At 31.9% G+C, this 69,004-nt stretch overlaps 12 protein-coding genes across 17 annotated transcripts in view; 5 read left to right on the top strand and 7 right to left on the bottom strand.

Annotated features, from left to right (window-relative positions):
* Positions 1–1,162, bottom strand: part of LOC105802232 (protein MRG1) — a 4,461-nt gene extending 3,299 nt beyond the window's left edge. Inside the window, exons 1-3 of the mRNA XM_012633744.2 lie at positions 900–1,162; positions 570–623; positions 406–419 (exon numbers count right to left, since the gene is read on the bottom strand). Of these exons, the coding sequence (XP_012489198.1) occupies positions 406–419; positions 570–623; positions 900–1,037 (206 nt within the window). The 5' untranslated portion in view covers positions 1,038–1,162. The remainder of the gene's footprint in view (positions 1–405; positions 420–569; positions 624–899) is intronic.
* Positions 1,163–3,112: 1,950 nt separating this feature from the next.
* LOC105802234 (WD40 repeat-containing protein HOS15) lies at positions 3,113–9,785 on the top strand. Of its 2 annotated transcripts, none has more exons than XM_012633747.2 (14): positions 3,113–3,368; positions 4,340–4,485; positions 4,593–4,959; positions 5,142–5,248; positions 5,390–5,436; positions 5,990–6,140; positions 6,261–6,324; positions 6,651–6,809; positions 6,893–7,014; positions 7,649–7,723; positions 7,932–7,985; positions 8,254–8,327; positions 9,045–9,119; positions 9,277–9,785. In XM_012633747.2, exons 1-14 carry the CDS (start codon positions 3,308–3,310, stop codon positions 9,494–9,496), a joined length of 1,722 nt encoding a protein of 573 aa, XP_012489201.1. In that variant the 5' UTR covers positions 3,113–3,307; the 3' UTR covers positions 9,497–9,785. The 2 variants fall into 2 exon arrangements, with proteins under 2 accessions (XP_012489201.1, XP_012489202.1); XM_012633748.2 differs by having other exon boundaries at positions 3,114–3,368; positions 5,145–5,248.
* Positions 9,786–12,040: 2,255 nt separating this feature from the next.
* LOC128034629 (uncharacterized) lies at positions 12,041–12,628 on the bottom strand. The gene is made up of 2 exons (XM_052623324.1): positions 12,516–12,628; positions 12,041–12,360 (listed from the first exon to the last, which is right to left on the bottom strand). Exons 1-2 carry the CDS (start codon positions 12,544–12,546, stop codon positions 12,077–12,079), a joined length of 315 nt encoding a protein of 104 aa, XP_052479284.1. The 5' UTR covers positions 12,547–12,628; the 3' UTR covers positions 12,041–12,076.
* A 10,969-nt stretch (positions 12,629–23,597) lies between these two features.
* LOC105802235 (probable indole-3-acetic acid-amido synthetase GH3.1) lies at positions 23,598–26,022 on the top strand. The gene is made up of 3 exons (XM_012633750.2): positions 23,598–23,995; positions 24,087–24,188; positions 24,276–26,022. Exons 1-3 carry the CDS (start codon positions 23,670–23,672, stop codon positions 25,624–25,626), a joined length of 1,779 nt encoding a protein of 592 aa, XP_012489204.1. The 5' UTR covers positions 23,598–23,669; the 3' UTR covers positions 25,627–26,022.
* Positions 26,023–26,699: 677 nt separating this feature from the next.
* Positions 26,700–31,807, top strand: LOC105802236 (aspartic proteinase 36). Its single transcript, XM_012633751.2, has 12 exons — positions 26,700–27,092; positions 27,183–27,303; positions 27,780–28,207; positions 28,314–28,470; positions 28,812–28,894; positions 29,021–29,117; positions 29,274–29,346; positions 29,534–29,737; positions 30,010–30,134; positions 30,308–30,409; positions 30,490–30,587; positions 31,404–31,807. The coding sequence occupies exons 1-12, from the start codon at positions 26,821–26,823 to the stop codon at positions 31,573–31,575; spliced, it is 1,932 nt and encodes a 643-aa protein (XP_012489205.1). The 5' UTR covers positions 26,700–26,820; the 3' UTR covers positions 31,576–31,807.
* A 695-nt stretch (positions 31,808–32,502) lies between these two features.
* LOC105802237 (casein kinase II subunit alpha-2) lies at positions 32,503–36,326 on the bottom strand. Its single transcript, XM_012633752.2, has 10 exons — positions 35,924–36,326; positions 35,541–35,670; positions 35,216–35,410; positions 34,843–35,000; positions 34,254–34,344; positions 34,068–34,133; positions 33,525–33,607; positions 33,295–33,358; positions 33,118–33,186; positions 32,503–32,804 (listed from the first exon to the last, which is right to left on the bottom strand). Exons 1-10 carry the CDS (start codon positions 36,007–36,009, stop codon positions 32,745–32,747), a joined length of 1,002 nt encoding a protein of 333 aa, XP_012489206.1. The 5' UTR covers positions 36,010–36,326; the 3' UTR covers positions 32,503–32,744.
* Positions 36,327–37,585: 1,259 nt separating this feature from the next.
* LOC105802238 (scarecrow-like protein 32) lies at positions 37,586–39,188 on the bottom strand. The gene has a single exon (XM_012633755.2). The coding sequence runs from the start codon at positions 39,062–39,064 to the stop codon at positions 37,697–37,699; it is 1,368 nt and encodes a 455-aa protein (XP_012489209.1). The 5' UTR covers positions 39,065–39,188; the 3' UTR covers positions 37,586–37,696.
* A 7,418-nt stretch (positions 39,189–46,606) lies between these two features.
* On the bottom strand, positions 46,607–47,670 carry LOC105802239 (LOB domain-containing protein 38). Of its 2 annotated transcripts, none has more exons than XM_052623293.1 (2): positions 47,277–47,670; positions 46,607–47,154 (listed from the first exon to the last, which is right to left on the bottom strand). In XM_052623293.1, the coding sequence occupies exons 1-2, from the start codon at positions 47,458–47,460 to the stop codon at positions 46,712–46,714; spliced, it is 627 nt and encodes a 208-aa protein (XP_052479253.1). In that variant the 5' UTR covers positions 47,461–47,670; the 3' UTR covers positions 46,607–46,711. The 2 variants fall into 2 exon arrangements, with proteins under 2 accessions (XP_052479253.1, XP_012489212.1); XM_012633758.2 differs by having other exon boundaries at positions 46,607–47,181; positions 47,277–47,662.
* A 6,414-nt stretch (positions 47,671–54,084) lies between these two features.
* Positions 54,085–57,746, bottom strand: LOC105802240 (BTB/POZ and TAZ domain-containing protein 4). Its single transcript, XM_012633759.2, has 6 exons — positions 57,238–57,746; positions 56,629–56,931; positions 56,108–56,238; positions 55,673–55,979; positions 55,242–55,555; positions 54,085–54,500 (listed from the first exon to the last, which is right to left on the bottom strand). Exons 2-6 carry the CDS (start codon positions 56,893–56,895, stop codon positions 54,362–54,364), a joined length of 1,158 nt encoding a protein of 385 aa, XP_012489213.1. The 5' UTR covers positions 56,896–56,931; positions 57,238–57,746; the 3' UTR covers positions 54,085–54,361.
* A 1,387-nt stretch (positions 57,747–59,133) lies between these two features.
* On the bottom strand, positions 59,134–59,842 carry LOC105802241 (60S ribosomal protein L26-1). The gene has a single exon (XM_012633760.2). It carries the CDS (start codon positions 59,716–59,718, stop codon positions 59,278–59,280), a length of 441 nt encoding a protein of 146 aa, XP_012489214.1. The 5' UTR covers positions 59,719–59,842; the 3' UTR covers positions 59,134–59,277.
* Positions 59,843–60,599: 757 nt separating this feature from the next.
* LOC105802242 (NADH dehydrogenase [ubiquinone] iron-sulfur protein 4, mitochondrial) lies at positions 60,600–63,651 on the top strand. Its single transcript, XM_012633761.2, has 5 exons — positions 60,600–60,833; positions 60,954–61,042; positions 61,614–61,743; positions 61,928–61,957; positions 63,367–63,651. Exons 1-5 carry the CDS (start codon positions 60,669–60,671, stop codon positions 63,421–63,423), a joined length of 471 nt encoding a protein of 156 aa, XP_012489215.1. The 5' UTR covers positions 60,600–60,668; the 3' UTR covers positions 63,424–63,651.
* A 1,236-nt stretch (positions 63,652–64,887) lies between these two features.
* LOC105802243 (heptahelical transmembrane protein 4) lies at positions 64,888–68,000 on the top strand. Of its 4 annotated transcripts, none has more exons than XM_012633766.2 (5): positions 64,888–65,068; positions 65,164–65,252; positions 65,409–65,657; positions 66,519–66,843; positions 67,143–68,000. In XM_012633766.2, exons 3-5 carry the CDS (start codon positions 65,410–65,412, stop codon positions 67,758–67,760), a joined length of 1,191 nt encoding a protein of 396 aa, XP_012489220.1. In that variant the 5' UTR covers positions 64,888–65,068; positions 65,164–65,252; position 65,409; the 3' UTR covers positions 67,761–68,000. The 4 variants fall into 4 exon arrangements, with proteins under 4 accessions (XP_012489220.1, XP_012489217.1, XP_052479329.1 ...); XM_012633763.2 differs by having other exon boundaries at positions 65,397–65,657; XM_052623369.1 differs by having other exon boundaries at positions 64,888–65,252.
* Positions 68,001–69,004: the final 1,004 nt, after the last annotated feature.

Below are 69,004 nucleotides of genomic sequence, written 5' to 3'. Positions count from 1 at the left end.
CTTCTCTCCCTTTTTGAAAATTTACTTTCTTTTTTCTAATGTTTATAATGTTTACAAACATAAAAGGGGAAAAGAGAAGAATAAATGATTAAACATAATATTTTTGCTCGAATACATGACACGATCCCAGATTTAATTTGAGGAATGCCTACCATGACTTGAAAGCACAATGCCACTTAAATGTTAAATGAGAATCACCAAACAAACAGATATTCTAGACTTCTGGTGCTTGAAGGAATGAATTTTCGAAGTAACTTAACACTAGATTTTACCAGGACACCGCTCAAATTAAAAATTTAATATGCAAATCAACAAAAAGAAGAATTCAGATAATAGATCAATAGATAAGCAAAAATAAGGATATAACTTAGCTTCCGAGAAGAGCATATTATCAGACATACTCACTTTTTATTCCAACCCTGCAAACAGCAACGGAGATATCTCTTAATACCATAATAAATGAGAAATATTCAGCTTATCATACTTAATCATACTGCAACTAGATTAACCATTATGTTGAATTTCAGATATAATATGCATATATAGAAAACCAAGGCAAGTATACTTACAAGGTAATGAACAAAGTATTTCCATTCTTTCTTCCGAAGCTCCGCTTTTTGAACCTAACATGCAAAATCGAAATTATCAACTGCATAAACCCTAATTTCACCAATCAAGTCCCGAATGTTCTAAATATATACTCTAATGACCTAAGAAACCACTTGATTAACTTCAGTTTCAGATTACTTAAATCAACAACCAAAAACGGGATAACTATCATACTTAAAAGAAAATCGAAGCGAACCGATACAAGGTGAAAGTTCGAAAGGAAACGACGGAGTTAATTCAGTTTAAAGCAGCTGAAAAGAGAAAAAAGGAAAAATGAAGAGATACTATGCCTTGGCTTCGTAGATACGAGGGCCGTGATAGGCGAGGACACGTTCACCCTCAGAGAAGAGATTGGAATTGGAAGGAGGGTTGTCTCCGCTCGACGTATCGCCGTCGGTCGCCGTCTCCTCCTTCGACGAGCTTCCCATTTCTTTCTTTCTTTTAGTTTCTCTAATTTTTCTAGCTGACGGAAAGAGAGGGAAAAGAGGCTGATCTGTTCACCACTGCTTTTTTCTTTTCCTTTTTTTACTTTTTCGTATTACGGCTTTTCGTTTTTCACAAAAGAGGATTTTATATATGGTTTTTCTTATGTTTGAAATGTAGCTAGCTGTTCCGGACGATCCATTTGGGTCGTCGATCTTTGAATAAAATTATCAATTTAAAAAAAAAGTAATTAACTTTTTTCATTTAATTGAGCAGTTAAATTTTAAAATGCATAAAAAATCCTTAAACTTCTTCTAAAAAGTTAATAAGTCATTTTTTTTCACTCAATTGAGTCTTAAACTTTCAAAATACATAAAACGAAAACTTTTAAAAATTTTCAAAATAGCATTTAAGAGCATGCTCTTATTAAAAATTAGAATAGAATTATAAAAATAAAAATAAAAATTTTAGAAAAATTATTAAATTTTAATAAAAATATAAAAATTTAAATTTTATTAAAAATAGATTTTTTATAAAATCATAAACAAATAAAAATTGTAAAATTTTATAAAAATCATAAGAAAAATTAATGATCCCGATTTTTAATTAAAGTCATCACATGTCGAATACGAGTGACATGTGACGAAAAATGATAAAAAATAAAATAAACAAAAGTTATAGATAAATTATAAAATACTTCTTTTGGTACGATAATTTTTATAAACTTTTTAACGAAATTTATATTTCTTTGCATTTGGTATAATTTTTTACGATTTTATAAAATTTTATATTTCTATATACTTTATAATTTTAAGATTTTTATAAAATTTTACAAGTTAATATATATTTTAATTTTAATAATTTTTAATATTTGAATTTTTATTAAATTTTAATAATATTTATAGCTTTTATTGATTTATATATTTTATATTTTTTCTAATTTTTAATTCAAGTAGGGATTAATTGCTTTTGTGAAAAATTTTGAGGATCTTTTTATGCATTTTGAAAATTTAAGTATCCAATTGAGTGCAAAAAAAGTAAGGACTTAGCTTTTCTAAAAGATTAGAGAATTTTTTGATACATTTTGAAAATTTAAATACCTAAATAGTGCAAAAAAAGAAGCATGAATTTAAATTTTTTTTGAAAAAGTTTGAAGAATTTTTGGATCTTAAGCCTAAAATTAAATTTCCTCTTTAGTGGATTGTGTCGGATCGTCTATCCGGATTTGAATTATTTTTCACGCTTTTCGGGTTTTTTTTTGTTTTCCTTTTTTGGCTTAATTGTTGTTTAAAAAATATTTTTATATTGACTAATATATTTATATATAAAAAAAGCCTCTTAGCTATTAGATTTTGTTGAAGTCTTATGTTTCTTTTCATCAAGTAAGCCTTTATATTTTGTTGATGTAGGGTGAGTTTAGATGGGCGATTGGGTGCGATGCGGTGCGTTTAGTTTATTTTTTGTCTCACGCTACAGTATCGCTACAGTATCTAATCTCACCGCCACCGCTATTTTTACACTAACCGCAGGTAAACGCACCGCCCATCCAAACTCACCTGTAATTGTTAGAGTAGGTTTCAATTTATGTTTAGTTTTAGTTTCGGTTATGTAGAGAATTCAAAAAGGTTCACAAAATTTAAAAAAAATATACATTAAAAAAATGTTTTTAGTATTTTGACTTTGATGTGATTGAAACTCATGCCTTAATCTGCCTCAGTGTGTGTTTAGCATTTTAGACATGGTAAATCTTACATATAAAAATATTAATAATGAGTTTTAATAAATGATTTTTATTAAAACTTCATAATACTAATGAATTTAAATATTATTTAAATATATATTTTACTGTCTAAAATAAATATTTTATTTTTCAAAAATCATTTTCATAAGCATTTTTCACAATATTTTTTAAAGTAACGAGAAATTAACCCTAAAAAGCAAACAATTCTCAAGTGTAAAAACAATGAAGAACTCTCCCAGCTCTTAAAGATAATATAAATATAACACAAATAAATAAATTATATTGGGCTAACATAGTTTGCTCTTAAAAATAATATAAATATAACACAAATAAATTATATTGGGTTAATCCGGTTATGCAGAAGCCCAAGGAATCAGGGCCAAACAGATACACATCGACCATTTCCGACGATCGCCAGAACGTCTCGGCTTCTGCACAAGTATAACGTTTTCACTCTCTGTGACTTTGCCGTCGCTTACCTAATGATAGCCTGAGTTTCTTTCACAGCCTTTGAGCTAGGCGACTATCGTAACTATGACCTCCATCACCTCCATCGAATTGAATTACCTCGTATTCCGTTACCTTCAAGAGTCAGGTCGGTTCAAATTTTCCTTTAATTTGTAATCTCTAGTTACTGCGATCTCTAACTTTGAAACTTTCTTACTTTTTATTTTGTTTTAATTTAACATTCGGCGGAAATTTTCTTTTTGTTTCTCTGTGTTTGGAATTAATAACTTTGAAATTTAAGCAGTTATTTTTATTGCTCGTTTAGTATAAGAGAAAAAAATTGGAATGCCTGAATAGTAAAGTTTAAGATAAATTTCTGGCATTATAATATTTAGAAGTTGTGTTGTAGCTCTAGACCTGTGGAAATGGATGGTTGATATTGGCTATTATGCGGATTAGGCTTTGGAATGTCATAGGTTTTACCAGCTTGATACAATGCGGCCGGCTAGGCTACTGGATATCTTAAGATGAGAGTCCCTATATGAACTCTCATTTTCAGAAATTGAGGCAGGCATCTCCCAGTCATAGACTGTTTTCAGTTCTTTTGTGTTTATAGTGGCTGTGATCAAAATACATGTTGCTGCAGTGAATGCCGGATGCAGAGGGAGCTGAAATTATAAAATAACTTAGTGAATGTTAGTGCAAGCAGTTGCTAGTTAAATCTCTAGTCATAGTATTGAATTGATGTACTACTTAGATTTTGTATATTGACTAACACTTTTGGTAGGGTTAGTGGAAGTTAGAGGTGTTGAAAGAAAATAGTTTTTCTTTCGAGGTAGCATTTAGTAGGTTTCGGGTTGTATCCCAGCATTTGCAACCCCTTTCCTTATTTCCAGACTGCAGCTTCCTTTATACCAAAAAGAAAATAGTTCTTCCTTCAACCCTTTGTCAAGAGGAAAATAAGGAGAATGAAAACAGACAGATTTTCAATTTTCTGTTCTTTCCATCTCCATTCATCCCAAAAGTGGAAGAAAAGCACTTGTTTAACTTGAATTAACTGTCTTATTTACTATTTAATTCCTTATGTATTTCTTATCTTCTTTTTATCAATGCCTGCAGGCTTTACGCATTCTGCATTTACTTTAGGATATGAAGCAGGCATTAATAAGTGTACTATTGATGGGAATTTGATTCCCCCTGGGGCTCTTATTACATTTGTTCAAAAAGGACTTCAGTACTTGGAGATGGAAGCCAACATGAGTAATGTTAGCACGCTAATTGTTATTAATCTTTTTCTTTTGTTGGGGGGGGGGTTTGGGGGAGCAGGGTGATATCAAAAAGTAATTCATCATGGTTTGTTTTGAGTTTGCAGAATGATGTAGAAATGGATGAAGATTTCTCATTCTTGCAACCTTTGGATATAATAACAAAAGATGTAAATCAATTGCGGCAAATGATAAAAGAGAAAAGAAAGAATATCCAAAAGGATAAAGACAAAGACAAAAACAAAGATAAAGATAAAAATAAAGATAGAGTGGTTGATCGGGAGCATGAAGCAGAGCGCGGACGAGTAAGAGAGAAAGAAAGACACGAAAAAGAGGAGCGTGAAAAGGAAAGGGAGAAGGCTGAAAGCAATAAGGAGCCTGAAAAGCAGCCTGAGGAACTTGCTGATGGAGATATGGTTATGGATCAAGAGGACAAGGATGCCATTGGGCATGAAGAAAATGGAACTTCTATAGGTCAGTGAACTCCTTATATTTCTTCTTGGTTTGATATCTGTTTCTTTCTATTAGCCATCATATTTTCTTTGATTAAATATTTAACAATTCACATCAAATTTGTCTTCATAATTTTGCAAAGTAGCTATCTTGATCAGTGTTTGTGGTATTCATTTTAACTTACATTGCTTAGTTGCATTTAGTAGGACCAGAACCTATGGATATTGCTACTACGTCAACCCAAGCATCACAGGAGGCTTGTGAAATTCCTGGCTCTGATGTTACAATTTTGGAAGGGCACACTTCTGAGGTTTGAGCATACTTGAATCTACTGATACTCTTAGATGGGCATGCATGCATTTACCATCTCTCTCTCTCTCTCTCTCTCTCTCTCTCACTCTCACTCTTTTTTTTTGTTCAATTCTCACTCTATGAGCATCTATTTTTACAGGTTTGTGCGTGTGCATGGAGTCCAACTGGTTCACTTCTTGCTTCAGGGTGGGTATTTTCTGTGATAAAAATTGTCTTATGTTGCTGGTTTGGTCCTTTATGTTTTGCTTTTTCCCCACATTCTTTATAAATATCTAGTCCTTTGGCATTTTTTTCCTTAGAACTTGCTGGTTTCTGTTGCTTCAAGGGATGTGCTGTGTGTCTTACTTGCGCAACTTTATAAGTTTTAATCATTTGATTGATAAAAGTCAAGCTTTGCTGGTAGCAAGATCATTTTTGACAATTTGTCAACCCATTAGATAAGTGGTCTGTAAACATAAGTGCAATTTGTGCATTCTTCAGTTGTATGGCTGTAGGATCTGTGGTCATGTCTCTTCTTGCTCTATGCTAAGAGCCCCATTATGAGTGACTTGATTCCTCTTGTTGTTTTCTGTTGATGTTTATGTCAACCTAAGTTTCTATTGATATGTTTGTAGCCTTTTGTTTTGATCTTAGTTGCTGGATGTCTTGACAGCAGTGTCACTACTCAGTTTATGCATTCACAAAGTTCTTACATTTCATTAAATCACTTGCACTGAACTCTTATTGCATCAATTTCTAGGTCTGGAGATTCAACGGCTCGTATTTGGACAATAGCTGATGGGCTTTGCAAATCTGGTGCACAAAACAGTCCATTAAATGTTCTAGTGCTGAAGCATGTAAAAGGAAGAACCAATGAGAAGAGCAAAGATGTGACAACACTTGATTGGAATGTGAGTTCTGTTATTGTTGGGGGTTTAAGTTGCCCATAAACTTTTGGTTCTGTTAAGTACAGGTCACCTACAGAGTCCAACACTTTATTTTCTCAAATCTTATTGTTTACCTGTATTCAGGGTGAGGGATCATTGCTTGCAACAGGTTCATATGATGGCCAGGCTAGAATTTGGACTACAAATGGTAAGTCATTGTGGATTATTTTATTTATGCCATTCTATATCTTGCAATTAAAGGCATGGAAAATCTATTTTGTTAAACTAGCCCTTGACTTGGTGTTAATACCAACCCAATTTTTCTATGTTCTTTTTTATGCTCGTAACAATTTTTTTAAATTAAACTTTTAGCTTGTTACCCAGTCAGCAAGAGATTTATTTCTGTTTTAAACTGAATTTAATCTCTTAGCATATTATAATTACATTGTTGTATGCTTTTTACTGGTAGGGAGAATTCCATGTCTTAAACTCTTCCCCCTATTCCTTCTCTCTGTCAATTATTTCTTGCTTTAGGAGAACTAAGGTCTACTTTGAGTAAGCACAAAGGACCTATATTTTCTCTGAAGTGGAACAAGAAGGGTGATTATCTTCTTACGGGGAGTTTTGATAAAACGGCAATTGTGTGGGATGTAAAGGCAGAGGAATGGAAACAGCAGTTTGAGTTTCACACAGGTTGGCACAAAACTTTAGGATTTTGCTTTTAGTTGCAGAACCAATATTCATTCATCCAGCATATCATCTCTTTTACCTTTTAGGTCCAACCCTTGATGTTGATTGGTGCAACAATGTTTCATTCGCGACAAGCTCCACTGACCATATGATATATGTTTGCAAGATCGGGGAAATCCGCCCTATTAAAACCTTTGCCGGGCATCAGGTTTGTTGTCAATTGTATGAAATGCATGTCTACTACTGCCTGTAATGTCTTCTTCAAGTGCATGTCTCTCCACACCTATTTTTCTTTTTCTTTCTTCCGTTTATACTTTAAATTTTGTTACCTGCATTAGGTCTGAGATCAAGGTTTAATTTTAGGGAAATGCTATGCTGTAACGTCCCTCTTGTATGCTTCAGCTGATGTAGCCATCTTTAATACATCTCGCAGTTGTTGGTTATAGACTTTAGTTTCTCTTTCTCCCTTAAATTCATCTTTCTGTACCTTGTCTCCTACATCTTTTCCGTCCTTCTCAGTTCTATAATTTTTGTTATTTGCATCTCTGGTAAGGTGTTAAGATGTTTAGTTTATATATTTCAAGCCATTTTCAAGGGAAAAAAAAGGAAACAAATCATCTTCACATTCCTTTACATTTTTTCCTTTTTTCTTTTTCTGATAAATAATTTACTAGGAAATTTTTACAACAATGAAACTAAGCCTTAAGGTATCTGTAACTTGCCAGCCATGAGCTTTAATTAGCAACTGAAAACAGTTTTCCATTTTGGATTTTGATAAGCAAAACTTTTGAAGTGAATTGTATCTCTGCTCTTCTATTCACATATTTGAACGTCCATTTCAGGGTGAAGTAAATTGTGTCAAATGGGATCCAACAGGTTCATTATTAGCCTCTTGTTCTGATGATATTACAGCAAAGGTTTTTACTCATCCTTTTATCATCAATTAAGATCCTACATTACATGTAATAAACAGTTTCATCCGATTGCATTTCTTTTCTTTTTTTTTTTTTTTGAAAAGGTTGAAACAATTTGCCAGCTTTCTGGAATATTTTAGCTTGTTACCCTCTTTTTTGCTGCAGCAGCTTTATGTATTAGTGTTTCAACTTATAGAAAGTCTTGGTGCAGATATGGTGTATGAAGCAGGACAAGTATGTTCATGATCTGAGGGAGCATTCTAAGGTACTTTGAACTTTTTTATTTTTTTCAGTATAATCCATTTGTTAATATTCCTGGCTGCATTCATTTATGTCTATGTTGCTCTGACTCTTTATTTTTCCAACATATACTCGGACAAAGGCATGTGGATGTGATCCTATAAGGACTCTCCCAATTCATGAAAATCTTGAAAAATTGAACATGCCTGTGCCAGACACATATTGGACTCACATGCGAGTCCGAGTGACAGAAATTATTATTTTATGGAAAATATTGAACAACTGTTCTGCAGGAGATATATGCCATCAGATGGAGTCCTACTGGGCCTGGGACAAACAATCCTAACCAACAGTTAACTCTTGCAAGGTAAAATTTAGGTATAATAGAAATTGTTTTAGTTTCTATTTTGCCGGTTCATGATTTGTGTGCACATCTTTCGTATGTTCATTATTAGGTCTAACATTTGAAGCCATTAGATAGACCAACATGACTTGGCATCCTCAAGTAGAAAAATACTATCGGTGCATTAATATTTTCAAGTGACTTGATTGAGGTTACTGATAAAGATGTAAATTTTTTAATTGAGATTTCACGAAATTTGTGTGTGTTTGAGGAATGGATTGGAAAAAGTTAAAGAAGCTAAGCTATTTTTCGGAGTTGCAACAATATTGCAGTATCACCTGACTTAACCTCAAGGAGAAAAGGGAGAATCCAAAGGAAAACATCTGTTTAATACATTAAATGTTCATTCTCTTCTTCTGTTGATGTGAAATTGAATATGTTTTTCTTTGTTACTTGGGTTCGGGTGTGTCTGATGTTAGTGTAAGACATGGGTATGTTTAACTTTTTCCAACTTTTTTCATATATTTGGAGGGTATTTGGACGGTCATATTGTCATATTTATGTTTGACTATATGTTGGACATTGATACTTAAAGCAAAATGAATAAAAAGAACAAGAGCTGCCTTTTGTAGTTCCGAGGTTCAATGGAATTCATTTACAGTGTAAACTGCCTTTTACAAGAGCTGCTTGGAATCTCCGTTGAGTATTTCTTAACATTCTCTTCATCTCTTTTCTATGTAGTGCATCATTTGACTCCACTGTGAAGCTGTGGGATGTGGAACTTGGGAAACTTCTCTACAGCTTGAATGGACACAAGTACCATCCCTCTAATCCTTATTCTCCATTTGTTTTTTCTGTTTAAATGATGGAAGCAGTCAATACTTGTTCTAATTGTATATTATATTATCACTATAAGCCTATTCAGGCAGTTTTATGGTTTTCTTTCTCAAGTTTCTTTTGATTAAACTGCCAGGGACCCTGTATACTCTGTTGCATTTAGCCCTAATGGAGAGTATCTGGCCAGTGGATCTCTTGATAAATCCATGCATATTTGGTCCTTAAAAGATGGGAAGATTGTAAAGACGTATACTGGCAATGGGGGTATATTTGAAGTGTGTTGGAACAAGGAAGGTGACAAGCTTGCTGCTTGTTTCGCAAACAATACACTATGCGTCTTAGACTTCAGAATGTAATAACCAGAATATCACTCCATTCCTTGAATTCAAGCAACTTGTATTGAAAGACGGTATGTTGTGTGCTCGTCAATAATTTTTATGTATAGGTACCTACGTATTTTTGGTTTGAATGATTAGGGAAAACTGTAACTAGGGTAGGCTGGCATTTTCGTGGATTAGGCCATTACTAACTAAATTAATGGCTAGTTTGGCAGTGCTTTTGAAAAATGTTGTGTAAAAGTGCTTGTAAGAAGTACTTTTGAAAAGTTTGGTTTAAAATTTGAGTGTTTAGCATTGCTGTCAGAAAGTGCTTTTGAGAAATAAAATGTCCATTTTAGACATGTTATTATCAAGTAACAAATATGCATTTAAATAATATTTAAATTAGTTAATATTATTATATTTTAGTAAGAATATAAAAAAATTATTATAACTTGTTAATATTTTAATATATGAAATATAAATTTTAAATATTTTAAGCAATAAATATTAATTATTTATAAAATTTAATTAGAATATATAAATTATATTTTAAATATTTAAATATAACCATTAAATATTTGTAATTATTATTTTAAAAATATTTTTTATTTTTAATTAATAATTTTAACACATTTGTAATTAAGCACCAAGAAAAAAAAAGAAAGTATTATATTATTGGAGGGGTGAAAAAATAATTAAATACTAAAAGTGACTTTGAGAGAGGAAAAGTTAAAATTTTTAGCTTTTCTTTTTCAGGAACATTTTTAAGCATTTTTGAAAAGTTAAAAATTTTAGCCAAAAACAGTTTATTCTGCATAATTTTTCTCCAAAAGTGTTTTTGGAGTCAGAAGTGCTTTTTTTAAGTAACGAAGAACTGACCTTAAGTAGTAGTTGTCACGGTCATGTCTGTTGCAACCGTCAAGTGTTTGATTCCTGAAAACAACCTTTTTGTGCAAAACAAAACGAAGGCTGGTGCGTACATGGCATTCATTGTAAGAACTAGTAGTAGTGTTGCTTCACTTGCAGTTTACTAAATGCAGTGAACCACCTTCATGCATTTTGCTTGTTGACACTCCCGTTTTAATTCCAATGCTTTCCCGATTTCCTTTCCCCTTCGATCATTATCTATTTGGAGCAATCTTTCAAATTTGTCACGTGATTTTTTTTTTTTAGAATACTTTGGTATAAGGCAGTTAGCACTGTACTGGTAGATATACCATTTTTATCTTGTTGTTAGTACATCCAGATATTAGGTATATTGTTTCGAGTTTATTGATATTTTTAAATATTTTTATTATTTTGGTGAAAAATAAATTATATATTATGGGGAGAAATCCATATATATATTTATAGCTTTAATTTTTAGTTTCTTAGTTAACTTATATTATATTGGTAATGAGGTCTCGATACAAAAGCCGGGAAGAGAATGACGATGGGATTCCAGATGGAATTACAGTGAAGAAGAATGAATGAAAAAAGTTATCGAAGGTGGGGAGTTTGATTGGGGGAAGGGAATGAAACAAAAGAATTTGATTGGTAGAAAGATATGATAAAAGGAAAGAATGGAGAGAGAAAGTGAGTTTTTAACAGAAATTTATTTTACTTTTTTTTAGTCAAAATGGAGAGGATGTGCCGACTAATTTACTAATAACAACATATACGCAAGAGAGTATTCTAGAATATATATTAAATTAAAAATAAAATGATACGAATTTAAAATGTTGTATTTTTATTTTTATATTGAAATTTTATTTATTTTAATTATTTTTGTTGAGTTTATTTTACATAATTTATAACGAACTTTAGAGTTTTAGTATTTATGTAAACACTAATGACAAAGTATCATATGATCTCATAATTATCATTTATAGTAATGTTTGTTTGGTTTCTATTATTATTTTTATCTTTTGAATTATATTTTTAAACTATTGCTGTATAAAATAAAAGCTGGAATAAGTAACCTTCAAATTATATATTTTTGATTAGATATTTAAATTTATTTATTTGGTCAAAAATCATATAAACTATAATTTCATAACTATTATGGACTATGCTATTATATTTGTTAGAAAAATTCTTTCAACTAATTAAGAGTTGATACATGACATTTTAATAATATTAAAAAATTAAATTTAATTGAAGTTGTTAGGGATCGACCCGATAAAGCAACAAGTAACAAAAAAACGGAATAAATTGAGAAATTGAACACACAAATTTAACGTGAAAAAATCCCTCCAAAGAGGATAAAAAAACACGGGCAAATATAATTTTACTATAATGGCAAAAGAACGAAGAGTACAAAAGATGGAGATAAAACTAAACCCCAAAAACCCGAAAATAAAGAACCCTCAAAACGTAAATAAAAAATTCTCTAAATGTGTTATGAGTTCTAATCTCTAATGGGTGTTTTTACTAAGGTTGTAAAAGAATCTATTTATAGGCTAAATTCATATGTCAAATAATAATAAAATAATCTAAACTAATCAGTGTTTGACTGAAACAAATAAACAGAGTTTAACCAAAAGATTATTTCTCAAATTTGACTGAAAATAGGAGTCATACTTAATAAATCTCCACATTTCCACAACGCCATCTTTGCCAAAGCCCGCCATGAGCCTATCTTGAACTATGCAGGGAATTAACTGAGTCGAATCTGTGCTTAGAAACTGGAAGACTTCTAGCCTTCGACTTGTACACTGCCAAATCAAAACTAACCCGGGTTTGATTTTCACGAACACAGTGCCCTAACTTTTCAAAACCTGCATCCAAAAGAGAACCTCTCTTCAACGAAACGGTCATACATTTTTCCCTCCTATGACCAAGTTGCCTCCGCTCCAAACGAGTTGACTTCGACTCTATAACGGATGAGGGACGTCTGATTTCACCGATCACTGTAGAACCTTCAAGAATATAAAGACTGTCAGTTCTTTTACCTTTTAACAAAACGAGAGCTCCACGAGATACTTTAATACCGCTCGACTCGATGTTGATTATGCATCATTTCAAGTCTAAAATACTCAAGGAGATAAGATTCTTTCTTAAATCAGGTACATACCTGACATCTGAGAGTGTCCTAATTGTCCCATCGTGTGTCCTGATTTTAACAGTTCCAATACCAACTACCTTACTAGATGAATCGTTTCCCATGTGCACAACTCCACCTTCAACCGAACTGTATGTAGAGAACCATTTCTATTGGGACACATGTGGAAAGAACATCCCGAATCTAGGATCCACTTGGACGTGAGCTTGGAGTTATCGCTCGTTGACACTAACAAGAAATCATCACCACTTTCATCGGCCAAATTAGCACCAGCTACATCTTCCTCGTTACTCTCAGTAGCTCTTTTATTTCGCAGTTTATAACAATCTACTTTGACGTGACTTAACTTTTTACAATAGCAACATCTTTTGTCTCGTTTCTTTGATGCTACTAAAACGGAAGCTTGCCTATTTGCCTTGCTATCCAAATGAAGTTCATTGTCGAGTTTGCCTCTACTCAACAAATGACCCTTCACATCTTCGAACGAGATTTTGTCTCTGCCATAAATCAGGGTCTCCCTGAAAGACTTGTATAAAGGGGGTAAAGAGCACAATAATAGCATAGCTTGATCTTCATTATCAATATGAACCTTAATGTTCTTTAAATCATTTAAAAGAGTAATGAATTGACTGATGTGATCTCTAACAAGCTCACATTCGTTCATGCGAAACGTAAATAGACGTTGTTTCAACACTAAACGGTTAGCCAGAGACTTAGTTGCATAAATAGTTTCTAACCTTTTTCACAAGGCGGATGAGGTCTTCTCCATCAATACCTCCTGCAATACCGTATTCGCGAGGCACAACTGGATTGCAGACAAGGCCTTTTCATCAAGCTCTTCCCATTCTGTTTTATTTAGATTCTCAGGCTTTTTCCCGGTAACAACCTTTTTCAAACCGGATTGAACTAGAATTGCCATCATCCGAACTTGCCACAGATTGAAATTTGTCTCATCATCAAACTTCTCAATTTCAAACCTTGTTGTTGTCATATCTGAATGGGCTGATCTATGAAAATTGAACTAGCTCTGATACCACTTGTTAGGGATCGACCCGATTAAGTAACAAGTAACAAAAAAGCGGAATAAATTGAGAAATTGAACACACAAATTTAATGTGGAAAAACCCCTCCAAAGAGGATAAAAACCACGGGCAAAGATAATTTTACTATAATGGCAAAAGAACGAAAAGTACAAAAGATGGAGATAAAACTAAACCCCAAAAACCCGAAAATAAAGAACCCTCAAAACATAAATACAAAATTCTCTAAATGTGTTATGAGTTCTAATCTCTAATGGGTGTTTTTACTAAGGTTGTAAAAGAGCCTATTTATAGGCTAAATTCATATGTCAAATAATAATAAAATAATCTAAACTAATCAGTTTTTGACTGAAACAAATAAACAGAGTTTAACTAAAAGATTATTTCTCAAATTTGACTGAAAATAAGAGTCATACTTAACAGAAGTATTATTTAATAATATCTCTCACACACACACAAAGCTTTACTTTTCTCTCTCCCTTTATTCACAGTACAAAACATGAAAAAAGATTTTGGTATAAGAGTAAGTAATTTCACATTGTCTAAAAACAAACTGCAAATGGAGTATGAGTGTTTATAAACTCATATCCTACATCGCTTTAAAAAACAAGAGAAATGAGTTTATATAAAAACTGTTTTGTAAGTTTTATTTTCACATTAATAAGTGACAAGAGAAAATAAAAATATATATATTGGTGCTGCTACTTTTATTACTGATGTGGCAAAAATCACTTCAAATTGGAAGTTTTTTTTTGTCACGCTTTCAGTTGGATGCGTTTTTTTGTAAATCATTTGAAAACACTTCTAATTTATAAAATTGACCTATTCTCATAAATTTTCCAAAAATTGACCTATTCACATAATTTTTTAAATTTTTTTACATTTATTAGTAAATTAATAGGATGTGCCATATGGTGTGGTGCATTTTTATTGGTTGAAGTGTTTTTTTATTTCCGTTTAAAAGGGACTAAAACTATAAAAACAAAATTTGTATATTTAAGAGTGAATAAGCCTATATTTAATAATAAAGTATCTATTTAATTTAAATGTAATTACGATTCATCTAAATATATTAATAAAACTATTGTGTTAATATTATTTTGAACGTAGAAAGAAAAAAAGAAATTACGCAGAATGTTTAATAGGCTTTCGTAATTAAAAATTTTAAAAATAGTTTTCGTTTTTCAAAAGGAAATTATTTTATAAATTATTAGTGAAATTTTAGACTTCACAAATGAGATCAAGGGGTTTACAAGCATCTTATAAAAGTATAATAAAATATTTAAAGAAAGAGAAACTTGTAAATTTTTAAAATTATAAATACACAATCAAGTACTAACTTTTTTAAATTTGGTTTTTTAGTTTGGTGAATAATGTTACCTGATTTGAATCATTCGTTTAGTAATTATTGTTGTGAAAATAGATAAGCACACTTGGTCCCAATAATTGATTTAAATTTAAGTGTCCTAATAGCATGAGGAAACTTGGTACTAGCTACCTGATTAACCATTTTCAGGGTATTTACTAAAAAAACCCAACTCAGAATCATAGAGAGACAAAAGCCTGATATTAATTAACCTAATTCAGATCAAACATAGAATTTGTTAATGAGTATTCATGTTGCATCATTTCCCAGTTTCTATAATTACCATTATATATAAATTAGCAACAGATAGATTAATATAATTGTCATCCTCAATTTCAATTCGAATCCCACATCACTATAGTAATCGAGCATACTGATTTGGTTTTCTAACTGTTCTTTTATGATTTAATTTTTTTTAAGAATAACGTAAAAAATATTAATGTTAGACATTGCGGGTACTACTGACAAGATAGTTTAATTTTTTTAAAAGTAAATTCATTAATTCATTTAATGAAAGAAATTATACAATTTAAGGGAGGAAATAATACACTCGTCATAGATGGTAGAGGACAAATTCCATCAACACAACAAATGTTTTAGTCTCAACATCAATAGAACATTATGACATGTTGACAATTGGCTTTGCCACAACTCAAGCACGACATATCTGGAGTGATTGCAAACACTTAATACGATAAAGAAATCAGCCCTGGATGGTCTAAAGCGGCAAGCAAAAATTAACAAAAGAGTCGAGCATTCAGCAAACTAGAGAGGACAACAACAAAACCATCCCTAAAATCACTTATAAAACTAATGTTACATACACAAGTAAGACTAAAAAATGTACTATAAGAGCAGGCAGAAACTTCTAAAACCAAAAACCTATCAGACAATGGAAAAAACAAATTACTATTTACTTTATATGAAATACATCTAAAAATAAATTAATATCGAAATCGAATATTTACCAAAACCGATGGATTTGAAATCGACTAATGCTCACTATTAATAAAGAAAACAAAGACAGTGATATCCCCAGTACACGCCAAAGTTGATGTCGAGGGAAAAAAAAGAAAATTGAAAAGTTTGTGATTTAAAAAATTAGTGTAAAGAAATTATTATATAGGTTAATGAAGACAAAGAAACAGTTCAAAGTTGGAAACCTTCAATTCACTAGTAATACCCAATGTGCATGAATAGAAAAAGGAAATAAAGAAGGAAAGGGAAGATTGCTCCCAAAAAGCACAATCTTTCTATGAATCCAGAAGTTGAAATGTTTCAAAATATGAAGCAATAAAGATGAAAAATAATAAACAAAAGGTGATGGAAATGCATTTGCGTACCCTTTTTTTAGCTAATTTTAAAGCAGAGTCGCAATGGTCGACGAGGGCCACTCAGAAAGCTAGCTGTATTCTATCACCTTGCATGTTCAGTTGTTTTCTTTGTTAGCCCATCACTGTGAGTCGTCATTTTCGCGTTCTTGCTCTTTGATGAGCTTTTTTTTTAAAAGAAAGAAATTATTATTTAACACTGTTTAATTTAATCTCAAAATAACAATTAAAACTTTTTCTTTTCTTTTTGCTTTCATCTCAGTGTAAAATGTTTTGAAGACAAAGGAGGTCACCATTCCGCCCCGGTGAGGGTGAGGAGTACGGTGGTTCTGGTGGCGGAATGAATGGTTGTAGGAAGGGAGAGCTTCGGATTTAAGGAAGAGAAAAGAGACGGAAAGAATAAAAAAAATGAATAATCGTTTATATATTTATTTATTTTCTCATATCATAAAAGTTGCTCCTAAAATAAAAAATTTTCTTTTTAATTAGTAAAAATTAAATTATACTTTAACCCCTTAAAATGATAAAAATTATTTTAATCCTTTAAAAGTTATAAATATATAGACTATTAAATTAATAAAATTATATTTTTACTATCGTAAAATTGACATCACCCTACTTTGAACATAATTATTTTATTAGGTTATAAGACATTCTTTAAGTTTTTTTATTTTGTATAAATTATTTGAGAATTTTCGGTTTATATTTATTTATAGATCATATTCGAGTTTTATATAAATTTATTTTATGTTAATTTAAATATATTTTAATTGTAAGTATATCTTAATTATTAATTTAAGAGATAAATTTCAAAATTATACATGAATTTTAATCTAATATGTAATTTTATATATGTACTTTGATTTTGTATAATTTTGTACACAAAATTTGATTTGATCAAATTCTTATAAATTATTAATACAATTATTGATACAACACCATTTTATGTTTATATATTACGTATACATATAATTATATTTATCCAATATAAAAATAAATTGATGTACTTATTTCTTTAAATGTGCATAATTAAATCAAAATTAAAGTTTCATGTATACATTTGAACCACAATCAAAATTTCATGTATAATTACACCAAATTAAAATTTATGTATCAAATTACATATTAAATTAAAGTTCATATATTATTTTAAGATTTATCCCTTAATATAATAAGATTTCATAAGAATTAAAATTTTTTGAAATTTTTGGTGAATAAACTAATGATTAATTTTATTTAAATTGAGTGGATAAATCCACCGCCCTAGTCCCCACCCCACGGGTGCATGCATAATTAATTTTCCTATTGATTTGATTTGACTTTTGTTGCGGAAAACAACAGCAGGAAGAAAAACAAGTTCAACTTTGCAACTTCATCGCAACCTAAAACGCGTGTGAGATACTGAGACTAACGAAGACAACTCTAGAATTCAGGTATCTCTCTCATTTTTATACTATTATTGATGCTATATATACATGCTAAATAATTTTTCATATATTGATAATATGTGTAAAAAAATTGCATATTCGTGTTGCATTTGTGTATTTTTCTTTTGTATTCTTGTGTCATGTTTTAATTGTTTTTCTTTTATTGTGTTGATATTGGAGGCAAAGTGTTCATGGTGAAATCATGGCTTGATTTTAAAAATTCTCTAAGCTCTTTCTACTCAAATAATCCATTCTATTGTTTAAAAATAAAAAATTTAAAATCATTTCATTTTTACTAGAAAATTTATCACACGTACATAAACATTTAAAATAATATATAAAAATAATGAAATGTAAGATTTAAAACTAACAATAGTAGCATATGCAAGTGTATAAAATTAAAATAAAAAAATTAGTTTCAATTTTAAGTAAAAGTTAAATAATTAAATACATCGATTAAGAATATTAAATATATTCGATTGTTTATCACAATGTTATTCTTCTTATTGAGTTTATATTAAATTGACTTGTGATACCAACTTAATTAGCGTCATTATTATATATATATATATATATATATATATATATATATATGCAAACAATGTAAGTAAAACCATTTATGTAATAACATGAAAACATATCAAAATATCAAAATAAATCTTTAGTCGAAATGATAAAGAAAATATTTTATGAACATTAGTGATATGAGTTCAACCCTACACATTTGTAACTTTTTATTAATTTTTTAAATAAAAAATACAAAAATACTCTCATAATAATATAACTTATTTAAACTATATAAAGATATTTTAATAATTCCATAAGTTAAATTGATGTCAAATTAAACTCAAACACATACTTAAAAATTAATATTAATATTTTCATAAATAAATTTAAATAAAAATATTTTTAATTATTTTATTTAAATTTAAATCGAACCCAGTCATCATTAAGGTAAAAAAAAAATGTGAGCCGGAACAAATGGTACCACTTAACCAATGAATGGACAAATCTAATTAAAAGTATACATGAGCTGAACTAAGTTGTAGCTTTTTTTTTTTTTTTTTTGAAAGCTCTTGGCCGAAGGCCTAGTTATCACTTCATTATTTATATATATTTTTATTTTAATAATTTATAATTAAATTTAAAATTATATTTTATTAGATAATTATTTAAGTTGGGTCGAGTACAAAAAAAATGACTTTGAACTCTCCATTTGGGGTCCGGAATGGATTTTGGATTTACCAACAGTATTTAAAGAAATGGGATTTAAAATGATTAAATTATTATTTTGAACTGTCCAATAATAATTTTAATGAAAACCAAAGCTTTATTATCCTCATTTCAAAAAAGTATTATGATAGAGTCGGATTTTGAGGTCATATTTATTATAAATTGCGTTATTGTAAGAGTATGGAAATTGACCTTGGTCGATCAAGTAATTATTAACAACTTATTTATTAAAAAAAACATTAACACATACAAAATGAGTTATTTCATGAAGAATTATCAAATTAATTAAGTCAAGCCATGTGACTTGACCATGTTTCAATCAAAGAGACCAGTAAAAGTAAAAGTCAATTACTTTAAAACACAAAATTAGGCATGAGGGGGCAAGTTAGTTTTATGTAGTAAGACTTCCAAACACTAGTTTGGCCTAAGTGGATATTTTCGCGGGGAAAAAAAATCATACAATTAATGTAAAGTTGTAAACCCATAACTTTTGATTTTCTATTTATTTTAAATATTCATTTGAAACTTCATTACATCTATCCAATTAGGACAAGTCAGGTATGCTCAATTCACATACGTCAGTTTCTTTTTCTTTTTTTAGAATTTTACAAATTTGGAACCATTCAGGTTTATTTGAATTACCATCTAAGAATTTTTTAAAATTTAAATTTAATTATAAAAATATTAATATTAATATAGTATTTTATATGCTGATTTTGAACAAATCCATTGTAAATAAAATTAAATAAAAATAAAATATTTTAAGTGATAATTTTGCATGGGACGAAGTCGAACAAATTTCTAAGGGGAGGCCGAATGAAATTTTAATTTTTTATAGTCTATATCTTTATAATTTTTAAAACATTAAATTAAATTTTTATAATTTTAGGAGAGTTAAAATATAATTTTACTTTTACTAATTTTAAATTTTAAAAAATTTCAAAAACCTATTTTTATTTTAGGGGTAAGCTCTTGCCAGCCCCGTATCCGCCTCTGATTCTGCACATAAACAAATCTACTTATATAATATGAATTTCACCTTAAAAATTATACTAAAAATTGGCATAGACAATATATGTATATAAGGATAAAAGGGTGGGTATCAATCAAATAAAGCACAAAACACATGAAGCACTTTTTGGCGGTCAATATCGATCTTTTCTTTGGTTAGTTTTTAGCTAGTCAATGTTCATGAAATATAGGATGCAATAAATTTCCTACCCACGATGGCTACAGATATCAACAAAGTAGTTTGTTTATGAAAACTTTACAATATTATTATTTAAATAATCTCAGTTAGACTTTTGTGGCTTACTTCTATAGCCCAGCTTCATACGTTTCCAAGATGAATACGGAAAAACAAAACCAGGTGTTTTTTTTTTCGCAGTGTTGAAATTTTCAGGTAATTTATTAATAAAAGTTTTTTTTTAAATTATCAAAATGGGCCAATTATTTAATTATTTACCGGAATGGTCCATTTTTCGCGAAATCGCATCAACGTCAGCATGATGTCAGGGTACACGCCAGGAAATCGCGTCCACGTCAGCGCGAGTTGCTGATGTGGACATGATTTCGGCCCGCGCGTGAACAGTACCCAACGGTCAAAAAAAAGTATAAATACCCCTTTTTATGTGTAATTTGCCCCTTTTTTTGGTATTTTGCCCCTAATTATACATATTAATGTAATATTGAAGGGTTAATTGATTAAAAATAAATAAATGTAAAAAGTACAAAAAAGATTCAAAAGTATTAACAACAAGATTTGAACCAAGGTACTAAGGGAAAAGAGCAAGTATCTTAATCAACTAAGCTAAACTTATTAATAGACATATTATAGAAATAATGTTATTATCTTAATTATATTACTTACTTTCTAATGATTTATCGGACCTATTCCATACACGTGTCAAATCAGAAAAAATAATACAACAATTCTGTAAAAAAAATCCGGTGTTTATTTCAAATAAATAAGGAAAATAATGACTTGAATGTTTCAAAATTCAATTTTAAACCGAAAAAATCAAAATTTAGAGGCAAAAAAAGATCTTTTTCGACGAAAATTGTGGCAAACCGCCTTCGGCTATTTGTCAGCGCGTAGATCTCGAAAATTTATTCGAAATAAAAAAAAATCGTCTCAATCGCACAACCGAGTCAAAAGTTATGGCCTTTCAAAGTTTTCCAAGCTAAAAAACACAAACTGTTCATGCCACGTCAGCAAATCGCGCTTACGTGGACGCGATTTGTTGCCACGTAAGTAATCGCGCTGACGTGGACGCGATTTGCTGACACATCCCCTGACATCGCGCTGACGTGAACACGATTTCGAGAAAAATGGCCGATTCCGGTAAATAATAAAATATTGAGCCCATTTCAATAAATTTTAAAAAAATAGGGCTTTTATGTGTAATTTGCCCGAAATTTTCAACTGATAAATTTCTACTTAAATTATAGATTAATATTAAGTATTCAACATCCATTTTTACACATGTTTAGACCTCTTTATAGAAATATAAACCTTTCAATCTATATAAAAAGTTTGAATATTATACCCAGATTCAACATTTACTTCAAAAATATTCATATCCGATAGCAATTTTTGGCACAGTCAAATATAAATATAAAAACATGATCCATTATTTTAAAATTCTAATTAAATAACATGGACACGTGTTACTCGAAAGCAATCCTTTATCCTTCATTGCATGTGAAGAAACAGGCTTTTTTTCTCCTTAAAAGGTAAGATTAGCCACCGCTGTTGATAAAGGCAACTGTACAATAGTGAAGGGCACGGTATAAGATCTATTAGAAATTAGTTAATTTGTTTTTCTTCCTTTTCAGTAATCATATATCAATATTTGCTTCTAAATAATTACCTATATTTTTACCAAATAATTTGTTACAAGATTACCTGCAATTAGTAACATCTCTACTACTAAAAATTGTAGAAGGGAAATAGAGATAAATGAGAGAAAGTTAGCTGGCAAAAGTTGATTTGATTTTCACTGTACATTCCTAAGCATTTTATTATTGCTTGGATGGTTGTGATAACATGTTTTTTGACTACAGATAGATTACTTTTTAGAGGCATGGATATAGACCAACAATCATATTTAATTTGAATCTGATTTTTTCAAACAATTTTCGAAATTAATTAATTTTGTGACGTGATGGTTGTCATGATTTCGGTCTTAAACTAGTATCAATCTAATATCTACTTATTTTCGTGTATTACCTTATAACCATTAGTATAAAATTTTAATAAAATTATTTAATTTAATTAAATTTTAATGATGCTTTTCATATCAATATATTTATATCTCTCATGTATATTTTACATTTTATATAATATATACAAAAAATAATGTTTTAAAATTGTGAGAAATCCAAAACAACATAACAAAATACACTGATATATATATTACAAATGTAAAAACAAAACGATACATCTATACAGTATTAACAACTTCCACCTTATATTAACTCCTATTTTCTTTTATTAACTATCAATGAAGAATCTTTGTTGGGGCCATAATTCGGAATAACGGACAGTAGAATTTCTGTGTGTTGTTTTATTTATATCTATCTCCATTAATCTTATTTTTCTACTTTTCAAAACTAAGCTATAACCTCTCGACACTCCTCCACGGAACACTTCATTTGGACTGAAAAGTTGAAACCAAGATTGGTGAAGCTCCAATGGAACACTTCGAACCTCAACGAAGATCACAACCATGCAAGTCTTTAAACCCGTTTCATTTCTTTGCCAACACCAAGAAAGAAGCAGCTTCCAGCTACTGCAGTTTTCATAGCTAAGCCTCGATTTGTTGTTCCAACTTTTGTAAAAAGCCATTTGAACTTGGGACATCAGTGAGTGGCTTTGTTCCAAAAATGATGTATGGGTTGGTGCGAATTGCTTTAAAATCTGTTAAAGAGTAGGAAGTGGGTTTGCAACAGAATTTAGAATCTAGAAGAGATTGTTTTAAAATCACGGACGATTATCTAATAGTTTTCCAATTATTTACTACATATATTCGGACACTTAAAGTAATTTTGTTTTATTAGTTTTGAGAAAGATAACAATCAATTAATAAACCACTAACTTTCAAAAACTAAAATTTTTAAAAAATAATTAATATCAACAGTTATATTTAAACAAGTTGAATTCAAATTTCATGAAATTTAAAATTAAAATATTTATTTGATCTATATTTTTTATAATAAATAAATTATTCACATTTAAATTTTATTCATAAAAATATGTGAAAGATTAATATAATTTTTAAATATATTTTAAGTAGCAAAACAAAATTTGAATATTTATTTTACCTGTCCAAAAGAGACGTATTAATAGGTCTGTTGCTAAGAGTGGCCATCAGCGGCGACGCAGAGATGAGACAGAAAGTGTCCGGCCGATGCCTAGGGTTACACAAACACACCATCACCCTTTGCTGACATGGCATAACACGTAGGACCCACATGTCGGGGTTCTTATAACCAGTATTACGTGTCATGGGACTCACGTGTCTCTTTTCCTTGCTACACGCCGGGGACATAAAATCTGACGTACTGTTCCTTTAGGCTCTAGTTCGGACAAGAAGCTGAAGTGGCACGACAAAATAAATAAATAAATCATCGCTCGGTTTCGCCTATATAAGCAACCCTTCCCTGCTTCAGCTTCTCTCACACCATTACCAGTACATATCGCTTTAACAAAAATCACTTAAATTTTCGACATTTTTGCATTTTTTTTGCTTTGCCTTTCAATATCGATGTTCATGGCTGTTGAATCAACTCTCCCGACTCCAGTCCGAACTCCCGCTTCCGATAAAGATGCGAAAGTTCTTCAATTCATTGAAGAGATGACAAAAAATGTCGATTCAGTTCAAGAAAGGGTTTTACGTGAGATCCTAGGCCGAAATGCCGAGACTGAGTATCTCGAACGGTTCAGCCTCAATGGAGCTACGGACCGGGAAACATTCAAGTCTCGAATCCCTGTTGTCACTTATGAAGATATACAGCCTGAGATTCAACGTATCGCCAATGGTGATAAGTCCCCTATCTTTTCAGTTCATCCCATTTCAGAGTTTCTCACTAGGTGAGATCTTTTAGCAAATAATAAATGTTTTTTAAATTTTTTTAGTCATGTTTATCTTTTAATGATATGTATTTTGGGGCTTACTTTGCAGTTCTGGGACTTCAGCTGGAGAAAGGAAGCTGATGCCAACAATTCATGAAGAGTTGGATCGTCGTCAACTCTTGTATAGCCTTCTTATGCCTGTAATGAACCTGTGAGTAGCTTTTGTACTATTCTTTTTGCTTCTTTAATATCTAACTTTTGTTGAAAACAAAGTTTGATATTTTTGTCTTTTGGATAGCTACGTTCCAGGATTGGACAAAGGGAAGGGTCTTTATTTCTTGTTTGTGAAAGCTGAAACAAAGACTCCTGGAGGGCTTTTGGCACGCCCAGTCCTCACAAGCTACTACAACAGCGACCACTTTAAGACTCGCCCATATGACCCTTTCAATGTTTACACTAGCCCCAACGAAGCCATCCTTTGCGTTGACTCTTTTCAAAGCATGTACGCCCAGATGCTTTGTGGCTTGATCATGAGGGACGAGGTCCTTCGTGTTGGTGCCGTTTTTGCCTCTGGCCTGCTTAGGGCCATTCATTTCCTTCAAAACAACTGGAAACAACTGGCTCATGACATTGCAACGGGAACCTTAAACCCTAAAATAACCGATGCTCCGGTTCGAGAATGCATGAGAAAAATCTTGAAACCTAACCCAGAACTTGCCCAGTTGGTTACCATGGAATGTTATGAGGAGAATTGGGAATGTATCATCAAAAGAATTTGGCCCAGAACTAAGTACCTTGATGTTATCGTAACTGGAGCCATGGCTCAATATATCCCCACCCTTGAATATTACAGTGGTGGCTTGCCAATGGCTTGCACGATGTATGCTTCGTCAGAGTGTTATTTCGGTCTCAATCTCAACCCGATGTGCAAACCATCCGAAGTCACATACACTATCATGCCAAACATGGCCTACTTTGAGTTCTTGCCTCATGGATCATCCACTTCGTGCCTAGTTGATCTCGCCGATGTCGAAGTCGGCAAAGAATATGAGCTCATCCTCACCACCTATGCAGGATTGTGCCGCTACAGAGTCGGCGATATCCTTCGAGTCACCGGTTTTCACAACGCGGCCCCACAGTTTCGTTTCATTAGGAGAAAGAACGTTTTGTTGAGCATCGAGTCAGATAAAACGGATGAGGCTGAGTTACAAAACGCCATCGAAAACGCTTCTCTTTTGCTGAAGGAATTCAACACCAGCGTTGTTGAGTACACAAGCTACGCCGACACCAAACAAATACCGGGTCACTACGTTATTTACTGGGAATTACTCGTCAAAGACTCAGCTATTGCACCAACCGATGATGTTTTGAACCGATGCTGCTTACAAATGGAGGAATCCTTGAACTCAGTTTACCGTCAAAGCCGAGTTGCTGACAACTCAATCGGCCCACTCGAGATAAGAGTAGTGGAAAACGGCACGTTTGAGGAGTTAATGGATTATGCAATTTCAAGGGGTGCCTCCATAAATCAATACAAAGTTCCAAGATGTGTAAGCTTCACTCCAATCATGGAACTTCTGAACTCAAGGGTGGTTTCTAAACATTTCAGTCCAGATTTACCACACTGGACCCCAGAACGTCGCCGTTGAGCACACTGCATAAAGTTCCACAAATAGTCTGTTAGCCCTCGGAAACCAACTTTTTTCTGCATATATATATAATTGTATTATTATTAGCTTTTAAATGGTTTGGGTCAGTGATTTTTGGTTCAAATCCATTTCATGTTTGTTTGTCACTTGCTATTGTTTCTTAGATCTGTCTTTTCTTTCTTTTTATAAATAAAGATGAGAAAAAGAGACCTTAAAGATGGATGTTAGTCATCTCATGAGTAGCTACTATGATATTATATAGACCATGATATATATATGTATGTATATAATGTGATGGCAGAAGTTGTAATGGATTGATGATGCTTGATGGTTTTCTTGTCATATTTGTTCATTTATCTATGCCTTTTCTGCATGGATTTCAGTGCACGTGCTTCATATTCCTTTGTCAACTTTTATAATCTTTACTACTATTTAAAAATGACTTGGATATAAATCGTTTTGATGGGCATTAGTTCCGAGACAGAGCAATTATTGGATACAGAGTTATATCAACAAAAATACTAGGGTTAGTATTGACAAAAAGAAGAGTTATGATTTACTCGAGTTATTGAGAGCTAAATTTGAGTATCTTGATTGAGATCAACTTCAAATTTCAAATCAAACGTTATCTGAAATCCGTCCATTGATTTCTAAAGAGGCTCCACTTCTTGTTGCTTGGTTGAGTGCGGGGGCTGAAACACTTGAATAAATTAAAGAAAGATTGTCTTAAATTTTATTACTTTTTAAATTATTTTTTTATTAAAAGGAAGATGAATTATCGTATAAGATGCGATAAAGTAGTGTTATACAAAATTTATCCTACAAAAGCATCAATGCATTTTGAAAAATATATTGGATGAATATATTTAAATTTTTAATTTTATACGTATAATTACATCATATAAAAACTTTTCTTTAATTGATCAAAAGAGTAATTCTCCGGTAAAGTTTGCTTTTCCTAAAAAATCAGTAAAGAAAACGACACCGTTGCAAGAGGTATAGCAACGTTTGGTTGGGGAAAAAACTGAAAAATCCAAGTATTCCATCCCATCCAACTACTAATTTTATATTTCTTTACGTAATTTGTTTAGTTAGTTTGGTGCAAAGCTCATTTCCGGTACCTTCCGTGCCGCTGACTTCCTCTTTCGAGCTTCCTTCAATTCCTTCGCCTCAGCCCGAGCTGCACCTTTTGTGATGGCGCGGGCACTGGTTAACCTCGCCGTCGGAACCGTCGTTTTCTTCCTCCTCTTTCTTCTCTCCCAATCAAACCCCTCCACGTCACCTCCGCGACTCCTCCCTCCGCCTCACCACGGCGCACGTCCCGCCATGGTCCTCCCTCTCTTTCCTTCTTCCAAGAATTCCTCTAGAACCTTCTTGCACTCTCATCGCCACCTTCTGAGATCTGACTCTCACTCTTCCCATCCAAACGCTCGGATGAGACTCTACGATGATCTCCTTCTCAACGGGTAATATTGTCATATTATCATATTATTATCTTTTAATCTTATTTCTCCTTGTTCTTTTAACTGAGATATTCGAGGATCAAACTTTCGAAGGTATTACACTACGCGGCTTTGGATCGGGACCCCTCCGCAGCAATTTGCGCTTATTGTGGATACCGGAAGTACTGTTACTTACGTTCCTTGCGCCACTTGCGAACAATGTGGTAGACATCAGGTAATATCAAAATTCATCCGAATTTTCAAATTCGAATATTCATTGATGATCCTTTTTTCCGCATATTTTCTGTTTATTGAATCGTTTTTGGACATACAGTGTACTCCAAACATATTAGATTAGATCTGAATGGGAATCCCCCTTTTTGATTTCTGAAGCATCGCTCTATTCATTGAGATTTCGTTCAGGCTTATTTGGTCGTGGCATTTGAAATTTTTCAATGTAAAAAATTTTGAAGCTTTGGTTGTTGATAGAAAGATGGACGGTTTTAAATTTAGATATATAATAATTAGCTTGGAATTAGTCTTAAATTTTAATCAGCTGCTTATTGTTTTTGTTAAATATGAATTTCCTTTCATAATGTTTGGTAGCAATGCAGCCCTAATAAAACTTCAGAGAAAGGTCTTCATTTGTTGGTTCCAGATGACCTTATTTAGGTGGTTAAGCTAATAGGTTTTCTGATTTCTACTTATCAGGACCCGAAGTTTCAGCCTGATTTATCCAGTACTTACCAACCTGTAAAGTGCAATTTGGATTGCAATTGTGACAGTGACAGGGTGCAATGCATTTATGAGAGACAGTATGCTGAAATGAGTAGCAGTAGTGGTGTCCTTGGTGAGGATATCATATCGTTTGGGAATCAAAGTGAACTTGTGCCTCAGCGTGCTGTTTTTGGTTGCGAAAATGAGGAAACTGGTGACCTTTACAGTCAACATGCTGATGGCATTATGGGATTGGGCCGTGGTGATCTCAGTGTTGTTGACCAGCTTGTTGAAAAAGGTGTGATTAGTGATTCATTCTCATTATGTTATGGTGGGATGGATATTGGTGGGGGTGCTATGGTTCTTGGAGGCATATCTGCCCCGTCAGACATGGTCTTTAGTTATGCCGATCCTGTTCGCAGGTATGTTTTTGTAAACATTTTTATCTCCAAGATAGAATACGTCATCAACTTCCTATATACACTCGATACATCTGACACATTTACTCTAGTTTCGGGATGGCAACAGTCCATATTACAGCATTGGTTTGAAAGAGATACATGTTGCGGGGAAGCAGCTATCTTTGAACCCAAGTGTCTTTGATGGAAAGTATGGAACTGTTTTGGATAGTGGTACAACATATGCATATCTACCAGAACCAGCATTTTTGGCATTTAAAGAAGCTGTAAGATGCAATTTCCATGAATGAATCGTACTTTGTTAAAGTTTTAGCAGGCGTGTTAATCTGTTCTTAGTGGACGCTTTTTGTTTACTGGATGAGTAATTGGTTGAGTTGAAATGGATTTAAAAGCTCCATTTTCATCCTCAATGCTATAATATGGAGGATCTTTGAAGTTTTATTCTAACAGTTGCACATATTTATCTGGAATTTATGTTTGGTTGTAAGGGCATCTGATGACTACATGCTTAACAGGTTGATCTGTAACAGTCAAACCTAACAATTGTCATTTTTATTGTGTTTGTTCTTTTCCCCTTAAGTTTCACTTTTGCATTGTTCTATTCCAGATCTTGAAAGAACTTAATGGCTTAAAGCAGATCCGTGGCCCTGACCCAAATTACAACGATATATGCTTCTCCACTGCTAGCAGGTATTACTTATACTGTCTACAGTATGCCATAACAGAAAAGTTGAACAAATTTTTTGTTATTTATTGTGAAAACCTGTTAGTTATGTTTGCTATCATATAACAGATAATTTTTTTTTTCTGCTTCAGTGATGTCTCTGAGCTCTCAAAAACATTTCCAACGGTTGAAATGGTATTTGGCGATCAGCAAAAATTATTGCTCTCACCTGAGAATTATTTGTTTCGGGTAAGCTTTTCACACTGTAATTGCTTTTACTGTTAATTAAACATCTTCCTTTCTTGAGAGAATCTTTTTAAGGTTAATACTTGAAGTTGGTGTAGGAATAGTTGCTTTTGAGTTCAGCTGAATTTTCTGCTTATCTTATATCTTATATTCATATAGCATTCAAAGGTCCACGGTGCATATTGCCTTGGTATCTTCCAAAATGAAAAGGATCCAACAACCCTTCTAGGAGGTATGTTAATTTTCACAAACCTTGCGTTTCATTATGTTACTACTTTTAAAGTATCATCTTCTTTTGCAAAGTTTGGCCAAATATCTCCGGTTTTTGATCCAAAACTTTAGCTTGATGCTGTGAAAGTTCTCGAACTAATTTTTGTTGTTTACTTTCTTGTTCAAAATTAACCGTTTTTCTGCAATAGGTATCATTGTACGTAATACTCTAGTCACATATGACCGCGAGCATTCCAAAATTGGTTTCTGGAAGACCAATTGTTCTGAGCTATGGGAAAGGCTGCACATAACTGGTGCACTATCACCAACTCCATCTTCAAGTGGGAAGGGTAATTCAACTGAGTCACCAACTACAACAGCTTCTGATGGATCACCACATTACGATTTTCCAGGCATGTTTAAACCATGGTTTTCTGAGGACCTTACATGGTTCTTGTTTTATTTGAACCCATTTCAAGGACTAGAACTCAGTTCTGCCATTTATTTCATTGAAAAGCATGAATAATCAATACTTTTTTAAGTATACTTTCCTTTCCATGTTAGCTTTTGTACTATACCATCTTCAGACTACAGGGTCATGTTTCACTTTCCCTTTCTGGTGAAAAATCCGTATCTATCAGGTCTTTCACTGGAATTCTTTCTGATGACATTTGTTGTTTAACAGGGAAAATTCAGATCGGTAAAATTATATTGGATATGTCATTGAGCACCAACCACTCATATCTAAAGCCTCAGATCAATAAACTTACAGAGTTCATTGCTAAGGAGTTAGATGTTAATGCTTCACAGGTTCAGCAAATACCATCTCTGGATACTCTCTTCGAATACTATAGAATTTATGAACTATTGATATGAAATATTATGTTAATTACTGAAGGAACTTCAAACTATCTTACTGAACAGTTGATTTTGTGTATGGTTTCAACTTTCAAGTAATCTTTTATTTTATGTTTCTTTTCCAGGTCCATTTATTGAATTTTACATCTGAAGGAAACAGTTCTCTTGTTAGATTGGCCATAGTCCCTTCAGACTCATCAACCTACATTTATAAAGAGACTGCAAGAGTAAGTCTTCTTTTAGATAATTGCAATTCTGTTGTTGTAAAAATATAACTGCTTTTTGCTTGATGAAATTCTGCTTCCAGAATATAATTTCTCGACTTGCTGAACATCGCGTGAAGCTCCCTGATACTTTTGGAAACTATCAGTTGGTGCAATGGAAAGTTGAGCCTTCTACAAAACAGTATGTTTCCATCTTGTTCATGTCCAGTTTATTTTTCACAGTTCTTTGTTCTCCTTATCACTTTCATGCTATGGAGCCTGGCAGCGGTGGGCTACTATCTTATGTGATAGTCACCTAAAAACATACCTTCCTGCTCTCAGTGTTACGAATAATCTACCAAAGGTTCTGTGTCTATTTAAATTTGGATCTGATATTACAAAGGCTTCCTTTAAATTTTTTTAATTTTCAGAATACGCTTTTCCATATTTCTGCATAGCATCATTATCTGTAATAGCATGATGCATGCATAAAGACTTGTGCCATAAATCCATAGAGTTTAGGTCTTCCGCATAGTAAACTGTTGCTCATAAGCGCGAATCTGTTATTACATTTTCAGAGATATCTGCTTCCTAATTTTTCCTTTTCCTGTGGATTCCTATTCTGCATTTATCATAAAATATGTCACATATTATCAGAAAATAATTGTGCAAAATTTAGTATTCATCATTGTTGAGCTGACAAGGTTTTGTATTGTTGTATCTAGAGGGAAAAAAGTTTCAGTATATGAATGCAAGGTATATGGTAAAAAACGAAACAGAAAACTGTGTTAGTTACTAGTTCTCTTGGTGAATCTTCACAAACTATACCGGTATTTGGTATTTATATGACCCCATGTATTCTCAATTTTTTCATATGCTTGAAGGATCATGCCTCATCCCCATGTAAAATTTGTCGCACACAAACATTACATGGTCATTTTAGGATAAAAATAAAATAAAGACTTGATGCACGTCATGGTACAAAGCCCTAACTTGAATTATTGGATGGAAATGACAGGACATGGTGGGGGCGAAATTATATGGTAGTGGTCGTGGCTCTTATCATAATAGTGGTGATTGGATTATCAGTTTATGGAGTGTGGGGTATGTGGAGACGTAAACAACAAACGGTGAATTCATATAAACCTGTTGGTGCGGCAGCTCCGGAGCAAGAACTTCAGCCTCTATAGTAAATGAAACCTCTTTTTTGGTTTGGTTATTATCCTGGTTTGGGATATGGCTTCTGAATCAATACAGTTTAATGTTGAAAGCTTTGGCTTTTTCTTTTTCTTTTTTTTGGCTCATTATTTCAAGATAGGAGTATACAAAGGAATACTTAATGCGAAATGAATCAGGGAAAAAAAGAAAGGAAAAACTCATTAGTCAATAAATAAGAATCAATAAAAAGCTCGTTAATCGATATATAGGATTTTGATTTACAACGTTCTTGTTTGCATGCTGTTTTGAACATGCAAATTTTCACTCTACTTTTTGGCATATTAGACCAGAGTTCGTTCGAATGGTTAGATCTTTGGGTTCTGGTTCAACTAGTCGAGTTCCTCTGTTCATTGTATATTTAAACACTTAAGTTTAATGTTGAATAAATATTAAGCATAATTAATAAGATTAGGCGCTTCATTTAACATCAATAATATCAAGTTTTTCTTCATGGTTTAAATTTTAACATGCAATACAATTAGAAATTTAATGTATAAAAATTTGTTTCTTAATGAATCAGTTTTGGTATTTTATTAGTTGAATTGGTTTTAAATTGGTTGTAGATAATTAAAGATGTAGAGTGTTTTTGAGCTTGAATAAAAATAATTAAATTTAAATAAAATTATTTTATTATATTATATTTCAAACCAAGCGGATCGACCAAAACTAAAGAAAACCCATCTTAAGCTTAACCAAAATTAGACCCTCCGAGTCTAGTGAGTAGCCTAACGTCCAACCACGATCTTCATTCTTTAGCCAATGATATACATTTTTAATGGTTATGAATGATTGATAGTTAAACGACAATTAAGTTTACGATCGTGAATTACAGCTTGCGATTCTATTTTTCCTTTTACAAAGAAAAAGATCAAACGATTACCCTTCTATTTGAGCTACGATTGTAAAATTAAAGCATAAATACTTCGTTCTTGAAAATAAATGTATATAAACTCGGAAACGAAGTTACCGAGGCTAGTGAAAAGTAAAGAGCAGTTTATGTTTCGTCCACAGCCTTTTTAACTGCCTAAGATTGAGAACCGCAGCCACAATATTTTTGAGAACATTAAACAACACATTAAATCTCTTACCCCAGATGAGTCTGGTTCTGATTTACAAATGAAATCCTCCCAAGGGAATTGAGTCACTGAGTCCGCATCCTGCTGCTCTCTGCTGCCCTGACTTGTGCAAAGTAAGGATGGGCCTGCCAAAGGGAAACATCAAAACAATGTTATGACTTTGGGATTTCCAAGTTTTCTTCATTTATTATTTGGAGAGTTCTTGGAGGATCATACCCCCCTACCCATGTCCGGATATGCATCGGATATGGATGTCGGGTGTTGGTACTTCAAGAAAAATGAAGATAAAGAAATATTGCTATAGGACATCTATTTCATCTTTATCTACTTAAAGATTTTTCCAATCAGCGCATAGCAAAATTCTTAATTCCATATTTACAGGTTCTGAATTTCATTCAAGAGAGAGAGTGGAACAAAAAGTAAAGGAGGTAAACTTACCATAGCCTCTCTAGCAGTTAGCCTGTCCTGATGGTCGTACCGAAGCAACTTATCAAGAAAATCAATAGCCTGAAATTCCATAAGTGCAAAGATGAATATCAATTTTAAGGCATTTAACTGTTACTGAGCATATGGATAATATGATTTCCTAGAGGTTTGTTTAAGGAAGAAAATGACCTCGGGAGAAACAAGATGCTGATTATCTGCATTAATAAATTTGGACCAGGGTTTGCGGCTGTGCCTGAAATACGACATATTTAATACATTAATGGATAAGAATTAACCATTCCACACTATAATATGTCTTAGGAGGGATATATCATCTACACATGAAACTGTAGCATGAGGCACAAAGTTGAATACTTAGGTAGGAAAAGCCCAAATATATAATTGTTTGTTCAATGTACCTTCCAACTTGAGCATCAAGTTGAGGATCAAGCTCCAAATGGTATTTGTTGAGATAAGCATTTAACTCATCAGTACCTAGCACCTGAAGTTACATTGTAGCGGTCAAAAGGTTTGTACCATCCACAAAAACTGGAAATACTTTGTTAGGAAAAGCCCAAATATATATAAAACTTGTTTTGACATTGCATGTAGAGATGCCCCTGCTACATACCCCTTATAAAGTGAAAGTCGAAAAGAAGGTACAAATGTTTAAATCAAAACCTGCAAAGTTATCGTTGCATCTAGAAAGAATAGTAAGTAAACAAAAGTAAGAGTTGCAGAAAAGGTTACAAATTGATGCTCCTGACACAGGTTTTAAAAGCAAGATGGATAATATGAGATGGATAAGCTGACAAGATAGAAAGATATAGACCAACACATTAGCCCAGTAGCAGTTGGAAAATGATGGATTATCCTAATCAAAATGTTAACAAGATAAATGATAATGAAATTAATCTTCAGCAAGGAATTAAAAGATTCACCAATTAGCAGAAGCATATTACCTTGGCAATTTTAACTAATTGATCATGGTTGTCATGGCCATAGAAGAATGGTTCCTTCCGGAATATCTACAAAATAAATAAGTATAACAAACAAATCAAACAACACAAATATTCCATCACACACCAAAAGTTGGTCTTCCAAATGAAGTTTTAATAATTTTAATGTACGAGAATGGTTTTTCTTACCATTCCAGCAAACATGCAACCAAGGCTCCACATGTCCAAGGAATAGTCATAGTCTTGTAAATCTACCAGAAGCTCAGGCCCTTTAAAGTACCTGAGAAATAAGGAGAGAAATAAATTCCCCAAAACTGAATCCATATTACAGATGGACTATAAATGGAAGAAAAGTTCACAAAGCTATTAAGTTTTCAAATCATCCAAAGAAACTGAGCTCTTTGACAAGCTAGATTTTGAAACTAATACCCTGAACCTATAAACAATAAAAGAAAATGCAGATGCATTCTTGAAGTAGTCCAATTAGTGGTTGTTCAAACGAATATTAAATACAGTACTTATCTAATTTCGCTTAGCTTGACTCACTAAATTCGTGATGAATTTTTTATCTATATGCCTGTAATACCAACCAAATTCAGTTTTCGAGGAAAGCCAATTTTAGGAACAAGCACAGCAAGAATACAATGAATCAACCCCAAAAGGATATTAATTTTCTCTTTCATACATGGACTAATATTTGTTTTAAGTTCTCACCATCTCAAAGGAATAACACTCTTGGAAACTAGTCATATTATAAACGAAGTCTTTGAAATGTTACCTAGAAGCCACACGGACATTATACTCTTTGCCAGGATGGTAAAATTCAGCAAGTCCCCAATCTATCAAGCGAAGTTTGCGCAGCTCATGATCTATCATGACATTGTGAGGCTTGACATCTCTGTGCATTATTCCTTGTGAATGACAGTAATCTAATGCCTAACAAAGCAAACAAATCTTTTCTGATCATCCTATGATGCAAACATACAAACCAGAAATTCTTGAAAAGATCTAAAAAAGATAGTTATATTGGGAAAGCAATTAAGTAATGAGTAAAGCTAGAAACAATTACCAAACCATATCATGATGGAGTATTGGAGCATAGTTTTATATATTGAAAGTTTGAATGAAGAGCATAACTGCATAATGGTTACCTTGAGGAGTTCATATATGTAGTAGCGGATATCATAGTCTGTCAAAGTAGGGTAAAGAACTTTGAAATCCGTACTGTTGACGTGCTCGAAAATCAAGCTAGGAGTTTTGGAGTGATGATCTCTTACAACATCAAGAAGCTTAACAATATTCGGTCCACCACACAAATTCTGAAGGATTTTTATCTCTCTCTTGATCTGGCCACAATAATAATAAAAATAATAACAAAATTACTTTTATAATCATCAAGAATATGCCTAAGATTCTATCTCATATAAATCTACTCGAATACTATTCTAACCTCATAGATGATAATTAAGTACTAACCTTCTTTTTCTTAACAGGCTTGAGGATCTTGATTATACAGCGTTCATTGTTATTAACATTTATGCCTTCGAAAACCTCACTGTATTTTCCCCTTCCAACTTTCCGAACAACCTCATAATCATCTTGATCACTAAAAAAAACAGTAAAAAAAATCAATTTACGCCGATCACGAACAGGATCGAACAATTAACAGTAGTATTACACTTAAAAAAGCTATAGAAATGCTTAAGAAAAATTGGAAGATCTAGTTAATCGAAGGTAACTACAGAACCTTGAATTCGTATCAGCTGATGTAACCTATTTCAGATTTGAATTAAACAAATAAATAACTAACGTAATCAAGTATCAACGACTATACTGAAGGAAGTATTCAAAAAGTTTACCCCCATTGAACAACGAGGGACTCGTAATCCCAGTACTCCTTAGGACGAAGGACATTGACGTCAGCATAAACGCGAGATTTGGACATGATTTGACTGCGGTTGGAACAGGAGATCTCGTCGGTCTAACGGTTATCGCAACAGTGGTGGCCGAAGGGGAGGCGATGGGGGAGTAAAGTAGCAAGAGGCGGAGTCAAACTGGACGGCTGGCGGTGCGGCGGAGATGTTTCAAACATTCAAGCCTAGCCAGTCTATATCATTTCTTACTTTGAGTGGTTTTGGAGAAGCTTAGGCTCGGTTCGAGAGGTTTTGGATTTTGAGGAAAAGAAAAAAGCGGGGATGGGTTTAGGCTATTACGGTGCGCCTCTGGCTATGTTATTTGGCTCCCATGAGCTTAGTTGAGCTATGATATGAAGTTATAAACAAAGATAATATACAGCAAAAGTTTTTTTTTTAAAAAAGTGGCCAATTAATAATTATAAAAATAAATCTAATTTTTACTTAAATTATATTGTATTTAAATCTTAAATGTAAAATTTAATTAAAAATATTAAAATTACTAGTTTCGATTTTCTAATCAAATTCAATTACAAGTCGATCTATTTTATCCCAACCAGAACTCGGTTTTTCTGTGTGCATTTGGAAATATCGAGGAGATTCTTATATGGCAAGTGGAAATGTGGGGAGTGTAAGAGGAGAATCTAACAACGTGGCAGGCTCTTATTGGATTGGAGGAAAGGTTAATGTAGATTTTTGTTTAGGGATATCATACTACCGGGTACGTACCAAATATTTTATTGAATAGATATGAAAGTACACGGTCAACACACATTCATGCATGAAAGCCTGAAGGGTCAGATTAAGCGTAGCCGAAGTCGGAGTTCAAAGTTAACGGCTTCAGTAAATTTCAGGAAATTCAATGATTAACTAAGCATTAATTTTTATTTAATTCACAAAAGTAAAATGCTGTCATGTGTTTTGAGAAAATATTAAAAGACCCTTAAATTTAATACATGTATTTTATTTATTTATTACCATATTTAATACTAAAATCATATATTTAACTTTCTCTCTACATATTGTTTTTCTTTGATAAATATATATTTTCCCAAGAATCAATGCACTCCTAAGGGTACAAGCAGTGAATAGCCTTGGACGTAGCAAGAAAGCATGTTCAGGTGATTGATTTAATGTTCGGAATTGTTTTTCCAATCAAGAGGATGGAGATGATAAAAAAGATAAGATTTGAATTTATATTAGTTTAATCCTTTCGCATAAACATATTGACCATGTCATTGACCTCTTAAGTTTTGTTTTGAAATGATTTTACAAGCACCATGCATTTAAAATTTTACTTTTGAAACCATTTTTACATGAGATTAGTTGTGCCAGCTAGCCCAATAAACCTTTCCTTTCAAATGGTTGTAAGATTTTTTCAGTATAAATACAACCTAATTATAAAATAGAATCATAATTATATACAACAAAATTCAAATTTAAATACTCAAAATTAATTTTCACCTCAATTGTGTAACAGAGATTCCTAAGTTCAGTTTTTTTCGAAAATCGTGTTTTCTAAACAAATATGAGAATTAACTAACCTAAAAAATATAAGGTTACTATATGACAGAGTTATATACGAGCAAATATTGAACAAAATAATACTTCATTGGGAATACTACGTTATTCAACTTTTCTATAGATTATCAGAGATTAATAGTACAAGAGAAAATTCATTTATTATATTATAAATTTCTAAAGAAAGAAAAAACCTCTTCAACCAGGCACCCAAGCAGTGGCAAATACAACATTATGGCCCTTCCAAGTAAGAACAAGATCATCATCTTCTTTCTTTAATCCCCATCCAGCCGCATGTTCATCAAGCATTGTTTTTACTTCCGAAACCGTTTCATCCCCAAAGCTAACCCCTCTAAACTGAGCGTTTCGCATCCGCTGCACCCATCGGCTCTTTGATTCAACCCTTTCCACCCTCTGCAAACCTTCATGAGCTATAACATTCTCTACTTTCCAACAAATATTAGCTTCATACCACTGCCTTTGTTTGCTTCCTATTGGAAGGAACGTATCCACTGTATCGTATGGTATCCACAGATAATTGAATGCAGATCTTAATCTGCATACCAAATTATTCGATGTCAAATCCGCATCTTCGTCTACTAGGATAGCAATTGTTGGGTTTAATCCCCTAAGCGCCTTGAGAAACATTGTTCGAAGTGATGGGTTCAAAGTTGGTTGGAAAGTGTAAGGGTTTGAGTTTGTATTGGGTAAAGGAGATGAAGTTTCTTCTGGTATGTAGTGAAGCATCATGTGACAGTTTATCACTAAAGCCTCACCAGCTTCTGCATATACTGAATGTTGAAGACGAAGTTGATCGATCAAAGAAGCGAACCCATCGGCATGAGTTGAAGGGACGGCCCTAAATTCCAGCATTACATTGCGTGACCTAGCGAAGTTAACCAACTTGGAGCCTAACTCTTCATATGTTAGATCAAGCAATGGGGGCACATCTTTCGGAACACCAGGAACTGTAAGTTTCACCAGTGGCGGTCCTTCGAACCTATTAGCTATGGCATCAATTAATGTAGGGATTTGCATGCAATATGTCGAGCTTAGATCAACGATGTGAATGACGGAATACCCTTCAACGGCTTCTAGTATTGCCGCATTCGCTGTGGTGAAACCGAACCGATGCCATGGGGTTAAGTCCACAAAGTTAGCCAACTCGATGACAGAAAAAGTGTGGGTTTCTACAGAGAGGTTGCGATGAGCGTTCGCCATTGCTGCAAGCATTTTGCAGCTTCCACTTTTGGCTGCTCGGACAATGAGAGCTTGAAGAAAAGCAGATGTCAGACGCTGGTTAGAATCACCATCTGGTGGTGCAATGTTGTTTAGAACCCAAAGGATTTGCTGCGCAAGTGTGGCGTCATTGCTTTCTATTGCGTTTGCACAATGGACCAAAAGCTGTTCCATGCAATTGGCATCACCAAAGCTAGCTAAACCCTTCGAGGTAGGGAATCCAGGCCATGGACGAGCTTGGTGAATCTGGTTTTTATTCATGGTTGGAATCGAAAATGGAGCGATTTGGTGCAAGAAATGTGATGGGGTTCCAGTGAATTGCAACATGGAGAATAAGGGAAAGCGAGTGTCAAAACGAGAGTAGAGCAAAGGCAAAAACAAAGCAGCAATAAGCAAGAATTTCAGATAGTATCAGAAGAGAGGACAAACAGAAAAAGACCAGACTAATAGTGGTTACCTTGTTATTGGGGAACGAGCCACAAAGTTTTGGTGAATAGAGTGACAAAAAAACCCCCACACCAAATTATAGTACGGTTCGGAAATATCTGCAAATGAATTATAGAAAAATTTGATAGTTCAGCTTTTGTGATGATTTGATGTTCTTCAAGAAAGAAAAACTTAAAAAGGGACAGTTCAAACTTCAAAGAGACCCTTCTTGCAAACAAAGCTTAGCCTTTTCAGATGCTAAAGATAGGGGATACAACGAAACAACAGCAAAACAGTGATTCAAAACATACCCTGTTACAATCAAAGAAAGAGATGAACAGTGTGAGAGGCAATATAAAGGATAAAGAAGGATGAGGAGAAAAGGTGGGCTACTAGGGTTGGATTTTGGTGGCATGTGCGGATAGCCGGCCAAGGGCTTGTCTAGATGTGGGAGTTGGGATTTTGTCATGTAATGAGGCGTGGGGGATTGAATGGCTTTTTAAGCTTTCGCTTACTCTCACACATGGGCCATATGACATTTAACTTCTTTCTCATTATCATGAACAAATTATTTCTTTTCTCTTGCCCTTGTCATGTTGTCTTCTTTTTCTTTTCTTCTTCATTTTTCCCTTTTGCTTTCTCTGCTAAGTGTAAGATTTTTATCAACTATAGCAAAACACCTTTATGTATGGTACGGTTTCATTTCTCCATCTAGGTGGGATTCAATTGTAAGAACATAATAATAAGTATATGTTGACAAAAGATACTGATTTTTAGGGTGCATTTAGTTAAGTAATTTTATATTTTCGAGGTAAAGTTATGTTCTCAAATAAGGTTTTCCTACTTTGAACTAATAACTTTATATTCCCAATAATATCAAAATTTTAAAATATAAAGACTTGCTTAGGTAATATTAAATTCCCATACTAACTGAGATTTTTATAATTTTATCCTATTTGTAATGATTTTAACTCATTTTATTTTAATAAAAATGAAACAATAATAAAACCTAAGGAATTATTTCTTCGATTGTTTGATATTTTTAAGTAACATGTGGATTATATATTTATTCTTAGCTAAAAAATAATATTTTGTTTATTTCATTCTACTTAAAATTTACATTCATAATAATTTACCATATAATTTTTTATATCATAACAAATAACATGTATTTTGATAAAAATGTTTAACCCTATTTTGGTAAAAATGTCTAATTACTTCTTGTTATTTCCGCTTTCAATTTATTTCTTTGAAAAATGAAATTAATTTATAGTACAATAAATATTATAAACTTCAACCATTTTATAATAAATAATTGAAACAAATTCTATAACAATAATTTAGAAAAAATTGTTTTAATAATTTTACATTCCACTAATTAAACAATAAAATCATACATTTAAATCAAACGAATCAAATAAAATAATATACAATATTTTGATCTTAAATTGAATAATCTTACTTTTTTTTTTGGTAATCCAAAAGCATATACAGAGTTATGATAAGCGGTCCCACAATTGAATATGGCCAGCACTAATATAATAACAATAAGCAAATAATGGGTGTTTTAAGGATAAGTTTTACTTCAATTTCTTTTTATTTTAATTTGTATCCTATCTATTTTATTTTATATTTCAAGATTTTTATACCATCACATCATTATCAAGACATGCCTTATTTTGTATGTCCGTAATTCCCATGGTATTTTGATGTGTGCGAAAGACAGAATGTTTGCAAGTTATAGTAAGACAAATTTTCAATTGTGTACTTGTATGGTAACATATTAATAATTTTATAATATAAAATTAACCAAATTCATATGCTTAAAAACTTAAAACGCATCAAATATTATTCCATAATCAAATCCTTTTATATGCTTTCAAAATTGTGTATATGAAATTAAGATAGTTACAATTTGGGAGAGAATCAAAGAAAGACAAACTTTTCGCTGCCATTTTTCCCCGTAAATAATTTATTATATCAATCCATTTTTTAATTTATCGAAATGCATGCAGTTAAAGAAGAGTATAAGAAGAATCTATGGAAACCATAAAAGGAGAATCATATAAGTTAAGGAATTAAGGTTTAAATATAAACTGTGAGAATTCTGAAGAAGATTCCATAACTTTGAGATACAAAGACTAAAAGACATGTGGGGTAAATAGAAATTTTCAGACCATGTTTCTTGATTGGAATTGTCAAATAATTCGCGTTTAATGTGTTTTATAAATTTTAATTTATATATTTATATTATATTTAATATCTCATCCTAATTTTTTTTCGGATCGTGTTTGTATTGTGCAATAATACCTTCCGGTTAAGAAAGCTTTAAAAACAAAATAACAAACATGTAAATAAGGAATGAAAGCATGTGGTTAAAGGTGCCCAAACTGATAAAAACATATGTTTTGTAGTAAATTAATGATCATTGAAAGACCAGTTGGCATGGTATTCATATAAAAATTCTAAATGTATTGAGGAACTTACCCAAAACATATACAACCACCAGCTTCGAATGTTGAGCTATTAAGATTAAAAAACAAAGAAAGAAAATAAAGGGGGGGGGGGGGCATAGGGACAGTTTTTCTACTTTGAGTAATGTACTTGTTCGGTGTTAGCCAAAATAATCCACCCAATCATAGCTTAGAGAAGCTTGGATTTTTCTGTTGTCTTAAATGGATATTAAATTAACTAATCACACATTATATATACATCAGTTCTGAAATTATTATATTTCATAAGTAAAATTAGTGAGGTGAAATACAATTTTTTTAATATAATTTTTTAGTACAATAATGATCATTTGAATCAAAATTATTTTTAAAAGGATAACACCCAATTAATAGATTACAGTTTAAGGTTCAAATCTCTTTTATTATTTTTAGTTTTTAATTATATGATTTTAATAATAATAATCAAATATTAATATTTGATGGGCCTTGAAAGACTAAACTTAGAGATCGGATATGGATTTTAAAGTCAAATTTCAAAATTAATGTATGATGGGCCTTGAAGAAGTGAAATGTGTAATTTAGGATTCCTAGTATTGAGAAATATGATTAAAACCAATTTTTAATTTAATTTTAGAATTATAATGATATTTATGAAATTTTTAGTATAGGATTAGTTATTCTTTTTGCATATTGAAAAGAAATCTTTAATTTTAAATAATGTGATTTTTTCTTTTAATTTTTTTACAGTTAAATCGTTCATGCTTTTTAAAAATATTAAATTGATTTGTTTGATAAGAAAAAATATCCGAAAAACATTGGCACTTTTTATATTAAAAAAATTGTTCGGATTTAGAAATTTCATCCCTTGAAATAAAATGATAGATCCATCCATATGAAGTGTAATTTTAATTATTTTATTATCATTTCATTACACCCTAAATATACAAGATATCATCTGGAATTTTTATTTTATTGACAATGTAGATTATAATAATTTTTAGGTTAATTGGGATTTGTTTTTAGAAATAATAAAGTAATCCGAATACAATAAGTTTTGACCTGAGGTGGATTTTTTTTTTTTTTTTGAAAATTGAGATGGCAAGTAAAATAAAGTAGATTTTTAATTGATAATTTAAAAGTCGGGTGTATCGATCTGAGCAATTTAGTTTTATTGCCTCGGAATTCTTTTTTGTACTCGATATAACAAGAAAGAAACAAGAGGATGCATAATGGTTCACTAAGGTCATGTTAGATTTTGTTCAATCATTTAAAGGGTGTAGTAAGAGGTAGACTTTTTGATACTAAGCTTGTCAGTACAACTTTTGATTTTCTTTGTAATAATTGGGGATTAACCGTAAACGAGAGAGTTGTATAGTTTCTATGAGTTGCCTAGCTGTGAAAGTTGTATAATTTATAGTAACCAGCTGATTCCAAGTTTTACCTGTAACAACAGTTTGCTTATTGACAAATTAAAAAGCCTAAATGCTGACTTGGAATAGGCTCTAAAATCCAAATGTTAATAGGCCAAAACCCAATGATATTATAAGCCCCAACATGTTTAATGTTTGGATAAAAGCTAGCTAGCGACGGACAATCTTCCCTTCATTTGGGCTTATTACGTTGAATTGAAGGCCCTCTTACTTGGTTGAATCCCATTTGCAAGTCAAAATTGCTCATAATAATCATTCTAAAGGTCTTAGATTCATCAAACTTAAAAATAAATATAGAAATGGTAGGTTAAATTGGAACAAGTAGACCTAGATTTATGTTTAATGCGTTTGCGAAACTTTTTTTCTTTTGTTGAAATAAAACCTTAATATAAACTAATTACACAGTAAACTTTTGAGCAAGGTTAACACTTGCTTTAACAATATAAGAGATTGTTAACACTTCTATTGGGATTTCGTCAAAAATTGTCAGGTTTTAACCTGTACCAATGCCCAACCTTCGCTAGAAGTTGATGACTTCTTCTAATAAGGGTAAATTTTGAATCGATGATGACTTTTGAATATTCTTAAACACCTTTAAAATTTTTATCTTGAATAAGGGGCAACCCATTGAGGATGCCCCACAATTTAGCATTTAAAACGAAACATTCAATCAAAAATTTGTTATATCTCATAATTCAATCTCTATTATCATACTTTAGCACATACTCGCAAAACATTTAATTAAAGTAGTTTGCTTTAAATTTATTCAGATATAATTCTATTTATTGTTCATAAATATCTTTTTTATTATTGGTAATGTAGGGCAAAATTCATAAATGAATGCATTTGGTTTTAACTGTTGAAGAGATAAGGAGGGAGACAGACGGTGACGTTCAAGAAAACATTCCCCAGCGTCAGCAGATAATTCAAATATCAAACATATCCCCCCAGAGTTTTGGGGGCTACCCTGCATGTTTCTGTTTTTTTTTCAAGTCAACTATATTGATTCCAATATCAACTTTCTTCAGTATCCTTTTTATCGTCGGACCGGTGCTTTCTCCTCGCGTGAACTCCTCGTGTCTTACACATTTCTCTGTCCCCTTATCTCTTTCCTTTTTCTTATCTAACATTACATTAGATCTAATCTAATAACTTCATTTTTTGTTACACAATACGTAAGTATGATATTTGTAATAAACATGATTAATCATGTTACATAAACGTAAAAGAACAGTTATTCTATACGGTGAAATAAAAAAATTATTTTTTATTATTTTATGAAAACATATGATAACATCTTTAGCATAGTATAATTAGCCGTATTAAAAAGCCAAGTACTTGTGTTTTAGAAAAGTAATTAAATATGAAGCTTAAAAGCCGAGTGCTTGTGTTGTGATTAGCGTATTTTTGTCATAATTTTACTCAAGTTATTTTATATTTATATAAATTATGACTGATTAATTATTTATAAGTGCTCAACTTTTTTTTATATATTTATAAAGATTATTCTTTATCGTGTTGGTACCAAATCTAACCTAAAATACGAAGGATAGTAACGTCGGCCCCACATATACTTTCAGGGTGCTGCCCCAACTTGGCCACTTGCAGTCATAAAAATTGTTCCTATCACTCCCTCATCTTTTCGCTGCTTCCCCTCCAATCCTAAAAAATGTATGACTATGTCTTTGTCTGCATATTGGGATTATTATATTTCTAATATTGGTAGTACATATATATCATTTTAATTTTATGTGAATTAAAAGGTTTTTTTTAATAGCAAAATGTTTATTATGTTACTAAATAGTTGTGTTGTTTTATTTTTATTGGTTAAAATTCATTCTCTTATCCCTTTGACAATAAATGTTTATTATTAATTTCATTTTAATTTTTTGTGTTACCATGTAATAAACATGGAGTTTATTAGGTTCTTAAAATAAGACAATTAGTGTATTTATTTACTTCATGTTATAATTGTGTTTAAGATATATTATATATAATATTTATATTTGATATATTGACAGTGTATAATTTTATACATTATCAATAAAGTAAATGATGATATATTATTAAAAATTAAAATTAAAATAACTTAATTAATAAAAATTTATAAACTTCATCCTTTGTATAAAAGCAAAAAAAATTATAAGAATAATTTTATAAAATGTATTTCTAAATAATCTTATATATTATTAACTCAATAACAAAATATTATATTTCAATACAAATAAACTAATGCGTAACATATGTATTGATGATGATACTTTTATATTTCGATAATATGATAATCCCTCAAGTATTTTCATTCAATAAACCTTTTTTTTTTACATAAACACCATATGGTAGGGTGCAACCCTGCAAAATCCATCATCTCTCCAAATTTTATAAGAATAAAAGGTATTTATTAAACAAATCTTTTATAATTTGATGAATAATTATTGTATTATATTCTACTATTTATGCGGTGATGCGATGATGTGGAACCCATAATTTCCCATGATATGAGGAAAGGATAGAATGGGTAATACTCTTAAGTGGACTGGATATAAGAAATTAAAAATAAATAAATTAAGAAGAAAAAAACAATCCACACTGTTTAATTTTATTAAAATGTTGCCTTGGCATGAATTTCATTAACATGTGTACGAATCATTTACGCATTTTGATTAAATATTTTGATGCATTTCTTTTTAAATTGAGAATATTTTTAAGAGTATTCCTTTTTGGAGTTACAGCTGACGAAGCTATTAGTTGCACGTACGCCTCTTTGCACTCTCCAAAAGGCAAAAGTCGCCTGCCAATGAGCTGTCTGTTAAGCGCCGAAAGGTCCCCATTCCTTCCCAACAATTAAATTCTCAAATTTATTCTTTTAATATTATGGATAATTACGAGAAAAATAAAAGTAGACGAGTGCATGTTTTCGCCCTTTGCCTTTTTTTAGAATTTAGAAATGAAATTTGAAAGTTACGTGAATTTATTTTTATTTTCTAAGTATTTATATTGGATAAAAATATAATTTATAAAATCGATATACACGCGTTTATTTGTCCGAACGAATCCGGGTAATTGGGAGAAAAAAGTCTGAATTGGTGTTGGAAAATGACTTATGAGTACAATTTTTGTTCCGTAGCTTTAATTGGTTCATGCAGTGTGACTATCATTATTATATATATATAAATTGATCTCGATAACCCCTTTTACAATTATAACAACTGTTATGAACGTAAGGAACGAAAATTGGTCCCCATTAATTGATTTCACTTCAAACTGTACTTCAACTAAAATTGTTGGGAATATTTTGAAAAGTAATTGTGATCAAGAAAGAAAAACATTTTTTTTATTCACGAAAACGAGGAAAAGGAAAGATCACTTAGTAACAAAATTGGATAATTTTTAAGGATTATATGCATATTCATTCTTTCTCTCTTTCACAGTTTTAATACAGTACTTGAAAAAAAAGAGAAACATGTGCTGATAATTTACCAAAAAAAAAAAACACTCGTCGGAACATGAATTTTCCGAGAAAACGTGCCGCAAAAATAATCTAAAACCTCCAAAAATCATTTGCAAAAAGTAATGATTGGGGTAGAAAAAGAACATTACAGCAACACTAGATCATTTCAACGTTAGATTCACCAAAAAGAAAAGCTATTTTCTTTATTGCCTCATTAAACAAACAAGTTTAGTAACTTCCCTTGACCTGCAAACCCACTTTCAGAGCACGTCGCCGTCGTGACAGATTCATCCGAGATCACAGACGGAGTCCCGGGCCGTCTATTATCCAGCACTCGGTTTCCTTTAAAGCTTGGAGTCAAACAAAGATCTAGATCGGACGGTTGTAATTTCTTCAACTCACCGATGGTTCTACGCTTATGTGATGAAAAACGACAGTTGGAGTTCAGACTTGTCGCTGTTTCTTGCAATTTCCACATGTCCGCAGTACCGGCAGCTTCGGATGCTTCATTAGATTCTGTCGGAGCTGGAAGTTCAGGTATCGGCCGGAGAGTTCCTCCCCGTAGAACAGTTTCAACCGCCGCTTGGCAAACATGCCAGTTTCCGGTCCATAAAAGTCCGACGGCTCCATTCACGGGATTCACTGTTCTCCCACAAGCTTCGAACAACAGTGATTGGAACAAAGCTGATCAATAGTTTCATTACAAAGACTTCAGAATACATATTGTACAATCAAATGAAAAAAAAAAACAGAACAACTTGAGATTTTAGCGGTAATACCAGGACGTTGAGGTTCTGGAACGGCGGAAATGAAAGACATGAGACCCGCACGACCGAAGAACTTGGCAACGAAAAGAGTAGCAAAGCCTTGCGATTCAGGATTGGCGATCCATTGCAGACATGAACGTAAAATACAAGACTCGCTGCATCCTTTTCGTAAGACTCGGCACCCGTTGCAACTCATGAATCCCTAAGCTTTCCAGTGCCGGTTGGCTGCTTCACGAAACGGTTACTTGGGTTTCAAGCAACAATAAAGAAGATAAAAATGGCTTGGAATAGCAGGGAAAGCGAAATAGGGATAGCTAGAGAAGGGATTTGAAAGTGGGAGAGATAAAGAATGGTTTTAAAGGAGAAAAAAAAGGTTGAAATCGAAACCAAGGGTTCGTGGGGTTGGGTTAGTTTGGTAGTGAGTGGGTGCGTTTATTAGGTGCTAATAGTTCAGTTTAGCGTTTCATTTTTTAATCAAAATTATGATGAACTTTTTTTTTTTAAAAAGGAGTAAGGTAGAGGTGGCTTAGGCATATTGTAGACTCAAACACAAGTACCATCTTCATTTCTTATAAAAGGAAAGCCATCGATTTAATTTGCTTTATTTTGTTGTTCATTTAATAATAATCAATTCATAAAGGTAACTTACGGATAATAATTACATAAAATACATTTATGCAATGATAAGATTCAATTATTATTTCTTTTAATTTAATTATAAAAGTTATAAAATTCAGTCAACTATATTTAATTTTATTTTTGATCCAGAATAAGTTATATAATTATCATTGTTAATCTATATAATTGTACCTGCATCCCTTCTAAAAACACTTGTATAAAAATTGAGAGAATTATATTAAACAATTGAATTTTTAATTTTTTTTATAATTATGTTTTAAATAGTGATTATTTTCAAAGAAGATAAACACGTGCAGGGGTGTAGTCAGGGTTGGTGGGGCCTCGGTCTCTTAAAATGGAAAACTTTTAATTTAGGTTTTTAAAATTTTTTAAAATTTAAGATTAGCAAAAATAAAATTACACTTTAATCCCTCTAAAAATAAAAATAAAGATATAGACTATTCAAATGGTAAATTTATATTTTAAATATAAAAAATTAAAATTTAATTTTAATCTCTCTAAACAAAATTTTCTACCTTCATCTATGAACACATGATAAATTGGCTACAACTTGAAATGTATTATATAATATTATTAAATGAAAAACAAATTTTCATCCTATATATATTTGCTCATTTGCTAATTCCCGAAACGGGAGGGATTCAAAACAAGGAATCAGTTAATATATTTAATAGTGTCAAATTTTCATATGTACGATTTATATACATCTATTAATCAATGAAATCGATTTTGGCCTATGATTTTATCCCATTTTTTATTAATCGGAAACTGTTAGTGCGTACTGCGTAGTAGGAAGCGAATTCCAAAGACTTAGGCGGAATCGTCTCCGTGTTTCCGCGGATGGTGGTCGTTCCACCGTTGGATTATCCCATTTATGGCCTCTTTATAATGTTATTCTTTTATAAAAAAATTAAAATACTCTTAAATAAGGGTATTTAAAAATAAAAATAAAAAGGTTGATATTTGAGGGATGTGGCATGCACATGAATCGAAAATATCCTTAAACTTGTGGGGGGTTTATCTATATATTACAATGCTAGTGGGAAAAAATACAGTATTTTTAGAGGCTAATCATTGAGGGTTTTGCAAGAGATTAGGAGACATAAGAGTGTAATTAAAAAAGTAAAAATTTATTAATCTATTGATTTTTTCGGTACAAGTCTATCATATTTTAATGGTTAATGAGTTTTAAAAGCTCCTGAATTAAAAAATATATATTTATATTTTATTTAAATAATATTTGAATATTAAAATTACAATCAAATAGATGTTTTGAGCATTAAAATTAACGGTCAATCATTATAGAGTAATAATAATATTTTTTTAGGGCTTTTCGTCACGTGACTTATTAAGATTGTGCCACACGATAAAAATTGATATTTTATATTTAAAATTATAAAAATTATAAGGATATAAAAATAATAAAAAATATTAAAGTGCAAAAAATTTAAAATATAGAAAATTATAAAAATGGTTTTTTAATTTAGAAAATATTAAAAAATTTAAATGTATTGAAATTTTAAAAATGTTTTAAAATATTATAAAACATAAAATTATAAAATAAATTCTAAATATATGAAAATATTTAAAAAACTAACTTTTTTCATTTGCACACTAACTATTCATGTAATTTTTAATTTTTGAAATTTTATTATAATTATTATAATTTTGTCATTTATAATAATTTTATATATTTTATACTTTAATATTTTATAATTTTCTATTTTTTTTATGTTTAAAATGCAAAATATCATTTTTTTGCCATGTGACACAATCCTGGCTATCACACGGCAAAAACACCTAGAAAGAAATTGTCGTTACTTTGTAATAGTTTATCGTTAACTTGAACGGCCAAATGGATTAATTAATTGTATTTTTAACATTTAAGGGCTCAGTTGGGTGCAAACGTACAGTGGCTTACTTGTTTCTCTTTTCTTTTGTTTTTTTTTTTTAAATTAGAGATTTTTAAGACCCTTTAACCTATTTTAATATATCAAAATTATAATATATGTACTCAAACTTTAGTTCAAAATTATTATTAGTTTACAAGTATAAATACAATTATATATTCAAGTAATCACAAAGTGTATAATCAAACTATTATAACATAGACAATTAAGAATTAACTATAAATTGGAATAAATTACATTAAGATTGACTAAATAAACTAAAACTCACACGTGACTAGACTCGGAGACCCACATATATAATTATGTATAATAAATCTTAAATCTAAATACTCAAAATCCAAAATCTTTGCATTTATCAACCATGCCAAAACTTTTTTTTTTTTGTTTTGTTTTTTACTTGCACTCAAATCTACTTATTTTATAACTCTACATTTTACTTTACAATATCCACGACCACGATATAATTATTATGCTATCAGTTGTACAAAAATGTGGGTAGAAATTTGGCATGCTTTTAACACGATGGAATCTATATTATAACCAATATATCATGCCATTGCTTTGGCATTCTTATAAACTCCATATTCACAACTAATTCATGTAATTAATTAGGTATTGCTTCTAATATTAATATTATTACTAATAAAAACTTCATGCATTTGACATGTTGTGATCACAAGAAACTCATGCATCCAAATTATGGGATTTAACTTTTGGATTAACATTTAATTAAATTAAGCAATTAACATTATCTAATAAAAGATACTACACACCATACATAATCCTTTTATAATATTTCATTTTCAAACTTTTATTTTGGCATTCATTGCCTTCTAAAACTTTTCCGAAATCACCTATTTTCGTTTAAAATAATAATAAAAGCTCATTTAATAATACTATTATCTTTGTTTTATTATTTTATTTATAATAAAACAATTAATATTTATGTTGTAATGAATAACTTATATGTGCATTGTTTTTTCAATTCTCGTTTCGGGAACATTTTTTGATGAAAAATATAATTAATTGTTAGTAGCGTTGCAAGCTAAGAATTTTATGATATTTAATAAATTTAAAATTAACTAAATTTTTATTATGTGAAAATTATGTAGTTAGAGTATTGTTATATGTTTAAAATAATATACAAAAAGTAAAAATGTACTGTTTGAAATTAATAATAATAACTCATGCATAATATGTACGAAATAAATTTAAGTAAAAAATTGTATAATAATAAAATGTACAAAAATATATTAAAATAAAAATTTAATTAAAGCGGTAAAGGAAAGTTTTGTAAAATTTGATGGTGAATTACATGTAGGATTTTTAATGGTTTTATTATTAATATAAAAGATAAAAGTATGATAGTAAATAATATTACTTATTTTAAATCACAAAACAATACTTAAATTATACTTAGTTACTTAAAGTGATACTTACCTAATTTTCTTTAAGCATAAGCGAAATCTAAATTATACTCTATTACCTAAAGTGGTTCCTAAACTATGCTTCATTACTCAAATTATCCCGACCGTTTAAAACAATCTTTTAGTCAATTATTTTGTGGCACATGGCAAATTTCTGATGGGTAACAAAATAATATTTATTTATTCGAATTTGTCACAAAATGATTGGCTAGAAATATTTTTAATGGTTGAGGTAGATTGGGTAACGAAAAATTGTTAGGATACCAATTTAGATAACAAGAGTATAACTTAAATACTACTAGTGATTAAAAATATTTAAAATTAATTTAAAATATATAATTTAAATATCGTTTGTAATTTAAACCAATATAAAAATATATTTTAATACTTTTCTTAATTGATATATAACATTAATTTAATTTAAATTTAAATAATGGAATAGATATATATGGAACAAAATTTCGGAAATCATAGTAGCGATCGTGTTGGGGAAATAAATAAATGACAGGGTTATTGATTATTATGATTTTCTCTTTAGTACAATTACTGTACTTTCCAAATGGCCATAATTATATAATATATAAATTATATCTGATTAGTTGCCACTTGCCAGACCTAAAAGCAAAGAATCAAACTAGGTTCATCCACATAATATATTTGAGGAGGTAATTTTACATATTTTTATATAATTAATATTTTATATTTTATTTATATAAATTATGTATTTTTAAGTATTTTATGTAATTTTTTAATTTTAAAAATATTATTTAGATAAATAAGACAGCATATCAGGTTAATTTGAAAGCTTATATAAATAATAAATATAATTATATTAATAATTCAACAAATATATCATTAAAATATTAATTATAAAAGAATATAAATATAAAATTACTTTAGTTTTACGCTTGTATAAACAATTTCTTTCACAAATATATATAAACAACAATTTGGAAGTTTTTATTTTATTTTGGAAATTAAAAACAATGTTTTTTAGATGAAAGTGAAAAATTTAAAATCAAGGCAACTTTTTGTTCACTAAATTTTGTATATTTTCATTTTAAAATATTATTAAATTTTAGTTTTCAACCAAACATATATTTTTAATACTTTTTCATGAAAATGAAAATAAATACGATTTATATATTTTTAAATTAAACGCACCATATATTTCTGATTTTCTATATTTAATTTTTTTCTAAAATATTCTTAACAATTAAATTTATTTACCAATTTCATCAATTATATATGGATAAAATTTAATGGAATATATTACAATAAAAAAATCAGATATGCCCATAATGTTTGCCACCTGAACCTTCACGTAAATTTATGCTTGATTTAACATTATTTTTAAATTAATTTTTAAATTGAATCAAATTTTTACTATAAACAATGCAAAACATCTATATTTTTCAGAATCTAAATAAAAAGCAAAATAAAAAAATAAAAAATCAAGCTTAATAAACGATTGTTTATAAAACTGCTCTCCTTGGATGAAATCATGAATTTTAGATCAGCAGTGCAGGGACCATCATCCACCAAATAAAACTCAAAAAAAGCAGAAGAAAGTGACTTGTTTTTCCCTGAAAGAACAAACAAAAGCTCCAATTCATGACGAAAATGCAGGAAATGATATCAATGATGATTCTGATTTCTATAGGGCAGCAAGCTGGGTCTTTAAAATGATGAAAATTCAGTAAATAAATCAGTCTGCTCTCTGCTGTGCACACCTTTTTTTTTGTACAATATTTTCTTGTGTTTAATGGATTAGCTACTTTTATGGTAAGAATCAAGCAGCTAAAGATAAAAGTTCCACCAAGTACAGGGTATCGTACCATTCCTTAATGAGTGCATGGTTTACTTTTTATATACACACGCAAAAGATTGCAGATGGGAGAGAAGGAAGTGTGGATGCACTGTTGTTGAAATTAAATTTATTTAGAATCTAAAATAACAATCTGGATTGATGGGTTTGATCTTTTATTGTCCTACATATATTTATATATTTTATCTGGATACATATCTGTCTTTCTATATATGACATTCAAATACGAGTTGGAGTATTGTGATGTTGAGTATGTCCGAAGCACATGTTTAGGGGAGTTAATCTCCTCCCTCAATTGATGGCTGCCATTTGGTTGCTAAATCTGCAACAAATATATATATATATATATATATATATATATATATATAAGTGAACAAAACTCGATTCGACATGAAAAATAAAATAAAATTTAAATTTCAATTAATCGAATTGAGAAGTTCGAGTTATTTAAGTAAACTCGAATATTGAGTCGAGTTAAATTTTACAATTCGAATGATGATTGATGTAAATACCGTCCTATTAATTTTGAAAATGAACAAATTAGTCTGTTTAAACAAAAAATACAAAAAATAAAAATAATTTTAAAAATTTACATTTTAAAAATTAAATAATATATAAAGAAAGTTGGAAATTTAAATTTTTTCTAAAATAATAATTTTAAAATCTAAATGAGTTAATTAATAATTCAAGTTTATCTCAATTTTTATTTTATTCAATTCAATTCAAAAAGATTTAAATCAAATTAAAATAATAAGATAAATTTCATCAATTCAATGGACTGGATCTGATCAAATATTCGCCCTACCGAGCAACGTTAAAAGAGTTGGATACGTTTATAGAGCAGAGAGAGGTGCCTCAAAATCTGTGTTGTCGGCTAGAACCAGATCATCTTCGGAACTTGTTGGTTATGTTGTATCTCAGATTTCGAGATCATCAGTTAAGTTAAAAGAAAAACAAAAGGAAAAAACCTGCCATATAATCAGATCTAAAGGAAGGACAACCCAGAACCCTGGATTCATTAACCCTTTTTGTTAATATAAAATTCGGACTGAAATAAATTAATAAATGTTATCCCGTCCTTGGCGCGGGTTTAAAAGAACGAGTTTATAAGCAATAGTTACAGAATATTTTTAATTACTAATTTACAGACATTTTTTCTTTTTGCGTACAAATTTCTTTTGTCCCTTTTTAGTACATTTGTTTTTACTAATTAAAAACAAACAATGCAATGGCTACATTTTCTTTTTAAAATAAATGCCAGTTTAGCAAGTTCACAACTGAACTTTTTGGCCGTCATGAAGACATGGAAGTTGAGGACGCAATGAATGATACACTTCCTCCAATTCTCTTTGTTCTCAATATCTTTTTCACCAGTATTTTCCACTTGATCTCGTCCTTCTTGCTTTGTTTCTTGACCTTTTCCTTGAAATTACTGCAATATATGAAAGATTGGGTTTCAATACCCTCAATTATCACAAGATTTAACTTGAATTATTAACTCATCAGATTGACATTAATTGTCATTGTTAAGCAATTCAACTTGAATATAACAATAATTACGTGCTAGGGTGATACCACTTTAACAGGCCTCTATTACGTGTAGGAGAAAGACATAGTAAGAGTAAGAAATAGAACAAAACCTGGACTTTTGATATCAAATTTAAGCATCTAATCTAAAACTACTTATCAGTAGATAGAGAGACTCAGCTAACTCAACCACACCATTTTAGCCCACCCCATCGCGTGGGCGGAGACAGACAAAAAAAATAAAAAAATCTATGCGGCAAACTTGAAAAGGCTATTAGGCAAGAGTAACAAATAGAACATAATCTAGATTTTGATTTCGTATTAAGTTATCTAATCTAAAACTAGTTGCCAGTAAAATGAAGAGGCACCAACTTTGTTTTATTATTATTATTAATTAGTATTACTGCTACTACTTATAATTCCCTCAAATCCTTAATCTTTAAATCGGAAGAAAATATATACTTAAGAGCACTTGAAACTACGTTTTCTTAGTTGTTGCAATAGCACTAATGTCAACTGAGCTAAAGCTCAATTAATAAATCGACAGAAGAGACACCAACTTGAATATAAGATGGCATGCAGAATTCCACAATTTGATATGGGATGACACAAGTATTAGAGGCTAATAACGGAAGTTTTTAAGTACCTGCATAGAGGAACTCTACAGGAAGTAGAATCAGCGCATAGGCGGGAGTGTAACTCTAGAAGCTGCCACATTCTCTTGCAATGAATGCAGCCGCCAGGGACTCTCAATTTGCAACCAGCAAAGTGACGAACCAGAAGTTCAAGCCCTTTGCAGGCTCTATATTTGCAAGGTGTTTGGTTCTGGTTGAAATCCTTATCATGTGGACCAATAGTTCTGCAACCATCTCTGCAAATATGAACAAGAGCCTCCATTGCTTCAAATAATTCAAGATAGATCTTTCGTTCCTTTGATTTTCTGATTTTCTCCTTTTGATTCTGGGGATTACACTTATACATTTAGTTCCTTTTGAGCGTTCAAAATCTAAGTGCTAATAACAATGGGATCACAATGGAATCGAAACAAAGCCTTTTTTTTTTAAGAAAACCACTTACGTTTTCTTCTTCAATCACGGATTCCAGAAGCTCTTTTTCAAGTCCTGGATGACTGTTCCTCATTGATTTCCATCCTTCAGTTGCAGAGACAGCCTTGAAATTACTTAAGATCATTCGGTGACTAATCAGTGTAAGCCGAGGTGCATTACAGAGTAATGAAAGCTGGAAAATATCAACTACGTTTTCTAGATTAAGCAATCCATGCTCCAGTTGTTGTTCACAAACTCGCTTCAATGAAGACACGGCATATGCGTGTGACAGCACCAACAATGGCACCACAAACTCCTTCATTTCTTCATATTTATATCTACGAAAAATAAAAATAAAAAATAGCACATACAACCAAAACCCGAGGCTTAGCTTTGATGATTCATACAATTTAGTAATGTATTGGATCCAATTTCTAGCATCTACAATGGGAAAAAGAACAGTTACCGGGAAGAGTACAAGAATCGGATGAAAACCCGAACTGCATCTTGGTGAACACCATGGATGGATATTGATCTCTTTTTACCAAAGCCTTTTGCTCGTTTCAACATGCCTCTTAAGACCGGAGAAGCCATGCCCTGTTGGAAAAATATACGGTGAAGGGATTGAGTCAATAATCTGTTTAAGATACCTATTTTCTTATACATTTAAACACTTGGCTATTCGATCCCAAATTACACTAAAAAATGTACATCCATTCATTAACGACGATGGACAAACCTTTACTGTCATTGTACACGGGATTTTTAATAAGCAGAGGAAATGTTGAAAAGAAATGAAACAGGGTTTATCGAGAGATGACGAAAACGAATATTAAAGCATTTGTTCTTAAATGTAAGGACGTAATTTTTTTCATAAAGCAGCGATTTTGTTGATTTCTAAGAAATTATATTATATTAATAGTAAAAAAGAAACAAGTATCAATTTTATGATAAAAAATGGAGATGGAAATACAACGAGGGGCTTACAAGAACATTAGCATGTGCATAGATGATGCCACCATCATCAGTTTTGATGGTAACATCTGCTCTATATCCTCCATCAAAGAGACTATCCCATAAATCCCTTGCCGTTGATGAAGCACTGCTGTATCTTGTTACGGCTGATCGCTTGCTCATAAATATCCCTTTCCGCCCGTACTCTGGAGCTTTAGCTGGTAATGGAGGTGGCGTTGGGTGGACATTGTTGACACCTTTACGAGGAGATGTATTCGTAATCATTTCCAGCTTTCCCATTTGAATCCGATTATAAACCAATGATTTCTTTTAGATCTGTAAAAAATAATTGAAATTGCAGAACTTTATAAATAACTTAAATTCGAAATTCGTTATTTTCAATGATTAAACAAGATCAATTTTTTTTTTACCAAAAAAAGAGATGAAATTAATCAAAAATTGGATTAACTACCTAAGAATTCATGAAATAGAAACATAAGAGTCAAATTCAGATAAAACTCCACATGAAATCTAATTATCTAATCAAAATTCGCTTGAAATTTGGAAATAGATTCATATGTTACCATCCAAATTTGTCAAATGAAATCACCAAAAAGAAAAAAGGATAGATGAATAGCATACCCTTTTCTATTTCCTTCTTCTTTTGCTTTCTCTTCTGAACGTAATTATTGAATGAAGAAAAAGCAGCAGAAGAAAGAAAACAGAAACGGCGGATCACTATCTTTTCCGCTCGAAAGTCATCATGATAAGTTTTAAAAAAGGTTATAGCAAACCACCGTGTCGGATTCTTTTCCTCCCAACACCGAGCTACAACGCCACCAGCTCGGATGCTGGAAGTTACAGAGAAATAACCAACTCTCAAGAAATCAGAAGTTTAATATAAATGAAAATAAATAAATGAATAATCTTAATTCACTCGGTTCCGATCAAATCGTTTGATCTGGCAGCAGCAAAGTTCTAACACCCAAAATGACGTGCTATGAAATTTGCGTGCAAACTTCCACGTTTATCTCACATTTTTCTTATATATTGAAATAATAAAAAGGAGAATAACGGTTTTCCGGTTACAAACGATTTGGAGAAACTGTTTCATCTTTCATGTTTGGCTAAACGGACGGTCCGCCGCTGGACGGTCTCCGACTTAAAAGCAATTTATAGTGTATAGTAGATCTGTGGTAAATTGGACCGCGACATAATTTCAAAAAAATGCCATGCCCACAACACATAAATTTATTTGATTACCAAAAATATTATATATTTTAATTTTAGTTCTAGCTCAAAATTCAACTGCGCCTTCTCCACCTCATATAAGTCTGTAAATAGGTTTTAATAAAAAAAGCACTTTACCAACACTATTTTTCGCAAATTTGTTATTATGAAAATTTGATGTCGTCTCACATTTCATTATAATTTTTGCGTTGATGATTAGGATTCGCTGTTCCAATTACATGCCAGAAGGCTTTTTAGCCATAGATGACCAAAGAATGAGAACAGGTGAAGTAATTATATTTTCCAGCAGTTAGAAATTCATTTTGATTCAAATAAATAAAATAAAATTCAAATTTTAAGTTAATCGAATCAAGTTATTAAATTTATTCGACAGTTTCAAATTCAAATCGAGTTAAATTTTACAATTTTAATAACTCGGATAACAGATTGATGTAAATACCTTTTTGGTCCCTGTCAAGTTTGAAATTGAGCAAATTGATCTCTCTCTCAATAAAAATTACAACATATTTATAAAAATTTCAAACATGAAATCAGTTATACCATAACAAATTTAATTTGATGTTTAATTTTTTAATTTAACTTGAACAATTTCAATCAATTTGACTCGACTTGATTCAAAAAAATTCAAATAGAATTCGGATGAGAAAATACGACTCATCAACTCGATTAACTCAAAATTTTTTACTTGATTTGACATAATTTTATATTCGACTAAATTATTATAAATAGAGATTAATTCTTTCCGAATTTTTCTTTTTCAAAATGCAAAAGGTCTTGCCACTGCGGCTAACCATTGTTGGTATAACCTTAGGAATGGAGGGATTAATAGGTCAACATATACTCTTGGGAAATATAACACCCAATAATAATACGGATTATTTTTAGTCCGTTAAACAAACATTCTCTAGAAAAACATGACGAAATTACTAGGTCTACTGTTAAGGAAAACAACCTCCACTTGGTGAAGCAGTATTTTCAGATTATTTTGAAGATTTAACCATCACTCTAGTTGGTATATTTGTTGAATATGGAATACAAACAAAACAAGATAAACTGGATTTTGTCTTTCTCAAGAAAAAGAGGGATTCCATATAACCTTAACTTCTAACAAGCTAAAAAAGAGCAAACTGAAAGCTGATAAGCTCTAGCCCAATATATATTGAACATCCTTTCAATAAATTAGTCAATCCAAGCCTGACCCATGGAAACAACGACCCCAAAAATAATTCTAAAGAGCTCAAACTAAAATAAATGCAGCAAAAATCTGATGAAAAAGAGAAAACACCATGAGAAAAATTGCAACATATAGCATTATCAAGTCTACAAAATCCCACATTCTTCATCGTATGACTAATTGATAACATAAGAAAAGAACAACAATCAAGTCTAACAGTTGCAACATCAGACAGATAAAGAAAACAAGAGACAACCTTAATCGACACTCTGCATAATGTCCTCAGCAGAAAACTTGGTGCCTTTGTCCTTATCAGCAGCGGCACGTCCCTTGGCCTTGCGATCCAGCAAGGACTTACGATCCTTGTCGAGCCTCAGCTTGGTAATGACAACCTTCGACGGGTTGATTCCGACGTTCACGGTCGACCCGTTCACTTTCTCGCGAGTGATGCGCTCGATGTGGATCACCCATTTGCGGCGGTAAACTTGAACCACTTTCCCTTCCCGGCCCTTGTAGGTTCCACGAACGACTTGGACCTCGTCGTCCTTGCGGACGGGCATGGACCGGACGTTGTACTTGGACCTGAGGAAGGATGAAAGTGGTGCGCTCATCAAAACGCGGCGGACCGACGACGGCGCCGTGAAATGGGCTTTACGGCTCTTGCGGCGAGAGGAGGAGACACGTGGGTTGTACTTCATTTTTGCTGCGGGCGAAAGGGAATAGGATTTTGCTCCTCTTCGACTTGGCGATGGCCAATGGAGTCAGCGAGGTAACTAGGGTTTTGATAAAAATATATGGTGGGAGTGGTATAAAATTAGAGTTAGATTGAGATTTGTTGGGCTTCTGAATCTAAAAGAGTTCCTGAGGCCTAACTTGTTTTTGGGTTTTTCTTTTTAATTTTTCTATTTCCAATTTGAAAATATAATTTTAAAAATTGAAATTAGTCCAAGAAACTCTGTACTTGAAAATTGAAGTTTAATTAGGAACACTATTAATTAATTTTTTCAAATTTAAATACATATTTTTAATATTTAAATGTTTGATTTAAAATTAAAATCTAATTAGTAAATCATATTAAGATTTAATAGAAATTACTTAACAATAGTCTTGAACTTTAAATTTTAAATCAAGTACAAGAACTAAATCCTTAAAATTAAAAGAAAATGGACTAAATTTTAAAATCCAAGAAGTATAGGAATTGAAGGCATAATTAAACCTTATATATATATCCAACATAGTAATTTTACAAAGAAAAGTTTTGAAAGAAAAATTATTTAGTCTCAAAATTTGATAACTTTTTCTAATTTGATCCTTGAATTTGAGTTTTGTCAAGGTGTTTGACATGATGCAATCTTATAATGTCACAAATTTATATCATAATGGAACCCAAATTCAGAGGTAATATTGAGAAAAAATGCTACGTTATGGGGACACATTAAAAGTTTAAGGAGCAAGGTGGAACTAGTTACCAAATGTTGAGACTAAATATTACTTTATCAAAGGCCAAATTCATAAATATATATAAAATAATAAGATCAAACCTGTAATTAGTCAAAATATATATTTTTTCCCCTTAAAAAAAATTCCCAATCTTATAATCGGAGAGGTTATTTTTCATTTCTGGAGAGCATAGATTCTGGGGAAGACGATGGCCGCCGCGAACTCGCTGCAAAAAGTAACGAGCCAACTTCGAGTGGCTCGGAGCACGTTGGGTTCGTTCTCGAGAACCTTCTCTTCAGATGCATTGGTTGAGGTTAAACCAGGCGAAGTTGGAATGGTTTCCGGAATCCCTGAAGAACATCTTCGTAGGAGGGTAAATTTCTAACTTTTACCCTGTTTTAGGAAACCTTTGATCGATCCTTTGTTTTTTCCTTTTAATTTATAAAAGATTATGGAAATATAGTTTTATTTAGTCGCTTGATTTACGTCGTAGGTTGTGATTTACTCGCCTGCAAGAACTGCAACTCAGCAAGGATCTGGGAAAGTTGGAAAGTGGAAGATCAATTTCGTGTCGACACAAAAGTAGGTTATTCTCCCTTCTTCAGTCTTCCCCTTATAACCTTAATTTTCCTATCGCTTTTAGTTGTAGAAATTGATTTTTTTTTTCTGGGCTTAATTTCCCAGTTTCCTGATAGAATATTAGTAACTCTTCTAGTTGAATGTGATCCTAAATAATCTCTTCTTGTAAATGGTAGAAAATCCAAAATGATGAATGAAGCTATTGCTAATCTTCAATTATGCATATTTTTTTGAGAATAACCCTAATCGAAGAATCTAATTTTTTTGTTTTTGTAAATTGCATCAAGGTTCTATTTGGTTCTTTCTGGGTTGTAGTTTCGTTTTATGTAGCTCTGAGTCTACATTACCATTGTGTCCAATACATGCTCATATCCAACACTTACGCCTGAGTCCAAGTAGCATAAGTTTCATTTTTGAAAACTAATTTTCTAGGGCTTGCTTAGGGCACATTGCCAAATTTAGGGTATGATGTCTTCCCTTTTATCTTGTTGTGTATAAGTAGATCTTAGATTTCTTTCTTGTAACCATGATTTTAATAATCAATAGTTTCTTGTCATTGAATAATATGGTAAAGGTGGGAGAACCCATTGATGGGTTGGACATCAACTGGTGACCCTTATGCTAATGTTGGTGATTCCGCACTCGGCTTTGATAGTGAAGAAGCTGCAAAGTCTTTTGCCGAGAGACATGGGTGGGATTATGTGGTATGCTATATTTTTCTTTTTCCATCACTCTTTTGCTGCAAAGTGAGTTTTGATTCCGCATTTCTTGTTGGATGGCTCACTTGATTATTTTGTCACGAAAATGTTTTTTTTTCTCTTTTAATGAACCATCATCTATCTTTGGTGAGAGGCTAATTGGTTGTACATCTTGAACTTGTATATACAGGTTAAAAAGCGCCAGACACCAGTGCTGAAGGTTTGAACCTTTAAACTCTTTTTGCATTTGTGTCATGAATTCTGATTCTTTTACATGAGCCCTACATAGCAGGAAGTTTGGGAGTGAAAATCATGGTTAAATTAAATCAGGTTAACTCTTTCAACTAGGCGGAATAACTGAAATCAACTCGGAATTTCTGGAAACTGATTAAACAAACTAGTATCATCTGTTTTGAACTTCTTGAGCTTAGGGCAATAACTGCATGCAGGCCCTGCAGTCTTGATCCTTGACTAGGCGGAATAACTGAAATCAACTCGGAATTTCTGGAAACTGATTAAACAAACTAGTATCATCTGTTTTGAACTTCTTGAGCTTAGGGGAATAACTGCATGCAGGCCTGCAGTCTTGATCCTTGACTAGACATTTTCTTTAGAATCATAGTAATCCCACAGAGCTTAAAAGAGAAACAGCAGGAACCTATGTCAAGGAGGGTACATGCTAACACATCTTATGACATGACACCGCATATAAAAGGAAATGTTCGATTGAACCCAATTCAACGGGCACATCCTCTTGCAGTAATTGAGTGCAACCCATAGAGCTGCTTCATTAGCAGGCCTCAAGATTTACGTCAGATAAAAAAAAAGTCAAAAGATCTTGAAAGACCATGAATATCATCCGTCAAATGAGGCGATGTCTAAAGGAAACACTTAGAAAAACCTATAACTGGAAGGGAATTCTTACATAGGGAGAGATAAAGAGTGTCCGTAGTAGTTTCTTCTATTATATATTGAAATGCTAATTCAACCGACTTCAAGTCTTGGCCCGTGCTAGAGGCTGTATTTCTTAGGAGTCCTCTTGCCACATTGAAATTTTCTAAAAGATGTTAAGTCTAAAAGTCAACATTTGACGAGTTACTTATCTGAGAGAGATATTGAAAGTTTATAGCATTGATAGCAGCAGAAAGGTCGATCTTTTAACTTCGTCAGAGTTCAGACATCTAGCCAGGGTTACTGGCAATTGTATGTGCTGCTAGAGTGTCCAAATTCCAGAACTATGAACAATAAATGCAATGCATTCAAACATTGGTATAATAGTCAAGCTATTTCTCCACTATTAGTTAGTAATGAACTCTGGGCATTTTCATCCATAAGCCCAGTTATTTAGATAGTTGTAGTTCCATTGTTATGATTCTATGTATGGTTAAAAACTATAATCTATGTAGTTTCCATAGTATTCATTATCTTCTTGTGTTACGATCTATGTTACTCGGACTTGAGTGTTAGTGTCAGATACAAGTATTAGATTTTTTTTTTTTAATGTATTTAGAGAATTCATAGAGGTCATATTTCCATGTTGGTGTTTGAGACACTGGTACTTGAAGAAAAATGAAAAGTACATATGTTTCCCTGCTAGTATGTCTTATCTTGTATAATATCTGGTTGCAGCCAAAATCCTATGCCGATAACTTCAAGTGGAAAGGACCTGCTGTATCTGAAAAGTGATACTATACTATTGCAGATCCTGTTGCTTTTGATTTTCAACCATAAATCAAGTTGCGAGACTGGGGCTCAGGTTTTCTTTGTTGCACATTTTCTGCTGTATCTTGTGACAATTTGGATTAAAATAAATGTGATCAACAGTGGCCAGATGGGTGCGACCATTTTGTCTGCCTTCTCCTTCATTCATTTACGATACGGTTTAGATATAATCCATGTTTGTTGAAACCTTCATTTCCTTATTTACCTCCTTTCCCCTCCCCCTCTACTCTTATCATGCAACAGCAAACTTACTCTTAGTGTCCGTAACATCTTTTATATTTACGGGCTGGGCCTTTTACAAGAGGTTTTCAAATTAAATTTATACAAAAATGTTTTATTCAAATGTAGTTCTTGAAAAATAATATTAATATAAAAACATTTAACCTCACAACGGGTAGGTTGGGCACAATTTAGGCTCCGCGGCTCGGCTCGGTGCAGTTCCAACTAGAGAAAGTTATTAAAAAGAAAAAGGAGATATAATAAATATAACGATTTTATCTTTAAAAAGTGAAATCATGTTGTTGATTGATTGTACAACAAAAGAGTGAGTTTTCCATCTCATCCTCAATTTATTTGGGGGTTTATTACATGCATGCCCCCAATAACGTACACATGGTTGCAAATTATGCCAAATTTGTCGAGTAAAATATGTACATGATATGCCGAGTTATGCACGTTGCCTCCATTATTGAAGGGTCAAATGAAAATCCTTTACTCAAATCTCTTAAATTTCATGCATCCACCAACATTTCCTCTCGCTTACGTTTTGTTTGAAAATTCTAAAAAAGATATTTAGGTTAATTTTTTTAAAAAAAAATATTAAATTAACATAATTATAAATATTAAGGATGAAAATTGTTATTATATCAATTTTAAAAATTGTCATGATGATAAATAAAATAAAATAAAATGGTTAATAACCAATTTTATAATAATTATCACTATTAATGTAATTAGAAAAACTATGTCTAATATACAATAGACAAGGATTTGATATAACGTGATGATTTATCAAATCCAAGCAACAAAAAGTACATCCCAAATCTCAAATCCCAAATCCCAAATCTATATATTATTATAACACTGGAAAGGAAAGAATATGTTTGTTTTTCCAAAAAAAAAAAAACAAACAAATATAACAGATAGCATACAATAACAAGCGACACAATCACAAAATGCGATCAGCCTAGAAAAACTAATCAACTAGGACAAGGCCATTCATCGATTTAAACACGTGTTATTTAAACGATAGTCGTGATTTCATCTCTAAATAAATATTTTTACACAATAAGATTGGAATTTAATTATTTTTGAAAAAAAAAGAAGTGGCAATCACAATGCAGTTTTCCAAAGTTGAAAATATCCAATCCCATCTACTATCCCTATTATTTTAGTTCAAACAAAACAACCACCTTCGGTATTTCCGCATCTCTTTAACGAAACTGATTCTTTTTCCTTAACTTAGCATTTCGCAGTAAATACGGTTTCGTTCTTTTCTTGTTTTCCCTTTTCGTTCTCATTACGGTTTCATTCTTTATCCCATTTATTTTTTCCTGAAGCTTTGTTTGCTAGGTTAGGGACGTGATATTTCCCTGCTTAAGATTTTACGGTTAGTTTTTTTTTCTTTGTATTAAAACCCAACTTTGTTTTGTCTGTTTGTCTTAACCTTTCTCTTTCTCTATATAATTTTTTAAAATTGTTTAGAGTCCTCCGCTTGAGAATTCTGTATTTATTGAAGGATCCCTTCTGGGTTTCTCAGCTGGTGATTCTTCAATCTTCTATTTTGTTTTCAGGTGCCCTTTTCTCTTTATGTTCCATTTCTTTTCTTTATTGGATCTTTTTTTTTTAAATAATGAAGATATTTTGGGCTTTAGGGTTACTTTTGAATAATTATGGGTTGTTTTTAAGTTTAAAAATTGTTGTTTGATTGAAAGCAGAAATATGTGCAGTATGGAAGTTCATGAAGATATGTATACGGCAGTTGAATCAGTGGAGATATGTCTAGTGAGCCCTCCAATGGACGGGAGGGGGAAGAGATTGTGGGAAAAGGTGAAGTATCAGCTGGTAGAGTACCACTCATTGCCTGGATTTTTGAGGGACAATGAGTATATTTTGGGCCATTATAGGTCAGAATGGCCAATGAAGCAGATTTTGCTCAGCATCTTCAGAATTCACAATGAGACATTGAATGTTTGGACGTAAGCTTTCTTTGCTTCTGATTTTACTGTCAAAATGCTAGCTACCTCAGTCTCTACCTTATCAATGGCCTGTATGGTTGATATCTCACAATCACCACATCACCAGTCACCTTTTTATGATTATTTCCTTTTGAATATTGGATCATATAACTTATGGATAAACTTGTTAATGTTATGAAGATAGCTTGTATCATTGTTGGGTTTTCACATCTACTTTAGATCGTTGATCTTTGGGAATGTGCACGTCTTACATCTAAAGTCTAGCTAGTGAACATAGAAACATCTTTGTCTGGCCATGTTTTCTATGGAACGTCGAACTGTAAAGTAATGCTTTGTGAGCATTACGTGAACTGTATCTAGAGCATCCCCCTGAAAAAGATCCGGCAGGCTTCCATGTGACACAAACATCTCGCTCAACTAAAGCTTCAAACTGTTTGAACACTTTTAGCACTTTATCCTTTGTCTTTAATGTATAAAACCAAATCTTCCACGCACGATCATCGATGAAATTGACAAAAATACAAGCCACCAATACCCGTTAGAATGTACCAAGACAATTACATTTGCCTTTCGTAGAGAGTGGCTCTTGAAAATCGTGATGGGCAGATTAATTGTGTTTTGACCTTTCTGTTTAGAATTGAAAAGAGAAGAATTAGAGATTTAGGGAAGAGATGTAAACATGTGTTGATTTGTGAAGTGATTTTCTTGCTGTTATCAATTGAAGTATACTCTTTTCTTTGTTTTAGTATGATAGTCTTTGAATTTTCATGTTTTTAAGGTGACTGTGGCTTTACAAGATCATGGCTTAATATGTTGTCACTTGTACCGTGACATGTTGTGTATGACTATTACCTTTTACAGGCATTTGATTGGGTTCTTCATTTTCCTTTCCCTTACCATATACACTGCAATGAAGGTTCCAAAGGTTGTCGATATTCATGCTCTGCAGCAAATTACCGATGTATTGAGAAAGGCGGATTTACACAAATTGCAATCAGAAATCCTGACATGCTTACCTTCCTTACCTAATATACCTGATTTACACAAACTTCGAGAGGAGTTAAAGACGAGTATTCCTCTGATGGATTTGATTCCTTCTCTCTCAAGTTGGCATGTTATGGAACATCTATATAGTTGTTTACCTGAGCTTTCCTCTGCTGGAAATCATATTGATCCTCATGTTCTGGTATGCATCATATCCTTAATAAGTTATCTCATAAATCTTATTAGTTTGCCTAATTTCAGAAGTAACGATGGCTGGCTGCCTTCTAATCACTAGCTTTTCTCTGCCTTCTAATCACTTGATGGATTTGTGGGTTTTTATTGATTTTATATAGTTTCTTTGTAAAAAGAATAGTTTTTTTAGTTAATTTTTCGGTTAACTTGTGACTCCAGCTCATTCAAGGATTTTAAATTTTAGCATAGATGATTAACTCATCTTGGGAGGTTCAGGCACCTAATACTTTTCCTTTCTCTAAATTGCAGGAAAGTGTTAAAGAGCCGATAACACGGTGGCCTTTTTTTGCCTTCTTGGGTGGTGCAATGTTTTGCTTGCTAGCTAGCAGCACATGCCACCTTTTATCATGCCACTCTGAACGCCTATCGTATATCATGCTCAGGCTAGACTATGCTGGGATTGCGGCTCTTATAGCAACATCCTTTTATCCTCCTGTGTATTACTCCTTCATGTGTGATCCGTTCTTCTGCAATCTCTATTTGGGATCTATAACCATCTTGGGAGTTGCAACAATCTTGTTTTCCTTATTACCAGTATTTCAGAAGCCTGAGTTTCGCAGCACTCGAGCATCCCTCTTCTTTGGCATGGGCATGTCCGGAGTAGCGCCCATTATTCACAAACTTATCTTGTTCTGGCACCAGCCCGAGGCACTTTACACAACCTTGTACGAGATTCTGATGGGGATTTTGTATGGCATGGGAGCTTTGGTGTATGCCTTGAGGATTCCGGAGCGGTGGATGCCTGGAAAATTCGACATTGCTGGGCACAGCCACCAACTTTTTCACATCTTGGTTGTTGCCGGTGCCATCACTCATTATCAGGCCGGACTGGTTTACCTCAAATGGCGAGATCTAAATGGTTGTTAAAAGAATCGATATTAGGCAAAACAATGGAATGGATGGATGGCGAAGGAGTATTGCTCTTCTTTCTAGTTGGACATAAGTAGGTAAAATGCATTTAATGCGGTTGGAAAATGTTATAATCCATTTGTAGCTATGTATATCCTTCATAAATCAGTTATCTCAAAGTCATGAGCCGTACGTACAGTTATCCCTGTTCAACTTTCTTACTCCGGAATATATTGACATCAGATGAGTTGAACTGAATTGATTCATGTTTTGGGTCTTGATTTATTGTAGAGATCTCCTTTTAGCATAATCTTGTATTAATTAAAACCCATGAATATATAGTATTTTATCTTTGATTTAAACCTTAGTTCTAATCATCTCAATATTATTTTAATCCAAAAATTAAATACTATATTATGTATATATGGAAACCAAAATGTTAATTTCATTTTAAAATGTAAAAAATTCTACATTATTTATAAATTAAATTATTTTTGAGTAAATAATAATTCAAGTTCTAAATTTAAAATATCTTCCTAAAAAGAATTATAAAATATCCTATTTCAAACTTGATGTAGTCTACTCCTCTGATTTCTAAACAAGGTTCCATACTTGCATGCAACGAAGGGAATGATTAAGAAATATATATAGATGTAGATGTGGTGTGGTCCCATGGAGGCACATTAAGGATAAGATTACTTGGTTTAAATACATGAAAGTTTATTCAATATGAAATATCTTAAAATAAATATTTAATCGCATGATTCAAATTAATTATGATATTATTAGAAGAAGGGTCAACAATATTATGAGAGGTTGGTTGGTAGAGATTAGTCCAACAAAGCGGCGGCGGCGGCTGCTCCACCACCACGAGATAAAAGCCTTCTAATAATGGCTATCAGCCTCACGCGTTATCACTAATTTTTTAATAGGATAAAATATTAAAGAAGATAAAGTTTTTTTCCGCAAAGAAAATAAGAAAAGGTCAAATTTCATTTCTTTTTTAACTGTGATCTCGCTCAGTAAGTGGTTTAATTTAAGATAGCATCACATATCTGAAAATAGGGACAAAGTTTCATCTTCTAAAATGATATTGCTTCATTCATCTTGTTTGCTAGAGATGGAGTTGGATTTGTTTTTCTCTTGAGAGAATGGGAACTCTTACATGTAGCTTAATGTTGACCTTGAGGTTTCTGCAAATAATGATTTGGATTCCCACTCTGCTTCAAATAATGGCTGCTTTCCCTTTCATTTTCTACATA

Source organism: Gossypium raimondii, chromosome 11, assembly GCF_025698545.1.
Source record: "Gossypium raimondii isolate GPD5lz chromosome 11, ASM2569854v1, whole genome shotgun sequence".
Lineage (NCBI taxonomy): Eukaryota > Viridiplantae > Streptophyta > Magnoliopsida > Malvales > Malvaceae > Gossypium > Gossypium raimondii.
The sequence above is the reverse complement of the archived record's forward strand: the minus strand, read 5'-3'. Positions and strand labels throughout refer to the sequence as shown.

Bases quoted from the DNA above. Each gene is read 5' to 3' on its own strand.
- LOC105802240 (XM_012633759.2), bottom strand. From the start codon at position 56,895: ATGGGAAAGCTGGAAATGATTACGAATACATCTCCTCGTAAAGGTGTC. The intron at 56,239-56,628 runs GTAAGCCCCTCG...TTTTTCCAACAG, and splicing joins ATGCACATGCTAATGTTCTT to GGCATGGCTTCTCCGGTCTT. The intron at 54,501-55,241 runs GTACTTAAAAAC...CATATATTGCAG, and splicing joins TGTAGAGTTCCTCTATGCAG to TAATTTCAAGGAAAAGGTCA.
- LOC105802235 (XM_012633750.2), top strand. From the start codon at position 23,670: ATGTTCATGGCTGTTGAATCAACTCTCCCGACTCCAGTCCGAACTCCC. The intron at 23,996-24,086 runs GTGAGATCTTTT...CTTACTTTGCAG, and splicing joins ATTTCAGAGTTTCTCACTAG to TTCTGGGACTTCAGCTGGAG. The intron at 24,189-24,275 runs GTGAGTAGCTTT...TCTTTTGGATAG, and splicing joins CTTATGCCTGTAATGAACCT to CTACGTTCCAGGATTGGACA.
- LOC105802241 (XM_012633760.2), bottom strand. From the start codon at position 59,718: ATGAAGTACAACCCACGTGTCTCCTCCTCTCGCCGCAAGAGCCGTAAA.
- LOC128034629 (XM_052623324.1), bottom strand. From the start codon at position 12,546: ATGGGACAATTAGGACACTCTCAGATGTCAG. The intron at 12,361-12,515 runs GTATGTACCTGA...ATATTCTTGAAG, and splicing joins AGGACACTCTCAGATGTCAG to GTTCTACAGTGATCGGTGAA.
- LOC105802236 (XM_012633751.2), top strand. From the start codon at position 26,821: ATGGCGCGGGCACTGGTTAACCTCGCCGTCGGAACCGTCGTTTTCTTC. The intron at 27,093-27,182 runs GTAATATTGTCA...AAACTTTCGAAG, and splicing joins GATGATCTCCTTCTCAACGG to GTATTACACTACGCGGCTTT. The intron at 28,471-28,811 runs GTAAGATGCAAT...GTTCTATTCCAG, and splicing joins TTTTGGCATTTAAAGAAGCT to ATCTTGAAAGAACTTAATGG.
- LOC105802238 (XM_012633755.2), bottom strand. From the start codon at position 39,064: ATGTTGCAATTCACTGGAACCCCATCACATTTCTTGCACCAAATCGCT.
- LOC105802242 (XM_012633761.2), top strand. From the start codon at position 60,669: ATGGCCGCCGCGAACTCGCTGCAAAAAGTAACGAGCCAACTTCGAGTG. The intron at 60,834-60,953 runs GTAAATTTCTAA...TTTACGTCGTAG, and splicing joins AAGAACATCTTCGTAGGAGG to GTTGTGATTTACTCGCCTGC. The intron at 61,744-61,927 runs GTATGCTATATT...TTGTATATACAG, and splicing joins GACATGGGTGGGATTATGTG to GTTAAAAAGCGCCAGACACC.
- LOC105802239 (XM_012633758.2), bottom strand. From the start codon at position 47,460: ATGAGTTGCAACGGGTGCCGAGTCTTACGAAAAGGATGCAGCGAGTCT. The intron at 47,182-47,276 runs GTATTACCGCTA...ACTATTGATCAG, and splicing joins TCCAGAACCTCAACGTCCTG to CTTTGTTCCAATCACTGTTG.
- LOC105802243 (XM_012633763.2), top strand. From the start codon at position 65,401: ATGTGCAGTATGGAAGTTCATGAAGATATGTATACGGCAGTTGAATCA. The intron at 65,658-66,518 runs GTAAGCTTTCTT...TACCTTTTACAG, and splicing joins GAGACATTGAATGTTTGGAC to GCATTTGATTGGGTTCTTCA. The intron at 66,844-67,142 runs GTATGCATCATA...TCTAAATTGCAG, and splicing joins ATATTGATCCTCATGTTCTG to GAAAGTGTTAAAGAGCCGAT.
- LOC105802234 (XM_012633747.2), top strand. From the start codon at position 3,308: ATGACCTCCATCACCTCCATCGAATTGAATTACCTCGTATTCCGTTAC. The intron at 5,249-5,389 runs GTTTGAGCATAC...CTATTTTTACAG, and splicing joins TGGAAGGGCACACTTCTGAG to GTTTGTGCGTGTGCATGGAG. The intron at 6,325-6,650 runs GTAAGTCATTGT...TTCTTGCTTTAG, and splicing joins TAGAATTTGGACTACAAATG to GAGAACTAAGGTCTACTTTG.
- LOC105802237 (XM_012633752.2), bottom strand. From the start codon at position 36,009: ATGTCCAAATCTCGCGTTTATGCTGACGTCAATGTCCTTCGTCCTAAG. The intron at 35,671-35,923 runs GTAAACTTTTTG...TGTTTTTTTTAG, and splicing joins TCCCTCGTTGTTCAATGGGG to TGATCAAGATGATTATGAGG. The intron at 35,411-35,540 runs GTTAGTACTTAA...TATTGTGGCCAG, and splicing joins AGCCTGTTAAGAAAAAGAAG to ATCAAGAGAGAGATAAAAAT.